The 72,089-nt window shown below is 32.4% G+C and overlaps 1 protein-coding gene and 1 pseudogene across 1 annotated transcript; both read left to right on the top strand.

The window, feature by feature from the left end:
* The first annotated feature begins 5,444 nt into the window (after window positions 1–5,444).
* Window positions 5,445–22,321, top strand: LOC134726204 (uncharacterized). Its single transcript, XM_063590604.1, has 8 exons — window positions 5,445–6,427; window positions 12,433–12,565; window positions 14,037–14,357; window positions 15,352–15,567; window positions 16,204–16,266; window positions 16,698–16,735; window positions 17,847–18,035; window positions 22,229–22,321. Exons 1-8 carry the CDS (start codon window positions 5,906–5,908, stop codon window positions 22,319–22,321), a joined length of 1,575 nt encoding a protein of 524 aa, XP_063446674.1. The 5' UTR covers window positions 5,445–5,905.
* A 13,998-nt stretch (window positions 22,322–36,319) lies between these two features.
* Window positions 36,320–59,500, top strand: LOC134724706 (peptidyl-prolyl cis-trans isomerase-like; annotated as a pseudogene).
* The last annotated feature ends 12,589 nt before the right edge of the window (window positions 59,501–72,089 follow it).

Here is a 72,089-nt window from a genome sequence, read left to right as displayed (position 1 = left end):
TAGAAGCATTTGTCTTCTATTTCGACCCTCTCCCATAGCTGTTAATCTTTCTTTAAAATGAAATGACATATACGTTGATATTTCATGTAAGCAAAATTTTGTAGATCCAAACTATGATTAACCTTTGACATAATCACGTGACCAGTGTGCGAAACATAAAAAATGTTAATGATTTTAGTGTAAATCCAAATTAACCATGTCAAACACATTTAATCCCGAATTGTCTGCAAATATTAACTGCAAAAAAATCTAAGTACACCTACAAGCAAGTTAAGGAAAATAGCTTCTGCAAAAGTTTCATAAACTAAAAGTCTGTTTATTTGGTCATAAAAAAAGAAAAGTTTTTAATAAAATGTCATGTCAAATAAACTGTTAACAAGACTTCTAATTTTTCGAAAAAAAAATATTCGAAGCATAAATGCTGCGAGCTCGACAAAAACATTTTCTACAAAATCACTTTAGAATCATTTCTTTGGTCCACCTCAAAGCTGTGGCAATTTCTCTGATACAACATCAGCTTGAAACATAATTGAGCAAAACAAAAATGGTAAAGGAAAGACAATACAGATTCAGTTTTTAGATGATTAAGCTTTTATATATATTCATTTAGTGTAATGTTCTTCCTGTTTCTAATGTTTACATTTATAGATAACATTTCAGAGGGTATCAAACTACTTGTCCATATCAATCCCTTTTGTGATATCGTTTTAAATAGGAACTATCATCATCGCAAGTACAAATTATATAAATATTGTTTATGTAATTCTGATAACGTAGCGAGGACCATCAATAGGGAGAACAGTCAGTTTTAAGAACTGCATGATTATACAGTTACAATGTACAAATTAGTCCTACAATGCGGCAATCGCTTAGTTTCTTCTCTTATGCCCGCGTCACACTGTCCCGATTTTTATAAACGATGGACACCCGAATGCGAAAATTGTAAGTTCGTACGAAGTTGGTCTCGATCTCGTTAAAATACCAAAAAGTGACCGTAGCAAGTACGATGAATAACGAAGTCTATACGATGGTGCCGAAATTATATACGATATCAAAAGATGGACATACGAAGGTTAACCGAAGACGGGTATTTAAGCTTCATATCCAACCAAAGCCTACAAGATGGATCACGAAGGCTACACGATGATGGCGCGATGGTAAAACAATGTATAAAAGACGTCGTGTACAGCTTACGGTTGCTCATTGTTTTGGTTGATTTCTAAAAAAAATAGTGCATATTCAATTTACCATGTTCTGCATGTGTCATATACAAATAAAGTGTCCATATTTGTCCCCAATATGTTACATACAAGGGGATGCCACGCTCGGCATTGCCTTGTTTGAACTGTAAATTGTGTGCACTAGTCTGAATAATCACCGATAATTATGCCCATGTTGACTGATCTATATCTTAAAGGTAAGGTAAGGTTGATCCCTTTTTTTCAAAAAGAGCTCTTTCCAGGAGAATATCATAATAATATAGACAAAAGGAAGGATGTGGGGAAAGCAACAAAAGCGGCAAAATATGACATATAGAATACAAAATGGTTATGGAGTAAACCTTCGTGTGACAAAAACTCAGGCGATACATAAAAAATCAGAATAATGAAGAAAAAGTCGGTTAACTTTCCCTATATACGTGTACCTGCAGTGTTGGTGTACGAGGCGCGTTAATAATTTCATTATGTTACTTGATATAAAAATAATAACTGTCGTATAAGACTGACCAGTGAATATCGCGCATGGCACTTTAAATGTATTTTAACGCGAAAATTAACTTACATTTAGCTGGATTTATTGCCATCGTAGTTCCATCTTGTTGCCTTCGTACTTTTATTCGATGGCAACACGACGGGATTACGAGGTCTTCAAGAAGTCGTGTTGCCATTGTAAGACTTTCGGGTAGTTTCGTGATTCATTCGTGTAGACATCGTAATTTCAAAACTGCCCGATGGAAACGATGGAAACACGAATGCAATACGATGTTCAAAGATGCATTCCCGGTGACATTACGATGGTGAGGATGGTGATACGAACTCAATACGAACCCTCAACATCGGACGCACCTTCGGGTATTTTTTAACATGTTTAAAAATTTATAACCCTTCCCGAATTTGTCCCCGAAGGCTAGTAAAAGTGGCCGATTGTTATACGATGGTGAAAGATGGCACTACGAATAGCCCGATCTGGATACGATCAGTCTAGATTTTGAAAATTTCCATAATCGTGTTGCCATCGGCGTAAAAATCGGGACAGTGTGACACGGGCATCACCTATTCTAAAACAGGACTAGCTGAGTTTTTTTGTACACATTTCTGTGTGTTTATTTATTCTACATTGGCTAGCGATATAGAGGGAGGATTGAGAACTCACAAAACATGCTTAAACCCGTCGCATTTTTTTCACAAGCTAGGATACGCTAGCCATTGTTAGTCTTGAAAGTTTTTTTTTTAATATTTGTTTCATTTATATGTTTTGGGTTATTACTAGCTAAATCTCTCACTTGTATGACCGTCGCATCAAATTTCATTATATTGACAATAATGTGTGAACAAAATAAACAGACATAATTGGTCAAAATGTCAACAATCGGGGTACTGCAGTCAACATTGTGTTGTAATCACTATAAAAACAAACAAATATGTAACAAAGAAGCACAAAAAGCAACAGAGCATTTAGCAAAAATGGAAGACAAGAATACCAAATTCAACAAAGCACAATAACATAATGACGGGATGTTTATGTACAGAGCCACGTCATATGTATCCTAGAAACACAAAAAGGCATAAAGACAATACACATTAGCGAAAATGAAAGACAAGACATACAGAATGTAAACAAACATAATGTTTTTCTTTATATCAGCAGAACAGAAGAGACAGAACTTCTTTTTCTCTATACAAAATCGTTCTGTACTACTTTTTCCAATGGCTCCCAAATTGTTTTGTGGTAGCTTGCACGCAAATTCTGCAAACGTCGTAGTGTTTAAACATAAAGGCAACAAAAGTATACCGGTTCTCAATAGTCAAAGAAAAGAGGGACGAAAGATACCAAAGGGACAGTCAAACTCGTAAATCCAAAACAAACTGACAACGCCATGGCTAAAAATGAAAAAGACAAACAGAAAAACAATAGTACACATGACACAACATAGAAAACTAAAGAATAAACAACACGAACCCCACAATCGATTAAGCGAAATCAAATCCAAGATACTAACTAAAACCGAGAGAAACAAGCAGTAACATACCTAGAAACGGACTGTTTGATAATAATTGTGATTATTTGGGTTTGCAAACATCATTTGAAAGCTTTCCAATCATGACATTGCGTAATTTTTTATTGATTGATATAATTTTAAAAATCATCTACAAAACTTATTCCTCCTTATTTTTGTAAGTGATTAGAACTAAAACGTGTTAATGTCATTTAATATTGTTCTTCTATTCATTCGTGAAATTATACACAAATAAACTCATCAAAGATTCAAGGATTGATATTGTGTGCGTCAGACGCGCGTTTCTTCTATAAAAGACTCACCAGTAACGCTAGAATAATAAAAAGGTTGAAAAGGCCAAACAATTAACGAAGACCCAAAATTTATAAAAGTTATGTCAAATACAACTAAGGTAATCTATAACTGTGTAGAACATAGCGGCGGGAACATAGACAAATCCGATATGATTTTAAAAAAATCGGGTCAAATCATACTAGACAGGCACGCCCAACTGAATTTTCACCTTTGTTCTCAAATGTAAAAACTGTTCACATTAGACATATCGCTGTATCTGGACGCATGTTTTATTCTTATTCAGAGAAACATTTCAACTTCGTACTTTGGCAATTCAATTTGTTTTATTCGAGCGGCACTGATAATTTTTTTTGTAGACGAAACACACATCTTGCGTACATAACTGTAAGCCTTGTTTCTATGATAAGTTTAATTTATCGATGGTTATCCTTGTCCTTACAAAGGTCGGTGTAAACAACTGATTTTGTATTTCGATGGGAGATCCTAGATTCCATTTCAATTTGCAGCTTTCGCGTATTATACCGTTATCCTTTAATATGAAGACACTTTGTTTCAGTATGACGCTGGTGGTCTTATTATCTAGTATGTTTTTTGAAAAGATAACGAACGTTTTCTTAAATATATTTTTAAATCAAAATAAAATTAAACATTGACGTTCTGGTTTCATTATAAATTGCAAACAAACCGGTCTAAATATTCACCCAATGGCAGTAATACTCCCATATATATCTGTTGTTTATTTTTTCTCTCTGTATATAGTTATTTGACTATTAGTATTATATTTGTCTAATGTTCTTTTGGTAGATCGTCTAGTAAAAAAGAAATAGCGTTCAATTAAATAAAACAGAATACAAAACCATTCTTTCAAGTTCCTCTTAAGTGATCACTCACTTAAATCAATATAAATAATATGTATAGGTTAACTTCCATTGATAAATGCTGTGTATTGTTCCTCTTTGTATGACCATGAAAGTTAATGAATATATATTTATATAAAGAAAAAGAAAAAGGCACTTGAAAAAGCCCGTTAGCAAAAACGGAAGACAATATTACAAAAATTTACCATAGCACAAAGATTGCTTTTTAGCTCTTTTACGTGACCAAAATTGTACGTGGTCAATGAAAAAAATGTTTGAGGGCAATAACCAACGCAAGATATGCTTTAAAGGGGAATTTATAGAAATAAATTTGTATGTACTGCATAACTTCGTTGCCATAGTGTATCCAATTTTTTATTAATAAAATCACTTTCACAAATCTATTTTTTCTGGGTTTTTTCCGCCTTATGAAAATGCATCCGATTTATTACAGATTTTCAAGCGAAATGATGTTGGATTGCATTGATGATTTGATTGCAATACTTGGCCATCGTTACACATTCTTTAATGCTCATGTTGCTTGATATTCCGAGTGAAGAACTTTTTTAATAACGTTAACTTTTTCCTTCATACAAATATAGTACACTTCCCTTTAATACATTTATGAGTAACATGCGTTTATGATATAAAAACGGTATTTAGAAATTACTAAACGCCAACTTTCGATTCCTACAAAACCGCAATTATTAATTAAGAATATAAATTAAGAAATTTCGGTTTTGCCAGACATATGTCCTTGAAATGAAATTTTACGCAGTAACAGATCAACTTTCTCTTGTGACTGAATGCTGAATAGTATAAATAAACCGAATGCAGTGGTGGCTAATAGTGTGGAACGAACAGCCCAGTTTAAAGTTTGACATGCGGTCGAGACTGTAGACAGTTTTTAGTACATCTATTAAAATATTATTTACTTATTCGCATTTGTTACGGTTCATCGTGTCCATGTTATAAATCAATTATTTTAACGTTTTTCAAATTTACAGTAATTTTAAACCATATTTTATATATGACTTCCTGTTGTAAAATTTAAGGAATGTTAGGTGACTTTAATACTGGTGATTTGATACGAAATAGTGTCAAAAGATTAGTTAATATTTCCTTATTTATAAGAGCGTACATGCTTCTACATCTAAATTTTACGTTGTAAGAAGATTTAATGTCCATTTAAATGTGTTTTATATATCAGATATATTCAAATGTTACCTTTTGACCAGGTATCATAGTAACATATATATCTGACATAAAACAAAGTGATATTTCCCTTTTACACGTAGTTGGAGAATGATGCTCCATTTCAACAGGGAAGACGGTATTACTTCCGTGTTTCGTGAATAGGTAAAGCCGACACGTGTAGGAACATTTATTTTCTCCGTTTTGCGAATAGATAGAAACAACACTTAAAAGTACATTTCTCTTCTTCTTAAATGTGCAACATATAGTGAAGTGTTTTCATTTTCATAACGTAAACTTGAAAAGGTATTTCAATTCAGCCATGGAGTTTTCAGACGTTGGAATATTTTGTATGTTCTCCGATGGAAAAGACTGGGCAAACTTCTTGCAAGTGAAACTGGCTGCGGTTGGAATTTCATCAAGTGTAGAAGGTTTGGAAACTGATCACACACAATCAAATTATGCTGTAAATGTTGTTCTGGCAACACCGGCCATTTTAGATATTTTAGAAACGGACAATATTACAGCAATAAAAGCGGATGGTTCCGTGATGGTATTACTAGGAGTTGACAAGGATGAGCTTAAACTTTCATTTGCAAAACATAACTACCATACAATAAACAAATGGGAATACTTTGAGACTAAACAGACTGAGGAATCCGTATCCGAACTTGTAGAATGTGTTCAGTTAAAGTTGGAAGCGGCCATTAAGTCATCAAGTACCCCTGCGTATGATTTTTTACCACCACCACGTCCGTCACAAGCAAAACTACGCCACGCAGAACCATCAGAATTTGTCTCTTCACCAAAGCTTCAAGTTGCCACAACAGATGAATTCGACAAGGTACTTTTTTAATATTCATTATAAACATTTCTTCTTGAAAAACAATAATTATCACATTGCTATGTATGGTACAATTTGAATAGTATTGTTAATATCAAAACAATGCTTTGTAAATGTAACAAATAGTAATTGGATAATAGTAATACAACTATCAACGTTGGATAATCATAAATCGTGGATGTTTTTTAAATGCGTAATAGTAAACCAATACTTTAGGTGTCCAACAATGTATACATTTACTATAGACATTTTTGCAGACTTTCCACGAAATCAATTTAAATATCAACAATTGATACAAAAAGTGCATAATATCTAGTATTGTAATTTATAAAGAGATATGAACAATTTCAAAGAGGCTCATACCTCATGCCAAATTAATTTTTTTTTAACATTGAAAACGTTATTCCGAATATAAAAAAATGAATTGCTAATTACCTGCATGATTTTGTTCTGCACACACTCAACATTCATTTAATGAAAATTTCGTTGACATTTCATTGCAACTAACTTAGCAAATTTTGACATTTTCTTGGTCTAATGAAAATGATCTGCTACCTTTTAAAGTTTTGTGTTACCTAATTATATGATAAAATTATATACACAGATAGACAATATTTTATTGCAACTCTTTTAGCAAAATTACAGTACCCTGATTAATTCAAACTGCTGAACCGCTGCTAAACCGGTATATTATAATAACAAAGGTTTCGATATCTCAAAATTAGTATATTTTGCCTATTTCGTGAGGGATTTGACAAGATTTGGTATGATTGCCAATGAGACAAATCTCCACAATTAACCAAATGAAACTGAAATTAACAAAGATATGTCACCGTACAAATAGTGTTTGTACTTTCTGGGGTGCGTTTTCATAAATTTAATTTATAACAATATAGCAGCGAGTGTTAACATTGTTATTAAATGCTCTTACAAAATTACAACAAACAGTACCTGTTATATTTGTAAACTGAATAACATTTGGGGACACACACAAAAAAAACCAATAAAAGATATATTCAAATATGTATTCAACATAACTAAAGCTCTTCACCAAAATGATAACAGGAATATGCCTTGATCATCGTATAAATGTGAATAAAGCAAAACATTACGTATAAATCTTATTCGAATGATAAATAAACTCATGATAGATACCAGGATTTAAATTTTATATTAACGCAAGACGCGCGTTTCGGCTACAAAAGACTCATTAGTAACGCTCGAATCAAAAAAGGCTTTAAAGGCCAAATAAATAAGATTTATATTACATCAATTCATTAACAAATATCAATCAATGATGTGTACAGAACGCATTTGCATTCCTGATTCTTCCTGACTCTGTATGAATTCATTCAATTGTAATAAGTAAACAAAATCTTACTTTTTTTTAATATTTGACCAGAGTGTAAATGAATAATTAGGATACCTTTAACGGTAATATTTAAGTGAAAAAAGTATAACTATATATTTAGCAAGACAATATGTTGATATATTCGATCAAACATTGGACCTCTGAACGAGGAAATTAAAATTATGTAATCTAAAGATATGACAGTATTCCTCGAAATAAATCATAATACTTCTGCATAACAAAGTTTTATTTTTTCCTAGTAAAGCTTTTCCAAGAATAAATAAACCTGCTGATTTACTGCTGCTTTCAGGCTTATTTAGGTTATGCTAAAAAAAAAAAGGTACAAACAGATAAACTGTTCTATAAATTAAAATGTTATGCGTGCTAAATAGAACCCCAGAACACGATCTGGACATAAATAAAATAATTCAAATCAAATCATATCATATCATGTGTGTGCATGTATATTCCGTACTAAATTATAATACTGGTACCTTTGATAACAATTTTTTTTTCTTTTTAGCCATGGCATTGTCAATTTATTTTCGACTAATACGCTTTAATTTTCCTTTAGTATCTTTCGCCTCTCTTGATAAATCACAAATTAAATAAAACAGACATATACAACTAGCAGATAATTGAAAGAAAAAAATGTTTACTGTCATTTTTCTTTTTATTTAAAAAAGGCTCATTTGTTTTGTGGTAAACATGTTCATATTCATGTTGATTCGATGTCATTTTGTTATACTATCATTCTTCTTTTTTATTGAGGAATACTTTGTTTTGTAGTAAACATGTGCACGTGCTCATTTTGATTCGATTTCATTTTGTTATATCCGGTTTAAACATTTGCGCCTATATTACATGTTTTGAGATATATGATAATACAATAAGCTTAAGTAATTAAGACATTAATATCTAACATTGAAATAGTTTATATAACAGGTGTCATAAAACATGCATATATTGATATCATTAAAAGTGGAAAACAAACTTCTTTCTCATCAGATATTTGTTTTCGAGCATGTCATTATTGATGAATCGATGGTAACGGATGTTCTAGTGCCTTCGACTTTGCCCTGAGATCTTTTGCCTCTTTGATACTATAAACGCAAAACTGAGTCCCTTGTTATTTGATAATCTGTCACTGATTCGTCACTAATGAGACATCGATCGATCAAATTGTAAAACAATTACATGAGCTGTATTATTGCATCATTTATGTAAAGTTGCACATTTAGAAAGAAAATTACAAGCTTTTATTGTCACTTTAAGTGTTAGTTCATTATCTATTATAACTATTTGCAGTTTTTTTCTGATAGATTTTATAATTTAGACTTCACGTAATCACTTGACTTTCGTTGGTCGTTAACTTTTCATTTTTCTTCTTATCTTCAACAGTTTGTCCAATTGTAATTATTAATCTTACATAATTATTGTATGGAATATCAGTTGTCCATGCTCTACGTGTGCTTCTTGTCGGAGGAAATACATGTCCACCAGTAGCAATCGTTGATCCTGATTTGCAACATTTCACATATACAGTACTATGAAACTACAATACAAAATGTTTTGGAAATGGGTGCTTGTTCCTCTATTTAATATGTATTTGGTGGCAATCATGGCGACATTAGTACATCTATACAAACGATTCTCATTTAATGAGGATCTGAAGGACATATGGCTGCATCAATAGGACATATTGAGATTTCATTTTTTTGTTCATACGAACTGCTTTACATTTGCTATTTAGGGGCCTATTGGAGCTGACTTCGCTGTATGGGTTTTGTTCTCTGTTGAAGGTCCTTACGGTGAACTATAGCTAGCTATTATTGTCAGCGTCTTTTTGGTTTCTGTTGAAGAGTTGTCTCGTTGGCAATCATACCACATCATCTTTTCATATAGCCAGTTGTACCTAGAAAGTATATTAGACATATTTACAAACATCTTCTTTGTACCTTCAAGTTGAAACGTTCTGTTATTTAAAGTTGTTGCTGATGAGTAGACCCTTACACGGTCGTTAAGTTAACAAACAACATTCAACTAAAACTGTATGGACAATAAAAAAAGCTTTCTTGCAAATAAATGGCCAATCTAACCGAAATAAAATCACAAACATCTTGTTCTGGTGGATTATTATCTCAATACCTACATACTTCACACCTTCTTTGCTTTATATAAACAGGAATGATATATGAATGGTTCACATATGATATATTGTACGATTCGGATTAATTTCAAAAATTTTGGTGAATTCTTTTAAATCTTGAGGGAAATGTGGGAAGCAAAGTTGTCCGAAACTAAACTTATCGGGCGCTATCTTCTCTTAAAGTTAAACAACTCAAAGATAGATTTGTCAGTTGAGCGACACGTGCTACTAGGAACCTCTTCTTAACGCTCTTGTGTATACATACTGACTTTTTTTGAAATTCTAAATGCTCTTCAACTTCGTATTTAATTTGGCTTTTATAATTTTCTTTTATTCGAGCGTCACTGATGAGTCTTTTGTAGACGAAACGCACGGCTGACGAAAATACAAATGTTCTTTCCTGGTATCTATGATGAGTTAATTTAGATTTAATTTTGTTTTTTTATTTCATTTCCTGTCGGTCTTATTGGCGTATACCTCCTTTCATTCCTTTTAACGTATTTCAACTCTTTTGTATCAAACTGTGTATTAAACCTTTTCAATATCTCTCGACACCGACTAATGACACCTACAGTTTACAGGTAAAATGGATGGGTCGTCTCAAAGACACAAAAACATCCCGATTCTCGTTGCGTAACATATTGGATTGGCGGTTATATACTGAGTTAACTATATATAGCTTCAGAATATATATTAACAAAATAAATAAATAAATATATATATATCTCTATCATATAATCTTCTTATTTTGTATGTATTTAGAAGAAATTTCATGTTGAATGATAAAAAAAATTATACTGCAATCAGTATGCATCCCTTCAATTTAATGATTATGTGAGTCTTCGCCAAATATTTGCCGCATGCTAGTAATGATCGTTGGTGTAATAGGTTTTATGAAATTTTTCAAAATTTGTAAAAAATAATTACTTTCAAGACCGTCCGTCCGTCCGTATCACACTTGTGAACACGACCAACTTGGTGTTTTTTCACCGAACTTCACCTTAGTTGATGTACATATTCAATTTCTGGAGCGAAAATCACATAATGATTGTTAAAGTGGAAGGAAAATATCACATCTATTTTTCATCGACGGACTTCTCCGCTTCAAGATATCTTGTGAGAGTTGATGTTTTTCCTTGATGAATTTTAAAAAATATATATAATTGACTTCTCATTTCAAGGTTACAACATTTAAGAAGTGCATTTTTTTTTGTTACATAGTTGCGTATGATATTAAATTTATATTTTAAGTTGTTGGTTTATACTATAGAGTTTGTTAAAAACATTTCAAACTCTTTTTGGACAAGAAAACAACATACCTTGTCCCTCCGTCGTAGTGTCCTTCCCCCGTTCCTGAAAATGACCTTTTGGTTTTACAAGAAGTTGATAAAATTGTTGATTTTTTTATACTCTGCCATTTCTATATTTTGTTTAGTTTTCATCGGGTCAATATTTTTTTTCTCTATGTTCAATTCCGGTATATAGTTTTGGTTATAGAATAAAAAAGAAAAATGTGCCAAAGAGACAACAACCCGACCATAGAGCAGACAACAGCAAAAGGTCAACAACTGGTCTTCAATTCAGCGAGAAATTCCCCAACCCGGGGGTGTCCTTCAGCTAGCCCCTTAACAAATATATATACTAGTTCAGTGATAATGAACGACATACTGAACTCCAATTTGTACACAAGAAACTAAAATTAAAAATCATTCAAGACCAGAGGCTCCTGACTGAGGACAGGCGCAAAAATGCAGAAAACTTAATCGAGTGATTGGTGAATACAGAACTGAAGTGGAACATCAAATTGGTGAATTGAAAAGTATTGAGGACATTATGGAGGCACCCAAGGCCAAAACTGACAGACATTGTGGAAACATGTGCTGCCCTTGTCAACAGACATAAAACATTGTTTGATTAAATATTTACTAACATAAAACGTGCTTTTTCCAAATTTCAACAGGACAGCTAAAAGCTTAACGTCTTAAAACATGAAATGTGACTTAGATAAATTAAAAAATCCATGTCATTTAGACTCTGTAGGAAAGTTGTATCATTGTCAATGAAAGCAATAAAATCAATAATGATCTCCCTGTTTTAATTTTTGAGACGACCCTTCACATTTTACCTGTCGTAGTCGTTCTCAACTGTAGGTATCGAGAGATATTGAAAAGGTCTATTATGAAGACTATTATCATTATTGAAAAAAATATATTTGTAATCGCAAATCTGAAAAAGATAAATAACTCATCAATTGGAAAGGGTTTTTTTAGAAAGTGTGGACAATTTTAGAGCACTTTTTATAGTACTTACATTGTTACGAAGCTTTGTAATATAAATCGGTCTTGACGTTTTGTCCCATATAATGCAAGTCAGGAAGACACAAATATAAAAACAGGTACTTAGTTTTAACCTTTTGGTAAAGTCTTTTGTTAATATTGCGTGTATTTTTCATGTTTAATAGGAAGTGTTAAGTACGAACCTCTAACGTTTCATTTTCTTTTCTAGGTCGTTGAGGTATTCATTCTTAGCAATAGAAAAGGTTCAAATGAGATAGAGATCACCTTAAACAATTCAGGCGATCTAGTTAATACAAAAGCAGTGCTTGATGACAAAGCATTATACCAGATACAAATTCCAGGTTAGAAGTTATTATCTCACAGATTTTCAAGAAATGGTTGTTTATCAGAAACTATAACTGCTGATTGTTGATCAACGTATTTAACCCCATGGCATAGTAGTAAGATATGGGGGTATATGTTGTTATAAATGTATAATTGGCATAATTTTGGATGCAAATCGTATTCACAAAACATTTTGAAAATGTGTGTATTATTTCAATTGCTAGTAGTTTTGCTATTTCTTCTTTTAAATATCCATCTTGAAAACCATTAAAAAATTGGATTAAACTTTATAAGCAAATAATTACAAATTCGTATGATATATAAGAACCCCCGCATCGGGATTTTATTGTGTGTACTTTTATGTGCGATTTGCTAATATCTATTTGCGATGGAAAAGAGGTAAAGTGAGTTGTCACTCAACTAAAGCTCCTTCATTTACCAGTCCTAAGTAAGGCACTCCATAAATATTAATAGTTTCTCTAACCATAGAGTTAGAGATAAGAAGATGTGGTATGAGTGCAATTCAGATGTATGTCTAATTTCAAATTAGTTTCCTCTGGATGGAGTAGTGTGATGTCACGTGTGGTGAAACAGTCGAGCATGCCTGACGACGTCACATATTATTTAAGACATAGCAAAGAGAAACAAATTTTACCACCAAATCGGTGCAATGAAATATAAGTCCTCTCGCGACAGCTAATTTTTAAAAATACTAATCCTATTTATGTTGGCGTTTGTTTTCGTTCCTGTTTTTTCGGTGATTTTCATCTTATAGTTGATGTTTACTAGCGTTTTTCATCATTGGGTCGATGCCACAGCTGGTGGACGTTTCATCCCCAAAAGTATCACCAGCACTTCGGTGTTGACATGAATATCAATTATATTGTCATTTTTGTAAATTTTATGTCACAAATTTGAATTTGTCGAAAAACAAAGGATATTCTTACCCTAGGAATAGATTACCTTAACCGTATTTGGCACCACTTTTTTGGAATTCAAATTCCTAAATGCTCTTCAACTTTGTACTTGTTTGGCTTCATAACTATTTTGATCTGAGCGTCACTGATAAGTCTTATGAGGACGAAACGCGCGTCTGACGTATTTGATTATAATCCTGGTACCTTGGATAACTATTTACCTCGGTTTTAGTTTGTAACCCAGATTTGTTGTCGCTTAATCTTTTTATTACTATTGCACATCGGTGTACTACTGTTGAATTTATTTGGCAGAATCGTTTATAAATTTGAAACAAATATAAGAGAAACTTACTTTAACTATAAAGGTTTATTATGTTCAATCAGCTGTTCTCTGAAATGAAAATAATACCACACAAATTACGATTAATGAGGATTGGGCTGAATTTTTCGTACTGCTAACTATGTAAACTCGTATCTTACTTTCTTTTGGTTATATCAAATCAGTCCTTTTTTATGACTTTCATCAACTCGTTATCGTTTTATTTAACTGGATGGCGTGTTATCTTTTCAGAAAACACAGAATTTAAAGAAGACTGCCAATTCGTTGCCATAGATAATGATATCCTAATGGGAACAGGCAGCATTCCAAAATTAGTGGAAGTAACTGACAATGTTTTTTATTCTAAATCTGTGCCGACCAAAATAGACATTATCAGAGAGACGTTAGGTTTTGGAAATGATCCAATTCCATTGGTTTGTCAGATGCTGGGTTTGTCTCATATGGAAGAAACAGATTCACATAGTGAACTCTTAGATAAACATGTTACCATTCAGTATAAACAGATAAAGGACCAGGAAGCTTCAGATGATTGGAAACCTCTGATCAATGATGGTAACCCACTAACTTTATTTAGCCAAATTACTGTATTAAAGGCATACTGTTCATTGTATAGTATACAATTTATCAAGTCTTTTCATTTTAAGATTTAATATAATACTACTGTCAAATAAATTATATAGGAACTCATGGGTTCATGAATTCATTTCAATTCAATTTATAAAGACATGCATGATGTGTGACGGATGGGAAACCTCGATACATGGACAAACAGTAAACGAATATCTCGTTTGATTATATAATTTCAATTCAATATTATAACATATTAAAATTTGACGTAAATTAAACTGTTAATCACCGAAATAAAGAGCCATTACTTAGTTTTTAAATAACTATATGTATTAAGAACAAAAATAAATAACGAAACATGTTCACAGTAATGAAACTGTTGAGAGAGAAAATGCTATTTTAAACAACCGTATTTTTATTGTTTTGTATGTGCTTGTGATCTATTGTAATTACACAATATCAAACGGCAATCAAATCCACTGACTCACCTTTCCCAACGTTTTAAAATGAAAATGAGCTCTAAAATCGATTGAATTGTAAAGATGAAAATTCACACTAACTAAGATATCCAAACCCTAGACAGTTTGTTAATAAATAAATGAAATAATTTGTAAAAATCAGTTAGATACTTTAAGAGATCCTTCATTCGATATAGTTAAAAATGTACAAAGCATCTATAGTTGAATAATTTACATAAATACAAAACTTTGAATTTTTCGAAAGACTTAGGATTCTCTTATCTCAGGCATACATTACCTTAGCCGTATTTGACACAACTTTTTGGAATTTTGAATCCTCAATGCTCTTCAACTTTGTACTTGTTTGGCTATATAAACATTTTGATATGAGCGTCACTGATGATTATGCAGACGAAACGCGCCTCTGGCGAACTAAATGATAATCCTGGTACCTTTCATAACTATAATCCATGACATTTACAACCAGTCAACTTTCTTAGCATGTATTTTTGGTTTTCTAGATTGTAATTTAAGCCATTGTCCAACACTTTTGCATTTTGCTGCGGAGTACAACTTGAAGACATTGGGCTCAGAACTTCTGAAGCTCCCGGAAAGTTTAGATGCCTGTTTTGCTATGAATATGGACAAAAAGACCCCTCAGGCAATAGCTCAGACCAATGAATTTCCTGAATTCGCTCATATGATTAGAAGTTTCATGAAAGTAGAAACACTAAAAGGTTAGTGAAAATAGGTATAATTATATACTGTTTAATTTTTGTATATTAATTTACTATCATTATCATCATAATAATACATTATATACGTATATGTACAATTAGTACATATGCATACGAGAAGTAGAAAACAAACTTACAACATCGTGTAAAAAAAGAACACACCAACAGACATAAAACAGTACACAAAAAGTAAAATAGAAAAAATACGAAATAACAAGGAAAATTCAAAACGAAAAGTCCTTTATCAAATGGCAAAATCAAAAACTTTTAAATACATCAAACGAATGGAAAACAACTGTCATATTCCTGACTTTGTATAGACATTTCCTTATGTAGCAAATAATTGAGTAAACCTGCAGTTACTTTTGTTTAAAATGTTTCGAGTCACAATTTATGCAATAGTATTATCAATTTGTGCTGTATCAGTCCTCAAAATATCTGATCAATTGCTTTCCCATTCGTTTGTCCATTTATCGACAAAATAAACTCATCAAAGATACCAGGATTGAAATTTTGTATTTGCGCCAGACTCATCAGTGACACTCGACTCGAATAAAGTACAAAGATAAATAGCAAAGGACCAAAAATTGATAACAGTTTGGCCAAATACATATTTAATTCAAAAATTTATTTTAGGAAATATACAGAGGAATAAAGATAGCGGTATTGTCGATGATAAGAAACTTCCAACAATACCAGGTCAGTAGAGTATACTATTGAATTATTCCAAGTATTGATGGTATAGTCGGTAGTGCATTATTTGTTCCACAGGAAATGTTTAATTCAAATGTATTTCACTTATAAAATACACAACTTTCACAATTATTTCCATTCATTAATTCCGAAAATCGTAACGGCATAAATCTCACCGCTTGATTTGCGTCAATTGTTACAACAATTTTAGAAGTGTATGCATTATCATATTACTCTGATAGATTGGTTGCTGTTTGTCTTGCGTTCATGCATGTTTAACACGAAAATGTTCTTTATTCATATTTTTTAGCCAAGTAGAAGACAGTTTATTTTCGACAAATGAGTTTGAATGTTCCATTTTTTGGGGGGGCCTTATATTTTGCACACCACTCCCATTCAGAGCCACGTTTATGCAAAGTATTTCTATATTCTTTCAGAATTTCAAGAAGAAATTGAAAACAACGGAAAAGAAAGGGTAAGTGCTTAAAAGAATTAGTTTTACTGATTCCCATAGGTGTTATTTATTTATGTACTTTCTTGGTGATTTCTTGATACCGTTTAATGCTCGTCCCGACGAAATGGTTGTTTGTGAAACCAAACATTTGAGAGCAGGTACTTACTCATCTCTGCTACAGTCATGGAATTCGGGAGTTAGATAACAGCCTGTTCATTAGAATCATGTGTGACTGTAGAGTGAGAGGTTTAGCTTGCTATAATAAAATTAACGGTACCAATTTTCCTGCACCAGATGCGCATTTCGTGTTTAATCCACCATTTTCTACATAAAGAAATGCCTGTACCAGCTCAACAATATGACACTTGGTTTTTTTTTTTCACTCGTTTGATTGTAAAGGGACTTTCTGTTTTGAATTTTCTTTATAAAGTTCAGTAATTTTGTTATTTTACAGTTTGTGGATTGCTTCTTTGTGAACTATCACGTTAAAGATGCGACTATAGTCGTTATAGTGTCGGTATGGTACAAAGAAGGGTTCATATTCATGTGTCGGTATGGAATAAAGAAGGGTTCATATTCATTTGTCGGTATGGTATAAAGAAGGGTTCATATTCATGTGACTATAGTCGTTCTAGTGTCGGTATGGTATAAAGAAGGGTGCATATTCATTTGTCGGTATGGTATTAAGAAGGGTGCATATTCATGTGTCAGTATGGTATAAAGAAGGGCTCATATTCATGTGTCGGTATGGTACAAAGAAGAATTCATATGCATGTGTCAGTATGGTATAAAGAAGGGTTCATATTCATGTGTCGGTATGGTTCAAAGAAGGGTGCATATTCATATGACGGTATGGTACAAAGAAGGGTTCATATTCATGTGTCGGTATGGTATATAGAAGGGTTCATATTCATATCGCATAAAAAAAAATCATTCTGATAAAACTACTGGATGTTTTGAACATATTAATTTGCAGCAACACAACATTCCATTAAGTTTTACGCTCTTTGTATAAGTTTGTCGATTGTGCGATCAGTATAAACTTTAAAACTCGACAACTTTATGATTTTTATTTGTTTGTTATCTTACTGATTTATGTATCCTTATATTGCTTAAATTTCAATTTATGTAGAAAACTTCTTCTGGAGAAAAACCTAGCCTTTGGTCACGATTAAAAATACCGACAATTATGAAACAGAAGAAAAAGTCTCCCAAAGCTGAGGGTAGAATGCATAGTACCTGCTCGACACAAGACTTGCATATGCAATCCAGTACAACCAATCCTATTGAGGGAAGTAATAATGAAGCTAAAAAAATAGAGGCAAGTTTGCATACAATTATGGCACAACGATAACACAAAATGTTCTAAAATATCGTATCCAAATAAGCTGTCAAGTTCATTTAGTAAGACGTACTGTTCCTATTTTTGTGTATTCAAAATGGTCGCATTGCAATAAGACGTGTCACGGTACTTGTCTATCCCAAATTCATGTATTTGGTTTTGATGTTATATTTGTTATTCTCGTGGGATTTTGTCTGATGCTTGGTCCGTTTCTGTGTATGTTACTTTTAGTGTTGTGTTGTTGTTCTCCTCTTATATTTAATGCGTTTCCCTCGGTTTTAGTTTGTTACCCCGATTTGTTTTTTGTCCATGGATTTATGAGTTTTGAACAGCGGTATACTACTGTTGCCTTTATTTAAGCATACCAATGGGACAATCGTAAGTGGACAAGAACCTGGTAAAACAAAAAACTACAAAAAGAGTGTATACTAAGTAGCACACATAAAACTAAAGAATGAGCAACATTACCTCTACTAACACAAGGATGAACTCCGGTGTCCCTAAAGGGTAAACAGTTCTTGCTTATGAGTGACATCCGTATTGTTTCTTCTGTTCTTCTTATCAAAACGTTTAAACGTGTTTTTTTTTGTTCTTCTTATTATAACGTTTAAACGTCTTATATAGGGATAAGGCATCATATATTTTTAGAGAGACGAACGTCGAGTGTGTTCGCCTACGTCCTTGACAAAAATTTACCAACACATAACAAATACAGACATTCATTATAATATTAAATCGATATAAAAAGCAATAAATGCAATTTCGTAATTTAATAAGTTATGGATTCTTCAGAACATCACTTGATGTATAGTAAATCTTGGTCTGGGCTGGTACGAAACAGATGTGATTATTAACAGATACTTGGTACTAGTATACATCAAAGAGACAGCGAAACAAATACCAAAAAGATGTATGGAGCTGGCATGTCAGTTAACTGCTAGAAGTCTGTTGTTATTTATGTATTATTGTCATTTTGTTTATTTCCTTTGGTTACATCTTCTGACATCAGACTCGGACTTTTTAATACGCGTATCGTTATGCGTTTACTTTTCTACATTGGCCAGAGGTATAGGGGGAGGGTTGAGATCTCACAAACATGTTTAACCCCGCCGCATTTTTGCGCCTGTACCAAGTCAGGAGCCTCTGGCCTTTGTTAGTCTTGTATTATTTTAATTTTAGTTTCTTGTGTACAATTTGGAAATTGGTATGGCATTCATTATCACTGAACTAGTATATATTTGTTTAGGGGCCAGCTGAAGAACGCCTCCGGGTGCGGGAATTTCTCGCTACATTGAAGACCTGTAGGTGACCTGGCTTCTGCTGTAGTTTTTTCTACGGTCGGGTTGTTGTCTCTTTGACATATTCCCCATTTCCATTCTCAATTTAAAATAAACCAACAATAGGCGGATGTCTACACAATATGTCAATCTTTTAAATCCGGTTCTAAAATAAAGTGAACAATTATTTATGCATACACAATAAAAATTCTGTTATTAACCACGATTTACCCAATGAAAAAACAATACAAAGAGGATAATGTATGTATATATATAGAGGTTAGGCCGTGTTCACATTGACCTAAATTCGGTGTTGTGTTAGTGTAACTCACATGTAAACTAAACACAATTGCGTTCCCATTGATAAACTCAATGTTCACATGTAGTTTAAATCATGTTTTACCTACACACAGTCGATAGTCAATGTAGGCCTTGTGTAGGTTAAGTGTACACAAAACTAGGCATTTAGGACATTCGTTTTATCGTGTATATATTTAAGGAGGAAACTATTTTTGAGTAAAATTGATATTTTTGTTAATTATTAGTTGCCTAAATTTTACAGATTTTTTTTTGTTAAAAAAAAAATTAACGTACTTTATTTACCCCTAATCAAGACTCAAAGCAGCATCATTGCCGAACCCATAAGGCAGCAACCAATTGATTTTCTGGGGGGGGGGGGGGGCTATTATAGTTGAGTATAAAACATAAAGGCAAGGGGTGGGGTGGTGAGATATGGATTTTGTTTTGGAAACAAAAAATGTTTCCAGTTTTTGGCCCTGAAAAAAAAATGTTTGTTTCACCCTCAGCTGCCACTATATATAATGCTAAAATTGATTCCGACTTGTCACCAAAATTTGTCCTGAAAAAAATCAATAGCTCACGCCCCCTCCCCCCTCTACAAAAAATGAAGTAAATAGTTGCTGCCTGATTCATTTGAAAAGGTCTTCCCGAATCGACTTGACGTACACAGAAATATTCATCACTGGTCTTTACTCAAAAAACGATTCACGCATAAATGCATGACTAAGAAAGTGTGAGGTAAATGATATGTTTGTCTAGTATCTCAGTTCCGTTAAATAACACGTAAAATAAATTTAAAAAAACGTTACCCTATTCCTTTAACGAATACTCCTTGGAGAAGAAATACCATTTGAATCGAACAGAAAAGATAAAAATGTAGTGATCCCTAATATCTCAATCCTTTTTTTTCGGCTGTAGGCACGCTGTTGCAGCTAACGTTTTCTAATGCGTTATCGAGACATCTCTAGTATATTCAAACTACTGCAAATTATAAAAATGTCTTTCATAAAGTAGCAACCATTTAACTTAAAAAAAGGGTTAATTTTTTTTTATCTGAGTCAGAGTTTTTTTCGCGCGTACGTTTTTATTTCTTTTTTTCGATGCAGGTGATCAAATACTTTTTTCAATATTTAACATTATAATGTATGGGGAAACTCTTGATTCAGAATAAAAAAAATTATCATCTGTATGACCATTTTTTTTTTTTTATCAAATTGGGGATCGGAATATTTCCATTCCCATCCCCCACGCCACCCCCTTTTGAAGTCAAATGGTTGTTCCCTTACCGCCAGAAAAAATTTCCAAAAATTTTGAATTCAGTTTTACGCAATGAACATTTAAATGACATATAGTTTACAAGTGGGAACAAATCTTATGTACAGGTAGCTAAACAAGGTGTTTAGATGTGAACAAATGTAATGTGAAACCAGTGTACACTACACTAAACTAATTGTAAACATGTTTACTCTACACGGCGTTTGGTGTGAACACGGCCTAAGAAACTATTAATTTAAGAATTTATGTCAGTGGTATCGAGGGGTGAGATAATAACTACAAAAATGAGATATAAAAATGAATTAAACTGTTTGTTCGGTCAGTCACTCTGTCTACTTCTTTTTGCAATTCATACGAATTAGATTAATATCGAATTACGAACGTTAATTGTCAAAAAGAAAGTAAAATCGCAAAAATACTGTCATATTCCTGACTTGGTACAGGCATTTTCAAATGTAGAAAATAGTGGATTAAACCTGCTCACCAGCCATGGATTGCCATAACTCGTTTTGTGCTGAAGTCTGGTGTACCAAAGCATCAGCCTAATATCGTTGATTAGTTTGACAACCACTCAAATGAAACTGCTGATCGACGTTTCGTATCTAAGGGAAGTTCCAGTCCAGACGTCAGAACTTTTGTTGGACATTTAATATCGCTATTATGGCAAATTTTACCGGGTTTGTAGTAACATGCGCAATACTAGGGTTCTCACATATAACGCATGATCTTCTTTCTCTTCCGGATCACCCGACATCATCCCCATTGTGTGATGGGGTTCGTGTTGCTCAGTCTTTATTTTTTAATGTGTACAATCAATTGTCTGTTTGTCCTTTTCTTTTCTTTTTTAGTAATGGCGTTGTCAAATTATGTTCGCCTTTCTTCTCCAATTGAGTGAAATATAATTTTCGGAGAGTTGTGTTACAAAAATTTGTTTATCACTTAAAATAAGTTTTCTGTGTTTCTAACACACATATTTGCTATTAATGCATTTCCCTTAATTTTGTATGAGAAAAATATTCATTTTAGGTGCACTTGTATGCAAATATTCCCGCAATTGTTTTACCTGATAATAGGAAAAGACGTTTTCCTTATGTCACATCAGCTGTATATATCTAGAAAACCTGTAAGGAATTTTTGGTCCTCGATGTTCTTCAACTTCATACTGTATTTCCCCTTTTTGCCATTTTTTTATTCGAGCGTCACTGGTGGAGACTTTTGTAGACGAAATGCGCGTCTAGTGCAAATACAAAAATCCTGGTATCTATGATGCAATTATTTTCATTGATTTTTATTTTAATGAATTAATTTCTTTTCTTCCAGGATAATGCTGCAAACGAACCAACCACAAATTCATCCGAACATCACTTGATACATAGTAAATCATGGTCTGGACCTGGTATGACAAAGATGTGATCATTTATTGTCTGGTTCGACGCCTCGTGACATTATTGTGCAGCTATATACGGACCGTGTGCATTATTGTTTATAAATTATGTACTCAAAAATAACGACAATACGGAAAGAGAAAACAAAAGTCATATAAGCAACATTTTTAAAGTGAAGGTATGAGTGTCACTCTCTGATACTCACCGGTACATCCGTTTTGTTAAAAGAAATTTAGTAGACTGTGAAATATTGTTACAAAATAGTGTTTTCACTGGGCATTATAACTATCAATTTTAAGTATACAAATATTTTCTGCAGAAAGTATTAAATCATGCAAATCAACAAAGTTATCTTTTGTTGATATTGCTCACTGTTTCATTTTCCTTTTTAAGGCAAAATATTTTAATTGAATGATTTCGTTATTGTAACAAGGAAATATTACACCGGTTTATATGGATTCAAAATTAATGTATTTTTTGTTTGTACAATAAACCACCAGATACAGATAAAAAGATAGTTATTTTGGTCGATAAAGTCAGAACATTTAATGTTGTGAGTTTTATGGACTTTTCCAATTTACTTTTCTAATTTACCCTGGAGTTCAGTATTTCTGTTTATGTATTTTACTAAATATGATTAATAACACAGTGTGCAATTGTCCTGATACGAGAATGTATCGGGTCAATAAAATTCATATCGGGTGACCCGATACATTCCGTATTTGGACACTTGTACACTGTGTAACGAATTTATCCCGATTTTGTTATATTACATATTATTATATTCAAATTCAACTATTAGGACACAATCAACCAAATATATTTAGAGATCTAAATGAATATTAAGCAACTAAAAACAATTATTCGAAATCGGGATAATTTCATTTATCATCCATTTTTACAATTTCACACATTATATCAAAAGATTATTTTTTTTAAACAAATATGAACAGTTGAAACGCATTCATTTTTCGTCCTACATAGCCGCATTGAAAAGCATACGGAGACTGCTCTTTATCTACCAGGTGTGTGTATGTGTGTGTGTGAACTGTGTGTACGTGTTGTCAACAAAAAATGTTCTTGCCCTTTCTTGCATATGTTGTTTCTTATTTATGAATGAATGTAAAATCGTTGAACATATGATTTCTTTTTGTTGTGCCTCGTGATTGAACAATACTCCAAAGCTTCAGTAAACAAGATATTAAAAACGATAAGAATGGTATTATTTTACGCTTTTAGGTAAACAGGATACCAAGATGTATTCAATTTGAACTGCGTACTTGTTATCAATTTATGTATCAGTTTAATTTAAAAAAAACATATACTTAGATGAATATGACAAAGTAGTTAAGATTTGCATTGAGTAAATACAGGTTTGGAGCGAAATTGTGACAGAAAGATATGAAGACGTGAATGACAATGAAAGTATATAAGTGCACAGTATGCTACGGAAAATATAAACATTAAAATCATTTTTCAAATGATGTCAAAGTTATATACCAATTTTAGCGATCTCATTTTTGTTCAAACTTTAATAATTTGACTGGTTCCGAGAAAAATATTGTAAAAAGTTTATAATCTAGAGAGAAAAGTTCTTATAATGTCTGTAATTTTGATACTTTTGCATACAATTTAGTCATTCTATTTAATGTATATTTTTTTATTGTGTTCAAATGTATTAAATGATTTGTATTTTGAAAGAAGTAAATTATGAAACTTTATTTTTATTTGTATGTGTGTCTTTTTGTTTTGGTGCTTTTGAGCTTCAGTCATCCGTTCTTTGTTTGTTTCTTACTTTAATTGGAAGAGAGTCCAACGATAACAAGGGATATCCCAACTAACTACTAGAAAAAAAGCTTACAGTGTCTTGACAAAAAACAGAAAACGATCAAAAGACAAACAACAGTATAGATCTACAGACCATATAAGACACGGGGTAATGTTATTAATGTGGTACCTAACACTACAGGGAGATAATTCTGTAAAATCAACAGAACGTTTAAATGTTGTTAAGTTTCTCAATGATCAAAATAAGTGTTTGTCAAACTGCTATATAACCAGTGTAATTTTTCTGGTTAAACCGTTGGTTCAAATATTTTGAAATTTTTATATTTTTGTCAAAGGGTCAAAGTAAAGACTTCGTCAAAATTTTAAGAAAATTAAACGAGCCAAATTAATTTTAGTTAAGGTGTTTGGTACCACCTTAAGCTGTGCTTGTGTACTGTTTTTTTAGTTCTCCGTTGTTGTTCTGTGGTTAACATTTCGAAATGTACTTTGATATTGTTTATTTATGTATTTCTCTGTCATAAGTGTTCTTGTATTTATTTGTACTGTATTCCCGTCATGTAATGTTTTTATGTTAACAGTATATTTAACATTGCCATAAAGCGCGATGTTTGGTAAACCCCAAAGCCAGGTTCAACCCACCATTTCTTTTAAATGTCCTTTACATAGTCAGGAATAAGGCAGTTGGTATCTAATAGTTATAATAGATATATGTATGTTGCATTGTCATTTTTTCTTTGCACTTCAGTGTTCTGTTGTTTCATAATTGATGTGTTTCCCACGGTTTACGTTTTGTTTTCTCCCAATCGACTTTTGAACAGCGGTATACTACTGTTGTCTGTATTGAGCAACAAAAGACAAACAACCGTATATAGAACATATAACACACTGCGCAACTCGAATCTCACTAAAAAAAGGGTGATTTCTGATGCTCCTGAATGGTAAGAAAATCCTGATCCACTTATGACACCCGTCTAGATATTTCTATTTAATTGGTAAGCTTTATCAAATGAGTAGGTCATCACGCAATATACTGGTTGGGTGTTCGACTCTTACATCAGATGATCCAGAAGGTTAACTTGATTCTGCTCTAACTGTGGTACCAATCGAGTTGCTCCGGTTAATTCTGTAGTTTACATACGGGGAAGGAGACTTTTTTTCTTATAGAACATGTAGAACCTAATAGAACCTTGGATTTGTTTTAGCTTGGTTTGATATGTCAAGGCTATTGTGGCTTCAAACATCATTCTAGATTCTTAGCATTTCTTAGATACTTAAAAATTCCGTTTCTCTTTGTGTTACATTTTAGTGTTATGTCGTTGTTCTCCTCTTATATTTAATGCGTTTCCCTCGGATTTAGTTTGTTACCCCGATTTTGCTTTTTTGTCCATGGATTTATGAGTTTTGAACAGCCATATACTACTGTTGCCTTTATTCATCTTGTAACAGTATTAAAACATTTGACTTTTCTACTCTTTACACAAGTATTCCACATTCCAAACTAAAAGACAAATTGAAAGAGTTGGTATTGCTTTACTTCATAAAAAAAGAATGGCCAACGTAGATACAAGTATCTTATCTTGGGAAGGAATAAATCCTACTATGTAAAGGATCACTCTGATTCAAACAAAAAATTCTCTGAGACTGATATTATCAAGATGCTCGATTTTTTTATTGACAACATATTTGTTACGTTCGGAGGACGTGTTTTTCAACAGACTGTCGGTATTCCAAAGTTAGCAATATCCTTACTTTACTTTCCGCTATAAAGATGTTCTTTCACTAAATAATTCAAAATTTGGTGACTATGTGGAACGCATCTATCCCATTGAACTAGAGATAACTTGAAGGATACTATAGATACTGTTAAGTCGGCATCGTATCTTGACTTTCATCTAGAAATTGTCAATGAGGGTCGGTAGAAAACAAAACTTTACGACAAAAGAGATGATTTCAGCTTTCCAATTGGAAACTTTCCATTTCTAAGTAGCATCATTCCAGCAGCATCTGCCTACGGGGTTATATATCTCCCAATTGATACGATATTCCCGTGCTTACATTTCCTATCATGATTTTCATGATAAAGGGTTGCTGCTCACAAGGAGGCTATTAAACCAAGAGTTTCAAATGGTGAAGTTGAAATCATCCCTTCGTAAATTTTACGGACACGAGTTGGTTGGCCGTTATGGAATAACCGTTTCACAAATGATATCGGATATGTTCCTTACGTCGTAACTACAATCCCCTTCCCGTTCATGAATGTGACCTACCGAATTGGACTATTTACCGGATTTGATATCACATAAGAAACACGACGGGTGCCACATGTGGAGCAGGATCTGTTTACCCTTCCGGAGCACCTGAGATCACCCCTAGTTTTTGGTGGGGTTCGTGTTGTTTATTCTTAGGTTTTCTATGTTGTGTCATGTGTACTATTGTTTGTCTGTTTGTCTTTTTCATTTTTAGCCATGGCGTTGTCAGTTTGTTTTAGATTTATGAGTTTGACTGTCCCTTTGGTATCTTTCGTCCCTCTTCAATGCAGACGTTTTTAGCCTCACATGCTTAACATTCAGGAAATTTTATGATAACTTAAATGGAATATTGTGTATTACTGCATTTTTTTATTTTTTTTTTATTTTAGTAATTTTTTTTACTCGTATTTAGAGAATGTCAAATGTCACGCGATTCTGATATTGTAATACCGTTGAAGTACTTAAATATGTTCCTTGTTGATAGAAAGAATTGCTATAGTATTTGATGAGCAATGGGTTCCGCACTACTATGGTGACATGGCATATCATAGATATGGTCAAAATTATTAATTTTGCTGTATACAAAATTTTTAATTGTTCGAAAAACAATTTTTTTCTACCCAAGGAATATATTACATTAGCTGTATTTGGCTAAACCTATCGGAATGTTCGGATCCTCAATGCTTCACTTTGTACTTGATATTGCCTATAAAATTGAGTATGGAAATGGGGAATGTGTCAAAGAGACAACAACCCGACCATAGAAAAAACAACAGCAGAAGGTCACCAACAGGTCTTCAATGTAGCGAGAAATTCCCGCACCCGAAGGCGTCCTTCAGCTGGCCACTAAACAAATATATACATTTTTATGCGAGCGTCATTGATGAGTTTTCTGTAGACGAAATGTGCGCCTGTCGTTCACATGTATACTGTAAGAGCGTGTTATCTTTTTTGATTCAATTCTAATTTATATCATAAAAATTGGTCCAAAAAAAAATGAAATGTCAAAATACCGAACTCTGACGAAATTTTAAACAAAAAGTCCCTAAGCAAATGGCAAAATCATAATTCTAAAACACATCAAACGAATGGATAATCTGATTTTTAGTTATCCGTTTGTTATCCGCTTCAATATTTCTTTGGTATGGGGTCACATATTGTTACTCTTTCAATAGGAAGTATTAAATGGGCGTTGATTTTATTGTATACCTAAAACAAAACGAACTGAAAATGTAAAACCTAACATTATTCTTGATAAGCTTGGTGAAGGTCATGCGGTGATTCAATGGTTGATAGATGTCTCGAGATCATTCTCAGTCATACCATATCATTACATTTTTATATCTACTTTATTGTTATTTGTACAAACTTGGGTATATACGCTATACGGTATTCTGACGACCTGGTGCCTTTTTATGGTTAAAATACAGAATGGCTTCAATAGAATAAGTTCCCTATCTTATACAGAACAATTCATGATACTTTTACTAGGGTCAAAATCAATGTGCATAATGAAAAAATTAAAGCTTAGCAAATGTCAATTTTCCCATTTTTTGCACCTTTTCTGAGGGACAAAATCATGTCCCAATTATAATCAAATGAAGAGTATTCAACACTACAATAATCTTTAAGCAAAGATTTGAACATTTTCATACTTTCACCATGCAGATAACAATGTAACTAACTTCTGTCGCCAATGACGTGACTTACTGTGATGTCTTGCAGCTCGAAAAATGGACTAGATTAAAGGGGCACTAGCTACGAGACATTTAAAAAAAATCTTAAATAGTATTTGTTTTGTTTAATCATTAATGTGCCTACAAGTAGAAAACAATCGTAGGATACTCGACTTTCATGAAAAAAATCAAAAACACCTATGGTAAACATTGTGGCTAACTTATAAATTTAACACTTTTAAAAATAAAATGACTTGTAAGAGTGTTTGAATGCAGATATACCTTTTTATTTTTATTTTTTTTCATTGGACAGTGAATTCCACACTTTTGGACCACTAAAAGAAAAACTTGATTTGTATAATTCTGTATTTGATTTAGGGACAATGAAATTATCCGTTGATGAAAGTCGAGTATTGAACGATTGTTTACTACGTGTAGGCACAATAAGATTGCATAAATATGTTGGTGCCAGTTGGTGTTTTAATTTATAGATTAATAATGATTTGTGGTAAAGTATTCTCTTAGTAACAGAAATAGTTCCAGATTCCTTAAACAGTCCAATAGATTGTTTACGAATATCGTCTTCGTTTAGAATAATCCTAGCTGCCCTGTTTTGAACCTATAAACACTTTCTACCCAAGGAGTATATTACATTAGCTGTATTTGGCTAAACCTTTCGGAATGTTCGGATCCTCAATGCTCTTCAATTTGTACTTGATATTGCCTATGAACTTTTTTATGCGAGCGTCATTGAGGAGTTTTCTGTAGACGAAATGTGCGCCTGCCGTACACATGTATACTATAAGAGCTTGTTATCTTTATAGAGTCTTTTCTAATTTCTATCTTACAAACTGGTCCAAAAAAATGAAATGTCAAAATACTGAACTCCGACGAAATTTTAAACGAAAAGTCCCTACGCAAATGACAAAATCAAAATTCTTAAACACATCAAACGAATGGATAATCTGATTTTGAGTCATCCGTTTGTTATTATCCGCTTCATTATTTCTTTGGCATGGGATCACATATTGTTACTCTTTCAATAGGAAGTATTAAATGGGCGTTGATTTTATTGTGTACCTAAAACAAAACGAACTGAAAATGTAAAACCTAACATTATTCTTGATAAGCTTGGTGAAGGTCATGCGGTGATTCAATGGTTGATGTATGTCTCGGGATCATTCTCAGTCATACCATATCATTACATTTTTATATCTACTTTATTGTTATTTGTACAAACTTGGGTATATACGCTATACGGTATTCTGACGACCTGGTGCCTTTTTATGGTTAAAGAACAGAATGGCTTCAATAGAATAAGTTCCCTTTCTTATACAGAACAATTCATGATAATTTTACTAGGGTCAAAATCAATGTTTATAATGATAAAAATAAAAGCTTAGTTACTGTCAATTTTCCCATTTTTTGCACCTTTTCTGAGGGACAAAATCATGTCCCAATTATAATCAAATGAAGAGTATTCAACACTACAATAATCTTTAAGCAAAGATTTGAACATTTTCATACTTTCACCATGCAGATAACAATGTAACTAACTTCTGTCGCCAATGACGTGACTTACTGTGATGTCTTGCAGCTCGAAAAATGGACTAGATTAAAGGGGCACTAGCTACGAGACATTTAAAAAAAATCTTAAATAGTATTTGTTTTGTTTAATCATTAATGTGCCTACAAGTAGAAAACAATCGTAGGATACTCGACTTTCATGAAAAAATCAAAAACACCTATGGTATACATTGTGGCTAACTTATAAATGTAACACTTTTAAAAATAAAATGACTTGTGAGAGTTTTTGAATGCTGATATACCTTTTGATTTTTTTAATTTCACCGGACAGTGAATTCCACACTAAAAGAAAAACTTGATTTGTATAATTCTGTTTTTGATTTATAAGGGACAATGAAATTATCCGATGATGAAAGTCGAGTATTGTACGATTGTTTACTACTTGTATGCACAATAAGATTGGATAAATATTTTGGTGCCAGTTGGTGTTTCAATTTATACATTAATAATGATTTGTGGTAAAGCATTCTCTTAGTAACAGGAACAATTCCAGATTCCTTCAACAGTCTGATAGATGGTTTACGAATATTGTGTTTGTTTAAAATAATCATAGCTGCACTTTATTGCAATTTTAGAAAACTAAAAACTTGTTACAGATTCCCTATACTGAACAACAGTAATCCAAATGGGGAAGAATATACGCATTGTAAAATAGAATTTGTGCATTCTGATTCAAGTATTTCTTGATTCCTTTTAAATAAAGCTAATGAAGAATTAACTTTTTTGATTATATGATTATTTTGATCATACCAAGAAAGAGTTTTGTCAACAAAAATATTCAGGACTTTTTCACAGTGACTTTCATTCATCTTTTGGTCATTAATGGATATATCTAATGTGTCATTACACATCACAGACAGTTTTTGTTTTGAACCAAAACACATTGCCTTAGTTTTTGACACATTAACTAACATTTTGTTTTCATCAACCCAATGATAAATATTTTCTAATACAACATTGAGTGCTGGACTTATATACCTTTTGTCTTTTCCAATTACAGAAATAGTGCTATCATCAGCAAAAAGATCAAGATTATAATTAGGATTACATAAAGACAAATCACTAATGAATATATTAAGAATAATATAGGACCTAAAACGAACCCTTGAGGTACACCTGCTTTTAATGTAGATACATCTGAAAAAGAATTTGAAATTGATACGACTTGATATATATTAGCTAAATACGAAGTAAACCAATGAATTGAATTATAAGAACATTTATATTTTTGTATTTTTTGAAGGAGCAGTTTATGATTTAGAAGATCAAAAGTTTTACACAGATCTAAAAATACTGTCCCTACTAAATTTCCTTCATCAACGGTTTTTAACCATTTATCTAACAAAGAAGTCATAGCAGTTTGACAGGAATGGTTTGCGCGAAAGCTTGATTGCATGACAAACAAAAGATTATATTTGTTCAGAAAGATCATCAAATGAGTGTTTACGTTTCGCTCAAGGATTTTAGATAGTAATGGTAAAATTGCAATAGTTCTGTAGTAAAAAAACATTATTTTTTTAACCTTTATTTTTAAATACTGGTAGAACTTTAGCCAGTTTGAATAACGATGGCTACCATTTACATTATGCAAATAAACTCATCATAGATACCAGGACTAAATTGTATTCATACGCCGGACGCGCTTTTCGTCTACAAAAGACTCATCAATGACTCTCGAATAAAAAAGTCTAAAAATAACAAATTAAGTTCAAAGTTGAAGAGCATTGAGAATCAAAATTCCCAAAAGTGATGCCAAAAACAGCTAAGGTAATCCATGCTTGAGGTAGAAAAGCCTTAGTATTAAAAAAAATCCAAATTTTGTAAACAGTTAATTTATAAATATAACAATATCAATGATAATCCATGTCAGCACAAAAAGTGCTGACTACTGGGCTTGTGGTAGCCTCGGGGAAATAAATCTCCACCAGCAGTGGCATAGACCCAGTGGTTGTAAATGAACTCATTATAGATACCAGGACTAAATTTTATGTATACGCCTGACGCGCGTTTCGTCTACAAAAGACTCATCAGTCAAAAAAGTCTAAAAAAAAAAAGCCAAATCAAGTACAAAGTTGAAGAGCATTGAGAATCAAAATTCCTAAAAGTGTTGCCAAATACAGCTAAGGTAATCCATGCCTGAGGAAGAGTGCTATCCCGTTTGAAATAAGTTTTCTACAGATACAACCAAACTTCAAAACCAAATCTTTATATCTATGGAAAAATTAAGTAAAGGTTTTAAGTAATTTATGGTAACGATATCCCTGGTTTGATAATTTACCAGTAATAAAATTGAGAATGGAAATGGGGAATGTGTCAAAGAGACGACAACCCGACCAAAGAAAGAAAAAAACAGCAGAAGGTCACCAACAGGTCTTCAATGTAGCGAGAAATTCCCGCACCCGGAGTCGTCCTTCAGCTGGCCCCTAAACAAATATATACTAGTTCAGTGATAATGAACGCCATACTAATTTCTAAATTGGACACAAAAAAAAAACAAAATTAAAATAATACTAGACTAACAAAGGCCAGAGGCACCGACTTGGGACAGGCGCAAAAATGCGGCGGGGTTAAACATGTTTGTGAGATCTCAACCCTCCCCTATACCTCTAGCCAATGTAGAAAAGTAAACGCATAACAATACGCACATTGAAATTCAGTTCAAGAGAAGTCTGAGTCTGATGTCAGAAGATGTAATACATAGATTGCGTTCATTAAAATCAAAAACGTCACAACAGACACGGGCATAGCGAACGAGCTGTGAAATATAAACACCGGAAGATGGTGCCATGGAACATCACTATCTAAAAATGGAAAATTAACCATGGGAACGAAAAATCGTCCCTTTTGTCGTAAATTTTAGTGTGGAGTTTCTCGTTTAAAACCGAAATATCTATATCCAGTAAAGGACAGTTATTACCGAATAAATTTGATTTATTTAAAGTAAGTTCCTTGGGTTAAATTTCAGCAGTATATTGAAAAAATTCTTGATTATTACACGAAAAAATATCATCAAGATAACGGTAAATATTGTTGAATTTATCAATTAAATGCAATTTCGATGGGTCTTTACTGAGTTTAGTCATAAACTGTGATTCGTAATAGTACAAAAACAAGTCTGCTATTATTATGTTGGTTATTCTAACCTCTACGCTTGTGCAGGAAAGTTTATTATGAAGTCCCACTCATCTTTAAATGAATGTAAAACTGTTGTCAAATATATAAGTAAATATGTAAATTTGATCTTTGTAGAGTGTTGTAGACTGTAGAATTGACACGGCTTATGAGCAAAATATTGACATAAAGATTAGTTTATTAAAGTAAAACTTGCTGCGTCTCGTTAATAGCGAGCTGATTTTATATACAATTGCAAGCGTTTGTTTTCTTTATTAAACACTCCATGAAAATATGTTTTGGGTTTTAGCTTAATAATAGCTTTGTTAAGTGCTTGTTGACAGTGTGGTAACTGCCTATGTTTGTTATTTAACATCAGGATAGAATTTATATAATAATGTAAACGGGGAATATGTCAAAGAGACAATTTACAGACGGACCAAAGGGCAGAAAACACCCCAAGGCCATCATTGTGTCTTCAACGCAGAGAGAAATCCAGCAATCGGAGGAAGGCCTCAACTGCTCTATGAGAAATAATGTCTAATCGTTCAACGAAATGGAAGCCTCATTCAACTCCGAAGCATATAAAAGATCCAAATTTAAAAAAAAAAAAAACATCACAAGGAGAAAGCAGACTAGAGCCGTGGAGGTTCCATACTTTGGACAGACTCATAATTCGGTGGAACATGTTTTGTGATATTCATAACCTCCCCCTATACACATATCCAATGTGAAATAAACAAGCATTTCCATTCCTCTTTCAAGATGCTGGGTTTATGTACCATGATCAGTTTAGGGCAAAGGCGCTTTGTGTGTCTTGAAAGGCAAGTCATTGGTATTAAGCAGCACCATTTACCAGCAAAGTGAAACTTTTATGAATCGTACTCAAAGCATTAATCCGGTCATTCTTATTAAAGAGGGGGAGGACAGGGGGTACCCTTCTCCCTTCTCCCACCTCTCTTCTCCTTTCTCCTACCCCTCTTCTCCTTATTTTTTTTTAATTTACCGGAAAAAAGAGAGATTTTATTTTTTCATATTTTATTTTTTTCTCCAACTTTTTCTCCTTTTTCCCAGCCTTCCTCTCCTTTCTCCTACCCTCTTTCTCCTTTCTCCCACCCCTTTCTCCTTTCTCCTACCCCCTTTCTCCCTGTCTCCCTTACCCCTGTCCTCCCCTCTCATTAAAATAAGTTCTCATCACTTGCTCCTCGATTTTTTTATATGTCACACGGCGAAATATAAAAAATCGAGGAGCAAGTGATGAGAACTTACGTTAATCAGATTGTAATCCGTGTTTACATTTCCAAGAATTTGTTCCCTGTTTGGGCGAGAAAAGAATATATGTATTTGCAACAAAACGCGCGTCAAAAGTCACTAGCATACACCTGCATTCACTTTGTAATTGTTTTATATTAAACCTAATGACGTAAAAAAAAATAGCAGCTGTATGTCAATGTGTGACCTTTAACAATGAGTAACATTATACCGCATAGCTAATCATAAAAAACTACCTAACAGTTTTTCTGTTTGTACATAACAATAAAATAAATTAAACAAAAAACAGATGATGTATAGCAACACAAAAAACACTGAATAGCAGGTTCCTCACTTGGGACAGGCACATACAGAATGTGAGGGGTTGAACATGTTAACAGTTTAATTGTTTCCGTATCAAATATATTATTCATTTGAATTAATCTACTAATGCTAAATTGTTTATACTATTAAAATTCAATTTAATTAATAAGATATGTTTGTACTAAACAAAAAAATATTTGAAGAGAGCTTAATGAACTCGCCAGATCAAAAACAGCACCGCCACTGAAGAGTGCATCTATTTCATTCTCAATTTTATCTAGTCAGTCAAAGCCAATAACAAGTAAAACATATCATTTGTATCCAAAACTAACATATAAACCATTATGGATTTAGTGGGAGCGTATATATAGATATAATCCATAACCCATAATTTCTACAGTCCAGTTGCCCGACGGTACGATAGTCTGACAGTCTGTTAGTCCGACGATCCGACAGACCGTTAATCCGACATATGAATTGATGTCACTCTTCGTGAGGATGTGCTGTGGTAGATGATAGATATCGTCCTTATAAAAGCTTACTTATATAGTGGCGAAACACGGGCAGTATTTAAATTTTCAATAAGTGGAATATGTTGGCATGGGATATGGCATGAGCAAATTATGTTTGAACAATCCATCTAAGATTCTATTCCTGTTCACCATGTCAAAGCAGATCATCGATAATGTTTAATTGCATTACATGTGCGTACATGCAATGCACATTTTGTGGTTAGAAATTAAATCACAAAACATAATTTTTTGTCATAAAATCCTCACGCCATAACATTATTTATGTTGAAAAGAATAAAAATTTAGGACATTGATGATGACAGCATACAATACACATTCACAAACAGAAAACAGCAAACAAAAGAGAAGCTCACTGTGCAATGAGGAGTAGAGAGTAATCTAATCAAATGGTTTGACTTAAAAAAATGATTCAAATCAGTCCTATCTGTGTGGTAGAGGTGAAATGGGGGAAAACAGATTTTAAAGCGCATGCATGGCCGTAACTACATAGAGACAAATTTTATGTCTCATGTTGGAAATTTAAAAGTTGAAACAATTTACTTTTAGTTTTCAGTGTTGATGGTATATTGTTAGTACAGTTATGTGTCTTATTATATATGTACCCGGGTTTGTCTTTTGTGCACTTATTGTCCTACTTTATGACTACATATAGTATAAGTGTTGATTTTCATTTGTAAATCTAGTAATTTTGTTTCAAACTTGAATTTTCTTATACTGAAGGACCTTTGCCTAATTAAAAAAAAAAACTGCATTTAATTTTGAGAATATTTGAAATAAGCGCTGTTTCGTTCTGGTGCGAGTTTTGTTGGCAAGGTTGCATGTCCACCGATGTCCAGACATTGTGCGAGAAAATATTTAAGAAGAAACGATGCTTCTGAACCGTAAGAAAAGTTGGTCGATAACGCCGGATTTCGTGTAAAGTCTTCATTAACAGTCAGAAAAAAATTATGGTCTTGTACAAAGGCAGTTTTACAACATTTTCAAAATTTCAAAATTTTAGACACTTGTATTCGCTTTGAAATATACCTCTTTATCAATTTTCATGGTGATCCAACACAGGCACTTGTCTCAAAAAAAAATTTGAGACAAGTGCCTGTGCGATCCAAGCAAAAAAAAAAAATTGCTCCAAAAAATTTAAGCCGTTTTATAACGAAAATGTTACGACCAAAATAAATCATCACACTATAATAGCTAGATTATTTGAAATCAATTTAATTACATTTCATAACATTTGTATCAATATTGGTTGAAAATTCGGTATAAAATGTTGTTACTCAAAATTTGAGATTTCTGCGGGAAAAAACAAATTCAGATCTAGTTTTTACCCTTATTTCAGTTTATATTTTTAAAAAAACACCAGAAGAAATCTTCAATGTATGAAAATTGTGGTTGTACAATGTAGTGGTGATACTATTTCGAAGCGAGGGTTTATAAACTATAATGAAAACAGTTCATATGACCCCCAAATGACCCCTTTTATAACCCAAATATGAAACAGACTATAAAAATCAATCTCGTTTCAATCATCAAACTCGTTTTCATTTCTAGAGAAACCACGTGCTTCCTTCTTCTACCGGCTTCGAGAATCCCGCCATCACAATTCCGCTCACTCATTCATTTCACCTGATTTTCAGGAGATTATCAAGTATGGCAAACCCAAAATGTTTTTTCGATATGTCAATTGGAGGCAGTCCAGCTGGTAGAATTGTTATGGAGGTATGTTGTTACGTTATTTTCTATAACCAGCGGTATTTGTTGTGTTACCATGCAAGTGAAGGTAGCCGGCTTTCTTGAAAAGTGAAAGAATCGCGTTGATAACTTGTATAAGGCGGACGCAATATTTTTGTTAAATGTTCGGCACTTGAATTAGACCGTGTATGAAGTTGTATAAAAAAAAAGCTGCCGAATTACAATTAATTAGAATTAACAAAAAATAAGTGCCGACTATGTACAAGGTGAAGGCTGCGCGGATGGGATATTCATTTTCACCCGTTGCTTGTACCGCGTGTTTATTTCTTCTTCCGGTTTAGTACATCAGACCTTCTAAGGGATTATCATGCACTGCAGAGATACTTTAAAATCTACTTCATACATTCACACAAGTATTGACTAAATGTAATGTCTCGCATAATGTTTGCATGACTAGCGATTTCATATTTGAATCCTATTTTTCAAAGTTTTTTCCACATTAAGTAAAGAAATCTACCTCATATTTTTAATGTTAATCACTGAAATGCCCTTCTAAATTATTTTACTAAGCCAAAATTTTAATTTTGATATCCCCCTTTTTTCTGCCTATCGAGAAATGAGAAAAAGATCTGTCTATCAATTTCTTTGGCGGCATAAACTTAAAAACATGCCATTTCAACTTAAATTTGCTTTTAAAGATGAATTATTTTCTGGATTCCTTATCAGGAGCATTTTTGAGATTCTGCCATCCTCACCATGAGTTGGCATACAGTGGCATGGAGTCCCCAGTGGCTGATGAAGCTGTGCATTACCCGATTGGTTTTGATTTGACCACCTATAAATCTCTTTATCAGTTCTAATTAGTCTATTTAGAAGATACCCAACTTTTCCCAACTTCCTCCCCTGGAACTACTGTCTTTCACCAGTGTCGGGCTTGCATCACCATTCTTTCTGTATACCCAAAGCAGGAAAGAGATGTCAACCTTTGGAATCGATGGAAATTTGAAAATACCATATATATTAAACCATAGATACCTGATTCTTCTTTATATATCATAGATATAGGAAGATGTGTTATGAGTGCCATTGAGACAACCCTCCATCCAAATAACAATTTATAAAAGTAAACCATTATAGGCAGTCTTCCTCTACCTTTACCTAAAAGAAACATGACAAAATATAATAGACATCAGCTGTTCTGGTCACTGCTGTAAACCTGTCTTCCTCTTCCTTTAACTAAAAGGACGGCCTTCAACACGGAACATGGCTCACACCGAAACAAGCTATAAAGGACAACAAAATTACCTGCCAACTTTTAAAAATGCCCATGGGAGTTTTATGTGCAAGAGAGCTCTTTTAAAGTCCTTAAAATCGGCAAAGGAGTGTTCAAATGTATTTAAATGATGTTTAGCTACTTCATACATTGTACTTTTAAAACCCTATAGCCATTGGCATTGTAAAATTTACTGTTTTGTTTAAGATTGTGGTCAAAACTGCTCTTACAAAATTTCCATCTGGGAGTTCAGCTTTCATGGTGGAAATCTACCGCTTATAGTGACAGTTGGCAGGGAGGGATGAAACATTCCCTTAATTTTTGAGGCGGCCAAATCTTAAAATTGCTCTCAATACTTGGAATTTTTTCAAAAAATTTAAAGCATCATCCAAATTTGTTCTCCTGAAATAAAATAAAACAACAGCCTAACATATATTTCTCTTTTCAGTTGAGAGCTGATGTTGTGCCAAAAACAGCAGGTATGTATATTTCAATTTTCTATTTAATTGAGTGAGGTCAAAACAGAAGGTGACCGCAAGACTTTGATCTTGAAATTCTCAACATAACTATTAACAACATCCTATCAGAAGAAAAGCAACTTAAATTTTCTCACAATTTTTTGTCGATAGGAATGGAAAATCTTATTTTGAACAACCCTTGTATATTTCAAATTTAATACAATGACGAAAAAAATGAAATCCAACACTAGACCAATAAGCGTTCAGAAGAGAGTCAATCAATTTATATTGTATGCAGTGCTCCAGCTAGAATTCAAAAGGGACAGGGTGCCAGTGGAAGGCAGGGCACTTTTTTATGATAGGAGAAACCACTGCTCATTTCTTTTGTCTACGTCCCTGCGTGTATCGCGAGTTCACATATTTTTTTACAGTATATATTGTTAGTAAAGATGCATATGTTGTTGTTTTGATTATTTATTCTATAAAATTTGCAGAAGAAAAGTCATTCATACTACTTGTTCATAAAACATGGCAATACACATTCATACTTTTAACCAAAAGAGGCAAAATAAACTTACTATTATCCCCCACCCCCTCTCCTTCCAAAAAGAAAAAAGAACATAAACTAAACATCTCCTAGTTTACCATACATGTACATGACAGAGTAGTTGTATTTTCAAAATTTTTATCTAGAGCTTGGCCCTCAAAACCTTTTTTCAGGAATGTATTATTTAGTGTAGCTTCATTTGTTATGAGAGTTTAACTGCACACTTCCAATTTTGTAAGTTGATAGCTTGACACATCCAATCAATGACTTTATTTATATTTCTTTCTTGAGAATGTATAAAACATGGATTGCCAAAAGTATGATTATTAAAAATAAATTGCAATATAATTTTTTTTGTATGTTTAAAGACAGTTAATATCCTAAAGGTAACATTCTTATATAATTTTGTATTCAATTGATTATTTTTTCCTATTTTTAGTTCTAGATAATATTTTAGTAGCACAATTTTGTAATAAGCTTTTTCAGGGGAAGTAACTCCAAAATTAATTTCCAACTTGTTTACGTCTACTTGTCGCTCACAAGTTGAGATGGACGATGTTTCTGTGAAGGCATAGTTTTATTTTGATTACTTCAATTCAATTCTAAATTCATGAGTCTTCATTCATACTCTCTTCCATTGTGACTTGGAGATCAAAAAGCAAATGCCCATACATCATATTTATGACAAAAAGGTACATTGTCTTAATTAGGGAGCACCATGTTTGCGCGCATTTGGGGATTAAAATATTTTACGTTTGTGCACAGCTTTTGATTGCATTTGCACGCATTTATTTTACAGGTAATCTCGGGTAAAATTATAAATAAAAATTATATTAAGTTATAAATAACTATTTTTTTTGAATTTTCATATTAATCAATTATTAATTTTAAAAATAGTTTATCAGTCAAATTATATACTGTTCATATTGAATTCTAAAAGCAAGTAAAAACTCTGTTAAAGCTTTTAATACGGTCAAGTTACAATACATGTAAATGAATGGGCTTATGAGACTTACACTAAAGGAAGGGGTACTAATACTTGTAAATAATTGAACAAATTAATAGATAAATAAGCATTTATTACCTGTATTTTCCCTAAAAAAATACTGATTGAATACTTTCAAAATATGTGCCTTATGATAACATTAAGAATGGAAATGGGGAAGGTGTCAAAGAGACAACAGGCCTCTACATTATCATTTTTTCTCACTTGTCCCTTCGGACAAGTTGCAAGAAAATCAACTTGTCCGAACTCTTAACTCACTTGTCAGAATTTATAATTGAAAATCCTCCATATTGATTATACATTTATATTATAGGCAATAATAACACTTGCCCTTTGATTGTACCTAATAAAGATCAATATAGGGAGCATTTTGTTATGTTATATGAATGCCACATCAAAATTTATTTTATTATTTCAGACTGAAGGCTTATTTGCAAGACTGAGCTCTCTGACTCATTGTCACTATCATGTGTCGATCATTAATCATATCTCTTCCTATACCACTAGGTTCTCCTATTCATGGACCTATATTCATTCTGAATTAGTGGTAGCACCTTGTTTACAAATAAACCTTTTTAATTTATTGATGGTGCCAAACAAGATTTCACATTTTATTTTGATTTTTACATACATTGATATATAATCATGAAGTACATTAAACATTTTAGTAAAAACATCTGCCTTTTTAGATTTTATTTAATTTTTACATCTTAACTTATTATTTTAACATATAGATCTTATTAAATAAAACCTTATTTAATTTAATGTTATGCCTAAAAGCAAATTCAAATGATACAAACTTTTTAATAAAAAATTTAAAAGTTAAGGTAAAACTCCATATCATGAATATGGAGGTGCTCCTAATTCAAGAGGCTTATACTAAGAAGACATTTACATTGGTTTCCTTCCCCTTACTTATTTTTCCCTGGTTAATGGCTGCCAGCATGTTCAAATTCGTTCAATCAGAGACATATTTTACAAGTTTATATGTCTCTGGTTCAATCAATGAATATTTAATTCATTTTGTATGATCAATAAAACAATCATTCATATTTTTAGGAATGTATAAGTCTTGAATTTGATCTATTAACATCTGACATCGATTTTTTCACTTGTCCCATCGGACAAGTAGTATGATGAATCTACTTGCCCGACACCTATTTCCACTTGTATCGGACAAACAGTAATGTCGAGCCCTGGACAACAAACTAAGACTAACGGAAGGGGTACTGATACTTATTTAAAAATAATTGAACATATTAATAGATAAATAAGCATTATTACCTGTAGTTTACCCGAGTTTACCTGCCAAAAAAATGCGCACAAATGTAATAGAAAGCTGAGCACAAATATAATGCACTGCTTAATTAAATTTCCTAGTAATTAGCACCTTTGAAGTCTTATCCACAATAATTGATTGTAATGACATGATTAACCTCGTTACCTGGGGGCAATCACCAGGTGTCATATTTTTTATTTAACTTCTGATAAGAAATCAATAAAACAAAGGGCAATTCTACCAAAAACAGCACAAGGGTTTTTCAGAAAACAGCGTCATGGCAGAAGGGTGTGGCGCCCTTTTATTTTGGGCCAACGAGATATGGGTTATGTCCCTTTTGCCAGTATCTTATAAACTAGCAAGATATTATGATGTGTGCGCAACGTATATTTAAAGCTTTACACATATTAACCCTTTCCTGCATAGTGACGACATTTTTCAGACCCTATACTCCACATGACGTCCGTGTAGTACTTAAAGGGATAATTCGCGATTTTTCACTTTTCATCTTATTATGTTCATAATACTATATAAAACATATTCACCAAGTTTTATTTTGATATGAAATCTAATAAAGAAGAAAATTGGGAATTATTAATTTTATTTTTTGAAACTTCCTGACTTATGTGACGTAGTTTAAGTCTTTGATGCATGCCGGGAGTGAAAATATAACATTTAAGTCTTGTTCGTTAACCATATAATAACGCGATTTAAAGCGCATCAACGACTTTTGGTGTAGCTATTAACCAGCGAAAAATAAGTGATAGCCATGCAACTTTTAAAATAAGATCGTGTGAATTTTAACAAGGATTTGTATAGATCTAACTATACAAATCCTTGATTTTAATAATAAAAGTAAATCATACAATAGAACATTTTTATGATTTTTTTTCTAAAAATACTTTAAACAAACATACCAAACTGACATGATCGATAGTGTATTAAAAATACATGTTTGTATTCTGACCTTTTTGCTTCATTCTAGCAATCATTTTCACTTGCTTGTACGGTGGAAACAATAAAATGTGTATTGTTTTGTGACACCTTAGGAATGTGGAATGCGTAGTTTAACTCAAGGTAATTAAAAGATTAGCATTATGTAATTCTAATCTTTTGATCCTCATTCAGTGAAATCTAGGCGTCACGGTTTACTGACATTTCAGGTGTGAACAACATTCAGTATCAACTGTAAACGGGAGTCAGACAAAGTTTCAGAAACATGAATGTAAAAAAAAAATTTAAAAAAAAATTAACGGGAATAATAAGATCGCACAATAACTGGATAGCTGTTGTATATTTTCATATTTTGCATAAGACCACTTTTAATGAATTATGACTTTTGATTACTTAAGTAACGATAAAATACTGAATTATTTTAATTGAAGAATTTATAAATAAAAATAGCCTGTAAAACACGAGTTTATGAACTAAAAATTGTACTATTTCAAATTAGGAACGGCAGACTAAAATATTTCAAACAGATCATTAACAATTGCAATTAAATAATTTAGTCCATCACACCGTAACTATATATAAATCTTTAGCTATTTGACCAACGATGTATTAAAAAAAAATTTAACGAATTAAATGTCATCTTTCCCTATTTTTTTATGTAATTATAAGTCTGTTTCAACTAGCAAGAATACCACTAAAATTCGGACAAGCAGTTTATTCTTTAAATTGCTGTCATTGAATATCAAAAGAGAAAATAAATCCCGAAAATATTTGAAACTTTGATACTCTATAGTTTTTCTGTAAAATACTCACATCCCTCGGTATTAGTGTACTTCCAGTTGCGTATATATTACATGCATGTCGGAACAATTGTGATGATGGCGAATTTCTTCCTTTTTTCGAGAACAATCTAATTGATATATAAATGTCCATAACTTCGATGAGCCAAATAAAGTTATATATCGACCTGTATTTAAATCTCTTCTTCTTCTTCTTTTGGTATACTATAGTCTATCGACATTTCATAATTACATACTGTTGGCATACGTGGACTTGTCATTTTACAAAACTTTTACCCCAATTTACGCAAAATGTATGTTTCTTTCTTATGTTTTATGTATACATGTATATATTTTGATTTGCGCTATAGTTCCGTAACTTATAATCCAGGCGTATATACGAATGGTCGACAAGTGCGTACATTTTTTTAAATCAATATTTCTGGCCTTCACCATTGACAATGAGTATATATTACATTTTTACCAAATTTATCCTTGGAAAAAATACGTATATAGATTTTTATTTCATCAAATCTGTTTTGTTTTTTTTTGGTATTATTTATATTTTTATAAATAATTTTCTTTTCATCAGAAATGATATTCATAAACAAACGTATGAGTTAGTAATATCACTTTCGGACACGCAAGATAGAGATGTATATTAAACATCTAATAGTTCAAAATGGAAAGTTATAAGTTATCGGCCGTGTACACTTATCAATACACTAAGAAGTGAAACTATGCATGAATTTGCAAACTCGACAGGATATCGCTTGAATACCTGGACGTGTCACCTCACACCCCCTACAATACCTTTGGGAGTAATACCTTTAGCCATGCGGGTGATCAGTGGAACGAATATCCTAATTTATTTGAATAAAGTTTATTACATAAAAGAATTATGAACTAATTAGATTTCCGAAAACAATTCAAGTTTCAGGGAAGACTTATTTATGATTTGAAATTTTGACTTTTTCACTAATTCCTATATTATCAGTCTAAAATAACAGATCATGGTTATTTAAAAAAAAAGAAGAAGAAAATGTTCCGTATCAAGTTAGTTAACTAGTTAACTAGTATGATAAAACAATCGTACGATTGACGAGATTTCGACACGCAATTACGACTACGTCGGGTTACTGTAGTTTTGGTCCTTAGACATATCGGGAATGCAAATCGGAGAAGGTAACAAAATGCCTGACCGCAGAGAATTGATACTCTAAATTTAAAATCGATGGTGATCTCTTATCTAGCAGAATAAAACTTTAATATCTATGAATTTGAGCATTTCTATACAGAATAAACATAATATCAATTTTTGATTTTTTTGCGAAGTTTCCCTTTAAATTAAAACTTCAAAGTGTCTGCAGTAGACTTAATAAAATTTGTATCCAAAAACTTAAAGGAATATCATAGGAATATCTGTCTTAAATTTGATGTAATAAAGGGTTAACAAGAGAATTTTACATTTACTGCTCAACCTTGTGTTCCAGGATTTTTTTCAATTGCAGAAAAGTCAATATTGAGAAAATCTAGTCTGGGAAAAAAAACCAGGCACTACCAGTATTATGTCCTTGGAAAAATAATTTATTTACAAGAATCTGTTCTTAATTTTTAGAAAACTTCAGAGCTCTCTGCACTGGTGAAAAAGGTTTTGGATTTGCAGAAAGCAAATTCCACAGAGTAATTCCAGGATTCATGTGTCAAGGTGGAGATTTCACCAGAGGAGACGGAACTGGCGGCAAAAGCATCTATGGCAATAAATTTGAGGACGAGAACTTCAAGCTGAACCATACTGGTCCAGGTAAAAATTTGTTTGAATTTCTGTTCAAACTTTTGAAATGGAGGATCGAACTTCTCCACAGGTTCACACTGATGTAGAAATATGGTCATCAGTACAAGTCATTCTAAAGAGGGGTAACTGTTCGGGAACGAGATGTATACATATTCAGCAACTAAATTTTATTGAAAGGGAATTCAAATTTTAACGCTTTGCGTGAGGAGAGTTGCATGCATACACATTGAACTAAAAGATTATTTGTTCAATTTAAGAAACATTTTTGTTCTCAATGACATCTTACTTGAATATCATACTTAAAAAAGAAATGAAGTGTCATCAAATTCTGTAAAATGCTATATTCTCCAAATCAGGGTTAATATTTACTATTTCCTGGTTTTGCTTTTTATCTATGTCAAGTTATAGTTTTAAGAGACAATTACCATAACCTGTGTAAGTCGAAATTGCAAAATAAAATAACATTCAAATCAATTGCATTTCAGGAATTTTATCCATGGCAAATGCTGGTAAAAACACCAATGGATCACAATTTTTCCTCTGCACAGCAGAAACTACATGGTAAGTGTACATGTATATATATATATATATATCAGTCTAAAGATTTGCACAACGGTACTGATATAAGGTGTTATAAAACGAAAATGTTGTTATAAAATCGTGTTGACAAATATTTCGGCTCAACAAATGGCCTTCTTCTTGTGTCACAAGTTTTAACAATACTGATACATAATGTACAAGGTGTGAAAATAGATCAGTGATAATACAGGTAAGTTTTGGTCGATTGATTTTAATCCTGAATATCATAATTTAAACTCTAAGTGCCTGACTGTATGGAATGCTCTTGGTAAGATGAGCAGGATGGCAACTTTTAGGGGACAAATATTGATGAGTGTCAGTAGGCTTAGAATATAAATCTGTAGATATGATGCCCTCTGTGAGCGAACTTGAAGTATCGAGGAAGGCGATTTTGGATTTAGACTTCTCATGAGTAAATTTTATACTATGATGTATGTTGTATGCCAACAACATACATCATAGTATCAAATTTACTCATGAGAAGTCTAAATCCAAAATCGCCTTCCTCGATACTTCAAGTTCGCTCACAGAGGGCATCATATCTACAGACCATACAACATACATCATAGTATCAAATTTACTCATGAGAAGTCTAAATCCAAAATCGCCTTCCTCGATACTTCAAGTTCGCTCACAGAGGGCATCATATCTACAGACCGCATGAAAATTCTAGTGATTGAACAGAACATTCACTGGAGTGATACACAGCGACAGGTTCGGGAAAGCTTTTGGATAAAGGAACTTAATGTACATCACCCAAACGGCATCAATAAGAAATACTAACAGTCTTGTTTTTCACTTATTTTTATTGTTAATATACACAGTCACATATATTGATTTATAGTGTTTAGTTTAAATTATGATATTCAGGATTAAAATCAATCGACCAAAACTTACCTGTATTATCACTGATCTATTTTCACACCTTGTACATTATGTATCAGTATTGTTAAAACTTGTGACACAAGAAGAAGGCCATTTGTTGAGCCGAAATATTTGTCAACACGATTTTATAACAACATTTTCGTTTTATAACACCTCAGTGTTCCCGCCTGCCCTAAATAGAAGGGCGCCCCGCCCTTGGTGCCCTTACCCCCGCCCTTCTGCCCTCCAAAGCCAAAGAATACCCCCCTCTGCCTTTTAAAAAGATATATTTTACAAATTTCATGCCTTCTGGCATTTCCGGTAAAATTGTTACCTGATTGTGTAACACTAATTAACTGACAATAGGATTAAGTTAAATACCTAATGCCTTTGGCAGTTTTATCACCTCTGCTAATGATTGTTCACTGCTAATTAGTGGATTTAAAATAATTGAACAAATACTAGATATTTAATACAGAATGAAAATGCCTACATCATGACATGGTTAGCCATTTGTAATGTTTACGTATCATAGCATATGTACACATAAAAAAAATATATTTTTAAATATAAAAGTTTAAAACAATTTAAAAGGCATACTAAGTTTTGACTAAATTGGTAGATTGGTAAAAACGTTTTGTTTTATAACCATGAGTATGAAATTAAAAGAAGAACCAAAGAAATTTGTATTTGAACATAACAAGATTGCACCACTTCCTGTTTTATTTCTTGTATTATAATCCTCCTTACATAGGAGCACTTAACAAATGCTTTTATTTTTTAACCATAATGGAGTTTATATCTACTGTAATATATGCAATGGATTATTGCATCATTATAATATAATCATCTCTTGTATCACCTGTTATATTTATAAAACTCCCTACTTAGGAGCACTTTGGTGTGCACTTCTTTATACTTTTTTGTAACAATTTAAATGATTACAAGTTAGGTAACTTTCAATAACACAAATACTATATGTCTAAAAAAGTAATTTTAATGTAGATAATTTAATTACATAACAAATTCAATTTTGTTTAGCTCCATCTTTCAGAACTACTTGTTTATTTTTATAGACTTGTATAATTAAGTTATATAAATTATAAAATAAAAAAAAAAAAAATTTCTAAGGACTTTTTTCATGATCAAAATGCACAGTTTGCATAAATTAACATCAATTAAAATGATATGCTTTGTGTCATGGTATGATAATTTGATAATAAAAAAATCTAACTGGAACCAACACTTGGAACACATTAAATTTTGAATAAGGTTAAGATACAAGTAATCCTCTGCAGCGGAGCCTAGCAATATATACATGTATTTAAGGTTATTAATACACTGCCAAACAGTGCCCTTACAATTTGAAATATAGCGCTAAAGTGCCCTTTCAGACAAGTAGCACCCTTCTGCCCTGAGATTCAAGCTGGAACACTGCACCTTATATCAGTACCGTTGTGCAAATCTTTAGACTGATATAATTTTTTCCTTATCTGCATAGTATCGCCTATTCTAGACGATCCGGTACATAGTAAATTTGCTGGTTGGTCCTTTTTATAGACTTTTATATATATATATATATATTCATGTACTACAATCCTGTGAATTCTGTCTGTACTTGCACTGATAGGTCTTCATTTCCCCCAGAATTTGTTTATCCAAGTTCAAAGCCTTTCTTTCCCCCCCCCCCCCCCCCCCCCCCCCCCTTCTGCCCTCCAAAGCCAAAGAATACCCCCCTCTGCCTTTTAAAAAGATATATTTTACAAATTTCATGCCTTCTGGCATTTCCGGTAAAATTGTTACCTGATTGTGTAACACTAATTAACTGACAATAGGATTAAGTTAAATACCTAATGCCTTTGGCAGTTTTATCACCTCTGCTAATGATTGTTCACTGCTAATTAGTGGATTTAAAATAATTGAACAAATACTAGATATTTAATACAGAATGAAAATGCCTACATCATGACATGGTTAGCCATTTGTAATGTTTACGTATCATAGCATATGTACACATAAAAAAAATATATTTTTAAATATAAAAGTTTAAAACAATTTAAAAGGCATACTAAGTTTTGACTAAATTGGTAGATTGGTAAAAACGTTTTGTTTTATAACCATGAGTATGAAATTAAAAGAAGAACCAAAGAAATTTGTATTTGAACATAACAAGATTGCACCACTTCCTGTTTTATTTCTTGTATTATAATCCTCCTTACATAGGAGCACTTAACAAATGCTTTTATTTTTTAACCATAATGGAGTTTATATCTACTGTAATATATGCAATGGATTATTGCATCATTATAATATAATCATCTCTTGTATCACCTGTTATATTTATAAAACTCCCTACTTAGGAGCACTTTGGTGTGCACTTCTTTATACTTTTTTGTAACAATTTAAATGATTACAAGTTAGGTAACTTTCAATAACACAAATACTATATGTCTAAAAAAGTAATTTTAATGTAGATAATTTAATTACATAACAAATTCAATTTTGTTTAGCTCCATCTTTCAGAACTACTTGTTTATTTTTATAGACTTGTATAATTAAGTTATATAAATTATAAAATAAAAAAAAAAAAAAATTCTAAGGACTTTTTTCATGATCAAAATGCACAGTTTGCATAAATTAACATCAATTAAAATGATATGCTTTGTGTCATGGTATGATAATTTGATAATAAAAAAATCTAACTGGAACCAACACTTGGAACACATTAAATTTTGAATAAGGTTAAGATACAAGTAATCCTCTGCAGCGGAGCCTAGCAATATATACATGTATTTAAGGTTATTAATACACTGCCAAACAGTGCCCTTACAATTTGAAATATAGCGCTAAAGTGCCCTTTCAGACAAGTAGCACCCTTCTGCCCTGAGATTCAAGCTGGAACACTGCACCTTATATCAGTACCGTTGTGCAAATCTTTAGACTGATATAATTTTTTCCTTATCTGCATAGTATCGCCTATTCTAGACGATCCGGTACATAGTAAATTTGCTGGTTGGTCCTTTTTATAGACTTTTATATATATATATATATATTCATGTACTACAATCCTGTGAATTCTGTCTGTACTTGCACTGATAGGTCTTCATTTCCCCCAGAATTTGTTTATCCAAGTTCAAAGCCTTTCTTTCCCCCCCCCCCCCCCCTTCTGCCCTCCAAAGCCAAAGAATACCCCCCTCTGCCTTTTAAAAAGATATATTTTACAAATTTCATGCCTTCTGGCATTTCCGGTAAAATTGTTACCTGATTGTGTAACACTAATTAACTGACAATAGGATTAAGTTAAATACCTAATGCCTTTGGCAGTTTTATCACCTCTGCTAATGATTGTTCACTGCTAATTAGTGGATTTAAAATAATTGAACAAATACTAGATATTTAATACAGAATGAAAATGCCTACATCATGACATGGTTAGCCATTTGTAATGTTTACGTATCATAGCATATGTACACATAAAAAAAATATATTTTTAAATATAAAAGTTTAAAACAATTTAAAAGGCATACTAAGTTTTGACTAAATTGGTAGATTGGTAAAAACGTTTTGTTTTATAACCATGAGTATGAAATTAAAAGAAGAACCAAAGAAATTTGTATTTGAACATAACAAGATTGCACCACTTCCTGTTTTATTTCTTGTATTATAATCCTCCTTACATAGGAGCACTTAACAAATGCTTTTATTTTTTAACCATAATGGAGTTTATATCTACTGTAATATATGCAATGGATTATTGCATCATTATAATATAATCATCTCTTGTATCACCTGTTATATTTATAAAACTCCCTACTTAGGAGCACTTTGGTGTGCACTTCTTTATACTTTTTTGTAACAATTTAAATGATTACAAGTTAGGTAACTTTCAATAACACAAATACTATATGTCTAAAAAAGTAATTTTAATGTAGATAATTTAATTACATAACAAATTCAATTTTGTTTAGCTCCATCTTTCAGAACTACTTGTTTATTTTTATAGACTTGTATAATTAAGTTATATAAATTATAAAATAAAAAAAAAAAAAAATTCTAAGGACTTTTTTCATGATCAAAATGCACAGTTTGCATAAATTAACATCAATTAAAATGATATGCTTTGTGTCATGGTATGATAATTTGATAATAAAAAAATCTAACTGGAACCAACACTTGGAACACATTAAATTTTGAATAAGGTTAAGATACAAGTAATCCTCTGCAGCGGAGCCTAGCAATATATACATGTATTTAAGGTTATTAATACACTGCCAAACAGTGCCCTTACAATTTGAAATATAGCGCTAAAGTGCCCTTTCAGACAAGTAGCACCCTTCTGCCCTGAGATTCAAGCTGGAACACTGCACCTTATATCAGTACCGTTGTGCAAATCTTTAGACTGATATAATTTTTTCCTTATCTGCATAGTATCGCCTATTCTAGACGATCGGGTACATAGTAAATTTGCTGGTTGGTCCTTTTTATAGACTTTTATATATATATATATATATTCATGTACTACAATCCTGTGAATTCTGTCTGTACTTGCACTGATAGGTCTTCATTTCCCCCAGAATTTGTTTATCCAAGTTCAAAGCCTTTCTTTCCCCCCCCCCCCCCCCTTCTGCCCTCCAAAGCCAAAGAATACCCCCCTCTGCCTTTTAAAAAGATATATTTTACAAATTTCATGCCTTCTGGCATTTCCGGTAAAATTGTTACCTGATTGTGTAACACTAATTAACTGACAATAGGATTAAGTTAAATACCTAATGCCTTTGGCAGTTTTATCACCTCTGCTAATGATTGTTCACTGCTAATTAGTGGATTTAAAATAATTGAACAAATACTAGATATTTAATACAGAATGAAAATGCCTACATCATGACATGGTTAGCCATTTGTAATGTTTACGTATCATAGCATATGTACACATAAAAAAAATATATTTTTAAATATAAAAGTTTAAAACAATTTAAAAGGCATACTAAGTTTTGACTAAATTGGTAGATTGGTAAAAACGTTTTGTTTTATAACCATGAGTATGAAATTAAAAGAAGAACCAAAGAAATTTGTATTTGAACATAACAAGATTGCACCACTTCCTGTTTTATTTCTTGTATTATAATCCTCCTTACATAGGAGCACTTAACAAATGCTTTTATTTTTTAACCATAATGGAGTTTATATCTACTGTAATATATGCAATGGATTATTGCATCATTATAATATAATCATCTCTTGTATCACCTGTTATATTTATAAAACTCCCTACTTAGGAGCACTTTGGTGTGCACTTCTTTATACTTTTTTGTAACAATTTAAATGATTACAAGTTAGGTAACTTTCAATAACACAAATACTATATGTCTAAAAAAGTAATTTTAATGTAGATAATTTAATTACATAACAAATTCAATTTTGTTTAGCTCCATCTTTCAGAACTACTTGTTTATTTTTATAGACTTGTATAATTAAGTTATATAAATTATAAAATAAAAAAAAAAAAAATTTCTAAGGACTTTTTTCATGATCAAAATGCACAGTTTGCATAAATTAACATCAATTAAAATGATATGCTTTGTGTCATGGTATGATAATTTGATAATAAAAAAATCTAACTGGAACCAACACTTGGAACACATTAAATTTTGAATAAGGTTAAGATACAAGTAATCCTCTGCAGCGGAGCCTAGCAATATATACATGTATTTAAGGTTATTAATACACTGCCAAACAGTGCCCTTACAATTTGAAATATAGCGCTAAAGTGCCCTTTCAGACAAGTAGCACCCTTCTGCCCTGTTTAGCTCCATCTTTCAGAACTACTTGTTTATTTTTATAGACTTGTATAATTAAGTTATATAAATTATAAAATAAAAAAAAAAAAAATTTCTAAGGACTTTTTTCATGATCAAAATGCACAGTTTGCATAAATTAACATCAATTAAAATGATATGCTTTGTGTCATGGTATGATAATTTGATAATAAAAAAATCTAACTGGAACCAACACTTGGAACACATTAAATTTTGAATAAGGTTAAGATACAAGTAATCCTCTGCAGCGGAGCCTAGCAATATATACATGTATTTAAGGTTATTAATACACTGCCAAACAGTGCCCTTACAATTTGAAATATAGCGCTAAAGTGCCCTTTCAGACAAGTAGCACCCTTCTGCCCTGAGATTCAAGCTGGAACACTGCACCTTATATCAGTACCGTTGTGCAAATCTTTAGACTGATATAATTTTTTCCTTATCTGCATAGTATCGCCTATTCTAGACGATCCGGTACATAGTAAATTTGCTGGTTGGTCCTTTTTATAGACTTTTATATATATATATATATATTCATGTACTACAATCCTGTGAATTCTGTCTGTACTTGCACTGATAGGTCTTCATTTCCCCCAGAATTTGTTTATCCAAGTTCAAAGCCTTTCTTTCCCCCCCCCCCTTCTGCCCTCCAAAGCCAAAGAATACCCCCCTCTGCCTTTTAAAAAGATATATTTTACAAATTTCATGCCTTCTGGCATTTCCGGTAAAATTGTTACCTGATTGTGTAACACTAATTAACTGACAATAGGATTAAGTTAAATACCTAATGCCTTTGGCAGTTTTATCACCTCTGCTAATGATTGTTCACTGCTAATTAGTGGATTTAAAATAATTGAACAAATACTAGATATTTAATACAGAATGAAAATGCCTACATCATGACATGGTTAGCCATTTGTAATGTTTACGTATCATAGCATATGTACACATAAAAAAAATATATTTTTAAATATAAAAGTTTAAAACAATTTAAAAGGCATACTAAGTTTTGACTAAATTGGTAGATTGGTAAAAACGTTTTGTTTTATAACCATGAGTATGAAATTAAAAGAAGAACCAAAGAAATTTGTATTTGAACATAACAAGATTGCACCACTTCCTGTTTTATTTCTTGTATTATAATCCTCCTTACATAGGAGCACTTAACAAATGCTTTTATTTTTTAACCATAATGGAGTTTATATCTACTGTAATATATGCAATGGATTATTGCATCATTATAATATAATCATCTCTTGTATCACCTGTTATATTTATAAAACTCCCTACTTAGGAGCACTTTGGTGTGCACTTCTTTATACTTTTTTGTAACAATTTAAATGATTACAAGTTAGGTAACTTTCAATAACACAAATACTATATGTCTAAAAAAGTAATTTTAATGTAGATAATTTAATTACATAACAAATTCAATTTTGTTTAGCTCCATCTTTCAGAACTACTTGTTTATTTTTATAGACTTGTATAATTAAGTTATATAAATTATAAAATAAAAAAAAAAAAAATTTCTAAGGACTTTTTTCATGATCAAAATGCACAGTTTGCATAAATTAACATCAATTAAAATGATATGCTTTGTGTCATGGTATGATAATTTGATAATAAAAAAATCTAACTGGAACCAACACTTGGAACACATTAAATTTTGAATAAGGTTAAGATACAAGTAATCATCTGCAGCGGAGCCTAGCAATATATACATGTATTTAAGGTTATTAATACACTGCCAAACAGTGCCCTTACAATTTGAAATATAGCGCTAAAGTGCCCTTTCAGACAAGTAGCACCCTTCTGCCCTGAGATTCAAGCTGGAACACTGCACCTTATATCAGTACCGTTGTGCAAATCTTTAGACTGATATAATTTTTTCCTTATCTGCATAGTATCGCCTATTCTAGACGATCCGGTACATAGTAAATTTGCTGGTTGGTCCTTTTTATAGACTTTTATATATATATATATATATTCATGTACTACAATCCTGTGAATTCTGTCTGTACTTGCACTGATAGGTCTTCATTTCCCCCAGAATTTGTTTATCCAAGTTCAAAGCCTTTCTTTTCCCCCCCCCCCCCCCTTCTGCCCTCCAAAGCCAAAGAATACCCCCCTCTGCCTTTTAAAAAGATATATTTTACAAATTTCATGCCTTCTGGCATTTCCGGTAAAATTGTTACCTGATTGTGTAACACTAATTAACTGACAATAGGATTAAGTTAAATACCTAATGCCTTTGGCAGTTTTATCACCTCTGCTAATGATTGTTCACTGCTAATTAGTGGATTTAAAATAATTGAACAAATACTAGATATTTAATACAGAATGAAAATGCCTACATCATGACATGGTTAGCCATTTGTAATGTTTACGTATCATAGCATATGTACACATAAAAAAAATATATTTTTAAATATAAAAGTTTAAAACAATTTAAAAGGCATACTAAGTTTTGACTAAATTGGTAGATTGGTAAAAACGTTTTGTTTTATAACCATGAGTATGAAATTAAAAGAAGAACCAAAGAAATTTGTATTTGAACATAACAAGATTGCACCACTTCCTGTTTTATTTCTTGTATTATAATCCTCCTTACATAGGAGCACTTAACAAATGCTTTTATTTTTTAACCATAATGGAGTTTATATCTACTGTAATATATGCAATGGATTATTGCATCATTATAATATAATCATCTCTTGTATCACCTGTTATATTTATAAAACTCCCTACTTAGGAGCACTTTGGTGTGCACTTCTTTATACTTTTTTGTAACAATTTAAATGATTACAAGTTAGGTAACTTTCAATAACACAAATACTATATGTCTAAAAAAGTAATTTTAATGTAGATAATTTAATTACATAACAAATTCAATTTTGTTTAGCTCCATCTTTCAGAACTACTTGTTTATTTTTATAGACTTGTATAATTAAGTTATATAAATTATAAAATAAAAAAAAAAAAAATTTCTAAGGACTTTTTTCATGATCAAAATGCACAGTTTGCATAAATTAACATCAATTAAAATGATATGCTTTGTGTCATGGTATGATAATTTGATAATAAAAAAATCTAACTGGAACCAACACTTGGAACACATTAAATTTTGAATAAGGTTAAGATACAAGTAATCATCTGCAGCGGAGCCTAGCAATATATACATGTATTTAAGGTTATTAATACACTGCCAAACAGTGCCCTTACAATTTGAAATATAGCGCTAAAGTGCCCTTTCAGACAAGTAGCACCCTTCTGCCCTGAGATTCAAGCTGGAACACTGCACCTTATATCAGTACCGTTGTGCAAATCTTTAGACTGATATAATTTTTTCCTTATCTGCATAGTATCGCCTATTCTAGACGATCCGGTACATAGTAAATTTGCTGGTTGGTCCTTTTTATAGACTTTTATATATATATATATATATTCATGTACTACAATCCTGTGAATTCTGTCTGTACTTGCACTGATAGGTCTTCATTTCCCCAGAATTTGTTTATCCAAGTTCAAAGCCTTTCTTTTCCCCCCCCCCCCCCTTCTGCCCTCCAAAGCCAAAGAATACCCCCCTCTGCCTTTTAAAAAGATATATTTTACAAATTTCATGCCTTCTGGCATTTCCGGTAAAATTGTTACCTGATTGTGTAACACTAATTAACTGACAATAGGATTAAGTTAAATACCTAATGCCTTTGGCAGTTTTATCACCTCTGCTAATGATTGTTCACTGCTAATTAGTGGATTTAAAATAATTGAACAAATACTAGATATTTAATACAGAATGAAAATGCCTACATCATGACATGGTTAGCCATTTGTAATGTTTACGTATCATAGCATATGTACACATAAAAAAAATATATTTTTAAATATAAAAGTTTAAAACAATTTAAAAGGCATACTAAGTTTTGACTAAATTGGTAGATTGGTAAAAACGTTTTGTTTTATAACCATGAGTATGAAATTAAAAGAAGAACCAAAGAAATTTGTATTTGAACATAACAAGATTGCACCACTTCCTGTTTTATTTCTTGTATTATAATCCTCCTTACATAGGAGCACTTAACAAATGCTTTTATTTTTTAACCATAATGGAGTTTATATCTACTGTAATATATGCAATGGATTATTGCATCATTATAATATAATCATCTCTTGTATCACCTGTTATATTTATAAAACTCCCTACTTAGGAGCACTTTGGTGTGCACTTCTTTATACTTTTTTGTAACAATTTAAATGATTACAAGTTAGGTAACTTTCAATAACACAAATACTATATGTCTAAAAAAGTAATTTTAATGTAGATAATTTAATTACATAACAAATTCAATTTTGTTTAGCTCCATCTTTCAGAACTACTTGTTTATTTTTATAGACTTGTATAATTAAGTTATATAAATTATAAAATAAAAAAAAATAAAATTTCTAAGGACTTTTTTCATGATCAAAATGCACAGTTTGCATAAATTAACATCAATTAAAATGATATGCTTTGTGTCATGGTATGATAATTTGATAATAAAAAAATCTAACTGGAACCAACACTTGGAACACATTAAATTTTGAATAAGGTTAAGATACAAGTAATCATCTGCAGCGGAGCCTAGCAATATATACATGTATTTAAGGTTATTAATACACTGCCAAACAGTGCCCTTACAATTTGAAATATAGCGCTAAAGTGCCCTTTCAGACAAGTAGCACCCTTCTGCCCTGAGATTCAAGCTGGAACACTGCACCTTATATCAGTACCGTTGTGCAAATCTTTAGACTGATATAATTTTTTCCTTATCTGCATAGTATCGCCTATTCTAGACGATCCGGTACATAGTAAATTTGCTGGTTGGTCCTTTTTATAGACTTTTATATATATATATATATATTCATGTACTACAATCCTGTGAATTCTGTCTGTACTTGCACTGATAGGTCTTCATTTCCCCCAGAATTTGTTTATCCAAGTTCAAAGCCTTTCTTTTCCCCCCCCCCTTCTGCCCTCCAAAGCCAAAGAATACCCCCCTCTGCCTTTTAAAAAGATATATTTTACAAATTTCATGCCTTCTGGCATTTCCGGTAAAATTGTTACCTGATTGTGTAACACTAATTAACTGACAATAGGATTAAGTTAAATACCTAATGCCTTTGGCAGTTTTATCACCTCTGCTAATGATTGTTCACTGCTAATTAGTGGATTTAAAATAATTGAACAAATACTAGATATTTAATACAGAATGAAAATGCCTACATCATGACATGGTTAGCCATTTGTAATGTTTACGTATCATAGCATATGTACACATAAAAAAAATATATTTTTAAATATAAAAGTTTAAAACAATTTAAAAGGCATACTAAGTTTTGACTAAATTGGTAGATTGGTAAAAACGTTTTGTTTTATAACCATGAGTATGAAATTAAAAGAAGAACCAAAGAAATTTGTATTTGAACATAACAAGATTGCACCACTTCCTGTTTTATTTCTTGTATTATAATCCTCCTTACATAGGAGCACTTAACAAATGCTTTTATTTTTTAACCATAATGGAGTTTATATCTACTGTAATATATGCAATGGATTATTGCATCATTATAATATAATCATCTCTTGTATCACCTGTTATATTTATAAAACTCCCTACTTAGGAGCACTTTGGTGTGCACTTCTTTATACTTTTTTGTAACAATTTAAATGATTACAAGTTAGGTAACTTTCAATAACACAAATACTATATGTCTAAAAAAGTAATTTTAATGTAGATAATTTAATTACATAACAAATTCAATTTTGTTTAGCTCCATCTTTCAGAACTACTTGTTTATTTTTATAGACTTGTATAATTAAGTTATATAAATTATAAAATTAAAAAAAAAAAAAATTTCTAAGGACTTTTTTCATGATCAAAATGCACAGTTTGCATAAATTAACATCAATTAAAATGATATGCTTTGTGTCATGGTATGATAATTTGATAATAAAAAAATCTAACTGGAACCAACACTTGGAACACATTAAATTTTGAATAAGGTTAAGATACAAGTAATCATCTGCAGCGGAGCCTAGCAATATATACATGTATTTAAGGTTATTAATACACTGCCAAACAGTGCCCTTACAATTTGAAATATAGCGCTAAAGTGCCCTTTCAGACAAGTAGCACCCTTCTGCCCTGAGATTCAAGCTGGAACACTGCACCTTATATCAGTACCGTTGTGCAAATCTTTAGACTGATATAATTTTTTCCTTATCTGCATAGTATCGCCTATTCTAGACGATCCGGTACATAGTAAATTTGCTGGTTGGTCCTTTTTATAGACTTTTATATATATATATATATATTCATGTACTACAATCCTGTGAATTCTGTCTGTACTTGCACTGATAGGTCTTCATTTCCCCCAGAATTTGTTTATCCAAGTTCAAAGCCTTTCTTCCCCCCCCCCTTCCCCCCCCCCCCTCCCCCCCCCCCCCCCCCCCCCCCCCCAAAAATGCCTATTGGAAATGATCAGATGGTTAATAATAGAATTAGTATTCGATCATATATTACTGAATGGTAAATTGGTTTACCATTAATTTCATATGTCCATCAATCCCACTTCACATTTTCATGCACCTTTAATTCAGCTAACTGAAATTTGGCATTGAGCTTCATGTAAGCCATCATTTTTAGATTCATTAATCAATAAGGTATGCTTACACATAATGGCCATGTAGGATATAGTCATGGTTCCATGCATTTACAAATCTTAGCTTTCCTGAAAAATGGAATCCAGCTATTCTAGGTTTGTATCTGTACTGTGATTTTTCACATGCATGGATAATCAACTTCCTGTTGAAAGAATGATCATAGTGCTTAAGTATTAGATTAAATAACAGGAAGTTGATAAGGGACGACATCAAAGATTGATGTAGAATAAAAAACTTAAATCAAATAGTTTGGGGGGGGGGGGGTCAACATTGCTGCAAGTTTGTTAATCAAAAATCGATTTACATATATCCATATAGGCAAATCGATTTTTCCTAAATTAAGTTAAGAGAGGGGGTGGGGGATCAGTGAACTATGTAAATTAAGTTTTTATCCTTCATTGAACTTTTGATGTAGTCCCTAAGTGAACACTACAGAGTTTGTTGTTTTTTACTACATTTTAATTAATACATTGGTCATACATTTGAGTGCATGCTGGTAAATCTTAAGCTCAGAATCCATGTACAACAATGTATATTCTGAGAATAGTAGAGGCCAATCAAACAGGAAACTACAAATTGGAAATGATCAGATGGTTAATAATAAAATTAGTATTCGTCATATATTACTTCATATTTTTACTACGGAAAAATGTTCTCAAATTTATAGTTTTCTTACTCTTTTCAACAGGTTGAATGGCAAACATGTTGTATTTGGCAGTGTTGTTGAAGGAATGGACATTGTAAAGAAAATCGAGGGTGTTGGATCTCAAAGTGGCAAGACGCCAAAGAAGTCAAGATCACAGCCAGTGGACAACTATAGAAAGACTCATATCTTGTGCAATTTTTTTTTTTTTAATGGATATTTTATAGAAAAATAGCGGAAATACTGGTGTAGATCTTTTCTACGAATGAAAATCTTGGACAATAAAGTGCTAGCTTAACAGACTGTATTTTATGTTAAATATTTGGTTTATATTGCCTTTCTCTCTGTTCTTATTATGCTTCCAGCACCGTGTATCAATTAATATTCAATGTACATTTCTCAACATATGAAATTTCTGCTCCTGAATAATTTTTTTCCTATTCACAAAACAACTTTGGTATTCTAATAAGAACAATTAACTTGTATATGCGCAAATAGTTGTGAATGTCAACACCAACTTTCAATTTTGATACAGTTATTGAGAAATTTGCATGTTTTATCTGAAAGAAACCTAATTCAGGGCCAAAATAATAGTTACCAATCTTAAACCTACATGTGATTACTCATTCCTTGAAACTTTTTGGGTAATAAACGAGTATGAAAATAACGATTTTGTGTACGGTGTACAACAACTTGACTATGCACCGTACATAAGGATGCTAAAAACAGTACACAACACTTCTTTCGGGATAAAATATCGAAAAATAACATGTATGAAAGATTTCAATGCCAATTATTGAAACAGCTGTACTTATTTCACACACAGAGTTGCCTTCTACCAGAAAAAGAGTGCAATGAAAAAAGAATTATATCGGATGAGACGAGTGCCAACTTGTTTCACAAATATTTGTACTTTGCACATGTTTTTAGGAATCGTTCTTGTTTTGGGAAAATAATGAGACATCTCTAATTATCAACCTACAACCAAATTCTTTCTTAAAACAGCAACTATGTTTAGATAGAAGTACATACACATTGATATTATGTGAACAAAACAGATTTTTGTTACTGTGTAAGATGAAAATCGCCCACGCCTGGTTGGTTAGTACCTATATCCGCTGTACGATGATACACCGTGCAGAAGAAAGAAAAAAAAGTTGGAATTGTGTTTAGTGAAACCATGCACGGTTAGCCACTAGTTCAATGCCCCAGTCAGGCAGACTTGTCAAAATGTTATAGTCGTATAGGGACAAGTTTGGATGTTTAGTTTTCTGACCAGCAGATGAATAAAATTTTGGCACAGACTGGTGCTAACTTTGTCTTGAAGCAAACTGCTTCCAGGTGACAACTTGGTTTAACTTTGAATTATCATAGGGCCTTATTACTTTTCTGTTAACTGAACTACCCATTATAAAGTGCAAGCCAAATCTTATTTGCTGGTCTGAAATACTATTTTGGTTAAAATAATCAAAGTAACTTGGTTCAATTTTGAGAAATAGTAATTGTGCTCCATTCTAAAGGAGGAGTTGTCCAACAAAATTTTCCATCTTTTCAAAGTTTTGCTTTAATTTGCAACCACACTTTTCGTCCGTCATAGTTAACTTTTACAAAAATCTTCTCTGAAACTACTTGGCCAAAATCATCATTGGGGTATCTAGTTTTAAAAATGTGTCCAGTGACCCAGTCAACCAACCAAAATGGCTGCCATGGCTAAAAATAGAACAAGGGGGTAAAATGCAGTTTTTGGCCTTATAACTCTAAAACCAAAGCATTTCGAGCAAATCTGACATGGGATAAAATTGTTCAACAGGTCAAGATCTATCTGTCATTAAATTTTCAGATGAATCCGACAACCTGTTTGTTGAATTGCTGCCCCTAAATTGAATTTTATGGTCGTATATTGGTATCTTATTCCTTATTCCTCTGTATCTTTAACCTATATAGGAGAACCACACCAGTGTCTTCATAGGCACCAGTATGTCTAACATGTGCAGCAATATCCTCCACCTGTGTGCTTTATATATACGTGTAGTGCAGTCCAATACCATCTAAAAAAAAATTTATATATACAGTTTATTTACACATTGTTCACAACACTGATTCTTGGTTATTACACCTTTACGTTTTTCTTGTCCTTTTTCCATCCTTTTGACAGGAAACGGCATCTGATGGTGTGTAACAAAAAGAGAAGTCGGTGGCGTCGTCTGAAGACAATTGGTTTTTGCACTCTAACTTAAGTATAAGTAAATAGAAATCTGAAATTTTAACGCAAGGTTTATGACCACACAAGGAAGGTTGGGATTGATTTTGGGAGTTTTGGTCCCAACAGTAGGAATTGGGGGACCAAAAATAGCCCAAATGAGCATTTTCTTGGTTTTCGCAACTATAACTTTAGTAGATAGATAAATAGAAACCTATAAGAAAACTTTATTTTGATTCGGCATGAGTACAAATAAGCAACACAAGCTCTCAGGAGCTTTTGATCGAATATTAAAACATATAAATAACATAAAAACAGTGCATTTTGACATATAAAACAACCTGTAATTCAAAGTTGAAATCTCGCATACATAGCATGCAATAAAAATAATCAACAAATTTTCGAATGAACTAAAAACATGCTTGACCAGAGCAACCAAAAGCATAATAAATAATAAAACAGTTTAAGAATTATCTGTAAGCAGAACGGTGACATTCCAAACCGTTCCAGGACTGAACAAGACTTAAAATGTGAAAAACTTTTTTCAGTCCTGAAATGGTTTGGAAGACTGTTCCATAAGTAGCAGCAGCAAATTTGAACGATTTTTTACCATAACGGGTTGACTTTACCTGTGGAATTTCGAGAATATTTACATACCTGAAAGAATATTTAGATTTTTTGACATTCACCAAATTTTGTAAGCACACAGGAGCGATGTTGTTTATAATTTTAAAAGTTTCTAGAGCCATTGTTCTTATCCGTCTGATCTGCAAGGAAGGCACCTTAGCTTTAAGTAAGAGGTCCTCGTAGGAGCTGGTAAAATCCTCATAAACAAAACGGAGTGCTCTTTCCTGCACCTTTTCTAGTTTTTTGGAATTTTTCTCCGTGCAAAAATGCCATGCCAAAGGGCAAAAATTAAAATTACTCAGAATAAAAGTATGAAATATAGTAAGTTTACTAAGTCTATCCAAAAATGAGCCTAAACGTTTTAAAACATTTAATTGCTGTGATGCCTTCCTACAGATTGAGCTGATATGAACATCAAAATTTAGCTGGTAGTCTATTTCAATGCCTAATAATTTTACTGTTTTTTTAGCTCACCTGGCCCGAAAGGCCAAGTGAGCTTTTCTCATCACTTGGCGTCCGGCGTCGTTAACTTTTACAAAAATCTTCTCCTCTGAAACTGCTGGGTCAAATTTAACCAAACATTGCCAAAATCATTATTAGGGTATCTAGTTGAAAAATTGTGTCCGGTGACCTGCCCAACCAAGATGGCCGCCATGGCTAAAAATAGAACATAGGGGTAAAATACAGTTTTTGGCTTATAACTCAAAAACCAAAGCATTTAGAGCAAATCTGTCGGGGGTTAAATTGTTCATCAGGTGGAGACCTATCTGCCGTGAAATTTTCAGATGAATCAGACAACCCGTTGTTGGGTTGCTGCCCCTGAATTTGTAATTTTAATGAAATTTTGCTGTTTTTGCTTATTTATTTATCTTGAATATTATTATAGATAGAGATAAACTGTAAACAGCAATAATGTTCAGCAAAGTAAGATTTACAAATAAGTCAACATGACCGAAATTGTCAGTTGACCCCTTTAGGAGTTATTGCCCTTTATAGTCAATTTTTAACCATTTTTCGTAAATCTTAGTAATCTTTTACAAAAATCTTCTCCTCTAAAACTACTTGGCCAAATTAAACCAAACTTGGCCACAACTATCATTGGGGTATTTAGTTTAAAAATTGTGTGGCGTGACCTGGCCAACCAACCAAGATGGCCGCCGCAGCTTAAAATAGAACGTAGGGGTAAAATGCAGTTTTGGGCTTATAACTTTAAAACCAAAGCATATAAAAGCAAATCTGACGGAAGTAAAATTGTTTATCAGGTCAAAATCTATCTGCCCTGAAATTTTCAGATGAATCGGACAACCCGTTGTTGGGTTGCTGCCCCTGAACTGGTAATTTTAAGGAAATTTTGCTGTTTTAGCCTGTTATCTTGAATATTATTATAGATGTATGAAGAGATAAACTTTAGAATACAATAAATGTTGGCAAAGTAAGATCTATAAATAAGTCAACATGACCGAAATTGTCAGTTGACCCCTTTAGGAGTTATTGCCCTTTATAGTCAAGTTTTAACAATTTTTTCGTACATCTTAGTAATCTTTTACAAAAATCTTCTCCTCTGAAACTACTGGGCCAGGTTAATTATAGATAGAGATAATTGTAAGCAGCTAGAATGTTCAGTAAATTAAGATGTACAAAAACATCACGCTCACCAAAACACAATTTTGTCATGAATCCATCTGCGTCCTTTGTTTAATATTCACATAGACCAAGGTGAGCGACACAGGCTCTTTAGAGCCTCTAGTTTATATGAACCTATGAACTTTTGACACGAGGTTTATGACCACAAAAGGAAGGTTGGGATTAATTTTGGGAATTGAGGTCCCAACAGTTCAGGAATTGGGGGCCCAAACAAGCATTTTTCTTGGTTTTCGCACCAAAACTTTAGTATAAGTAAATAGAAATCTATGAACTTTAAACACAAGGCTTATGACCATAAAAGGAAGGTTGGGAGTTTTGGTCCCAACAGTTTAGGAATAAGGGGCCAAAAGGGTCCAAAATTAAACAAAAAAACAAAAATTGAATTGTTGGTGTTCATTGATATGCTGATTCGAAACATTAATTTAAGATTTTTACACGACCACAAAAAAAAATTTGGGATGGTATAATGGTATGATGTCATCCGAAGACGCCTTGGACAATAACTTTAAATTAAGTGAATATATCTTTATGAATTTTTTTTCAGAATGTTCAATACCACAAAAGGAGGGTTGAGGATGATGGTCCCAACCTTTTAGGAATAAGGGGCCCAAAATAAGTATTTCAAATTCTACCACAATGATTCATATAACAAAGTGGAGGCTGGGATTGAGTTTTTTATAAGTTTCAGAATGAAATCATCAATTGCACAGTATTTTGCAATAGATTTGTAAGATCTTTGACCATTTATTTTGTGTCAAAAATTTGATCCCAATCCAAATTCAGACCGTATCAAGTTTGAAAATTGTGCCCAAATTTGCCCCCACTGTTCAGGATTCGACCATTGCGGTCGTATCAGGCTGCGCTCAGCGAAGCAGTTTATTGATTATGGGCCAGTTTTCAAGTTTGTCCAAATTGGTCCTCATTGATTGTCCATACTTGCCCCAACTGTTCAATGTTCGACCTCTGCGGTCGTATAAAGCTGCGTCATGAGGAGCATCTCATTATCGTTGTAAAGGGATTAAGTGTTCAATCGCCAGGAACGGTGAAAGCTGACCAATGTCTCCCCCATATGAAGATTTCTGGATGCGCCACTGGATTAGGTTTTAAAAATAATTTAACTTCAGGTTAATAACAGAAAATATTGCAAATTAAAAACAATAGTGCACACAGTGAAATGTCTCGCCTACTAAAAGAGGGATGAAAGATACCAAAGGGACAATCAAACTCGTAACTCGTAAATCGAAAATAAACTGACAACGCCTTGGCTTAAAATAAATAATACAAACAATAGTACACATGACACAACATAGAAAACTAAAGAATAGGTAACACGAACCCCACCAAAAACTAGGGATGATTTCAGGTGCTCCGGAAGGGTAAGCCGAAGATCCTGCTCAACATGCGGCACTCGTCGTGTTGCTTATGTGATAACACGACCGGTAAATATAGTTCGGTAGGTCACATTTATGAAAGCGAAGGGGGTTGTAGTTACGACGTAAGGAACATATCCGAAATCATTTGGAAACGGTCAAACAACTCTTGATGGTGTCCGTAAAATTTACGAAGGATTTCAACTTCGCCATTTGGAACTTGGTTTAATAGCTTCCTTGCGAGCAGCAACCCTCTATATGTAGTTTACTGCAAGTATCTCATTAACATTTATAATCTCCTTTAGTCCGATAAACCAATTCAACAATACATGTACACCTTTATGCAATCGTTTTGTTCATAAAATATAGATGACCTAATGCTCACTGTGTATTATCGCCACCGGAAATTGGGTACTAACGAGGCGGAGAGAAATAGAAAAAAAAAGTAAACAAGTTCAGAATTCATTCAATTTAAAGCATTTACACTCATTTGATGAGGGTGCCGCTTAAGAAATGATTTTCTGGTATATAATTCTTTAAATTATTAGGCCGATAAGTACAAAGTTAATACAAGATTTTGCGTAATACTCCAAAACTTGCCACTTTATACCGGAAAATTTCGAGGTCTATCGTTCTCTGTCGCCCCATTCTCAAGATATTGAACTGTTTTTCATTATTTTTACAAACACGTTTTTAGATTATTATAGTGTGGCATCATATTTACAGAAGTTTGTTGTCAAAAAGATGTATTTTAAAGAATATAGACCATAAAAAATAAAGTCTAGGGTACGGCAACTTGCTGGTGTTGACAAATTTACTGTACGGCAACTTATTTTTAATTGTATGGCAACTTGCTAATTTTAGAGTAGTTATTTACCGTCCTTTTACAGAAAATAAAGTATTAAGTTCAAATATCTAAGGTGGGAAGGGTACCTTTTTATGTTAAACCGTTTTTGTCCTTTTAGAGGTTTAAATTTGTTTAAAAATGTTATTTGACTGATAAATTTTAAAAACTGTTAATTTTTTTCGACTGTCTACAATCTGTTTTGTTAAAATTTGCAATGTTGTTAACTGTTTATCTGAAATTGAGATTCCTGTTATCCGTTACTTAATACTTAAAGCGTTCACTGTTTTTGACATCATTTTCTCTGTTAACTAATATTCACAAGAATCACATTGAAATTTGCTGTCCATCTTGTTCTTTACGTTGCTTCCGCAAAGGAGTGTATGTAACTGTAAATGTTTTTAAAAAATCTTTGAGTATTGTAAATCGATTCTTGACAAAATTGAGAATGGAAATGAGGAAAATGTCAAAGAAACAGAAGCCCAACCAAATAGAAGGAACAACACAATGCAGCGAGAAAATTATGCACTAGGGTGGGGTGTCAATTCACAGATAGGAAAAAACCTTAGAATTGAAACTCGTAATTTTTAAAAACCCTCTTTCCCTTCCTTCCTAATAAATGAGGCTTAATAATTGAGTAATGAATGTGAATATTTATGGAAAGAGAATCTTCCATAGATTTGATTTCCAATAGTAATAATGGTGAAATATAATCTCTTTTTTATTGTGTAACCATTGCAACAATCAGCATTTAATTGATACCAAATATTGCAAAATAGGGGTTGAACATGTCACAAAGATCTCAAAAATTTGGTCCAAAGGAAAATTTCAATCAATAAGAGTGATACCTTTCCTGAAACCATAGACATATTTCTATCAAGAGGTAAACAAATCATATGCATTTCCGCAGTTTTTTTTATCCATAAAATCGAATTGAAAAGATCGAGCGTCAAATCTTTGTTGAAAAACAATACAAAATTTCTAAATCTATGCCGGTACGAATAGGAACGTATGGACGGTCAAACGGAAAAATGGCTTATGAACATACTAAAAACAATATAAATGTTGATATAAACCCACTAGGAAGGCAATATCGTTAGGCAGCAACCATTTGATTTGCTGGGGGGGGGGGGGGGGGGGGGGGGGGGGAGGGGCTATGGATTTTTTTTTCTGGACAAACTTTTTGGTGATAGACAATCTATTTTTTCGGCGACAAGTCGAAAACAATTTTGTTCTTTCAATTTTAGCATTACATATAGTATTATCTGTATTTAAATTTAAATTGGCAATTGACACGTGATATTAGAACATTTATATTGAACTAAAAGTAAAAGGTGACTTATTGGTCCATCGGGCCGGGTGTATTATATATGTAACTATATTTTGTACAAATTTATATATTTATGCTGACTTACACATGTCACTATAATAAACAATTTACTTACTTACTTACTTACTTTATAGTTGCAGCTGAGGGTGAAACAAACAATTTTTTTTCTCAAGGTCAAAATCAAATTATTTTTTACTCCAAAAACTGGAAACAAACTTTTTTTTTCCAAAAAAAACCATAGCCCCCGCCCCCAGAAAATCAAATGGTTGCTGCCTTATTCAACTATATATATCTTAAAATCAGTTCAATTGTACAAAAACTTTCATATTTAGAAAATTCATCATGGCTATAATGCGAAACTAACTGTGTATTGGTATACCTGAAGCTGTTTCCTAAGATAGCAATCATCTAACTACAAAAAGGGGTAGAAGTTCAATGTTTGTTTCTTGAAACATATAAATGAACCAAAATTTAAAAAAATGAAATAAATACAAGACTATATAGCAAATGTTACGGACTCAAGTTGGGTCATGCAGGTGCAACAAATGCGGCAGTGTTAAACATGTTTAGGGATATGATATCTCATGCCCCTCTTTATACGTTTAACCAATGTATTTATTTCTGGCTTCTATTTGTAATGTATTTTTAAAAAAACGTTAAAAAGAAAGGCCACTTATTATCCAGCTTAAACCCTGGTCAGTCCTATGATGAAAATAATTCAGATATATATGGAATGTTTGATAAGTTATATTGACCCAGAGTACCTGGACGAAATTGTGAAAAATATAGAACCTTTTTCACTTTGCAGTTCGCAAAATAACTGAACAGTGTGGCCTGGTAGAAGAGGCCGAAAAATGAGGACTTGGTTCACAAATTGATGTCAAATTTGCTAGTCTAAGACTTCAGAAATGTAAAGATGGACCAAGGCGTTTTTTTTTATATCAGATCAGAGTTCTTTATTGGGACTTGGAGATGAAAGAGTGCTTTAACTTGTGACACCTTATATGTTACTTTCTGATTTATACACTGCTTTTGGTGATTTAAAATAAAAATCAGTCTACCATCGTAAGTCCTTTTAATAAAATCATGTAAGCAATGAGTCGTATGAATATCCTGAGATGTAACCAGGATTTATAAGAGCCCCCGCCATAAAAAAAATAATGTTCGCGCCCTGTAGTATTCACTCATTCTCATGTCTATCTGTTTGTTACACTTTCCTACGTCATGACAATAACCCAAGTTTGCTACGACTGCATGATTGACATAAAACATTTACTCAATAATATACATAACCAGAAGAAGCCTCCCCGCTGTTTTTGCTGTTTGAAGCATTATCGATAATTCATGACATTGCCCTTTTTCTTGGAGTCAATCTGCTTTTTCATCCGTTCAATTGTCTGTCAATAAAAAGATATGGTACTTGCGTGTTTTTTTCCCTGAAAATTAGTCAGCTTTTTAAAAGATTCCTTATGGAGCTTGGCAATTATGCGACTTTGTACAGTGGTTTTCATACTTTTGAATACAATGAAGATATGAACTTCCTCTCTTCATTACTTTTGGGTAGTTTGGAAAAAAGGGTAATTAAACTAAAGTTGCTGTTAACTCTTATCAGCATTTAAACTTTGTTGTTAACTGTTTTTGCCAAAATCGAGGTGTTGTTAACATGTTAACGGACCCCTACCCCCTCCCCCGTCTAATTATGCAGTAGATACAATGCATTAGATAGAAAAACCATTTGCTTGACAGCATTTATGTGTATACAAATTATATATTATTATTTTTTTTAAAACTGACAAGAAAGCTGACGGTTAATTCGAAATGCAATTTACAATTTGTTTCTCCTTACTTACGATGAAAACAAATTATTTTCTTAATTTTTCTTTTTACAAATGAATCATTTCAGAAATTAAATAATTAAACAATTTTTATGTGTCTGTCCGAATTCTCGATCCTGTGGATCGGTGGTTGTCGTGGCTTCATCTCTATCTTATTTGTTGTTTTCAGAAATTGTTTTATTATGAGTTAGGCCGTCAGTTTTCTTGTTGAGTTCTTCCACATTTTTCGGTCGGTGCTTTTTATAGCCGACTCATGATAAGATACGAGTTTTCGTTGTTGAAGGCTGTAAATTGCTTACATACACTTAATTTGATACTGATGAATAGTTATCTTATTTGCTATCATACCACAACTCCACTGTTTTATCTAAAAAAAAAAAAAAAGCTAGCACCAACAAAAGATAAATGAACGGTTTATTTAATTGAACTTACAAAATTTCACCCTAACAACAAATAAGACAGCAGTCGTTAGTAGTATAACGATATATGAATGTATTTAGGATAATATGGTTGAAAAAAAACACTTTTAGTACAAAATCAAAATGCGGTACGCAAGGAAGCCTTCTGAACTGAATTAACGGAATATAATAATATTTAATAAGTAAGACAATTTGTATATTTCTAAGCCTGTAAAGCTTTGATATCAACAAAATATCGCCACTTGATATTATCTAAACAGAGATTAATTTCCTCTTAAAATCATAATTATTGCAAGACGCCGTACAGACAAAAGTTGTTATTTTGCAATTCGCCGTACAACGTTCTGCAATTCGCCGTACAACAAACAAACAATATTTTTGTCCATATTCTTTTAAAAACATGTTTTTTACATCAAATTTCAGTAAATATGATGCTATACTATAATAATCTAAAAACGTGTCTGGAAAAATGATGAAAAACAGTTCAATATCTTGAGAATGGGGCGACAGAGGACGATATACCTCGAAATTTTCCGGTACTAAGTGGCAAGTTTTGGAGTATAACACAAAATCTTGTATTAATTTTGTACTTATCGGCCTAATAATTTAAAGAATTATATATCAGAAAATCTTTTCTTAAGCGGCACCCTCATCAAATGAGTGTAAATGCTTTAAATTGAATGAATTCTTAACTTGTTTACTTTTTTTTTCTATTTCTCTCCGCTTCGTGTGTACCCAATTTCCGGTGGCGATGATACACAGTGTTGCTTGTAGTATAAAAGAAATAAACAAACCAAACCATAGACATTCAATATTGACTAATGATTATGATACTGCCAGACACACGTGTACACCTTTAAATCATTTTGTGTTGCTTGCAGAATCTCAAGAAACAAACTAGACAAATGAACAATGAAAATGATGCCAAGGTCAAATGATGCCAACTAGAAAGACTCGCCTTGTAATCATTCCCTAATTAATTAAACAAGGTTTATAACCACAAAAGGAAGATTGGGATTGATTTTGGGGGTTTTGGTCCCAACAGTTTAGGAATTAGGGGCCCAATGGGTTTAAAATTAAACTTTGTTTGATTTAATCAAATATTGAATATTTGGGGTTCTTTGGTATGCCGTATCTAACTGTGTATGTAGATTATTAAATCATGGTCCCGAATTCAAATTGGTCTACATTAAGGTCCAAAGGGTCCAAAATTAAACTAGTTTGATTTTAACAAAAATTGAATTATTTGGGTTCTTTTATATGCTGAATCTAAACGTGTACTTAGATTTTTTATTATGAGCCCAGTTTTCAAGTTGGTCCAAATCGGGGTCCAAAATTAAACTTTGTTTGTTTTCGACAAAAATTGAATTCTTGGGGTTCTTTGATATGCTGAATCTAAACATGTACTTAGATTTTTGAGTATGGTCCCAGGGTTCAAGTTGGTCTAAAATTAAACTGTGTTTGATTTCAACAAAAATTGAATACATGGGGTTGTATGATATATTATGCTGAATCTAACCATGTATTTGATTTTTTTATATTTGGGCCCGGTTATCAAATTGGTCCACATTGAGGTCTAAAGGGTCTAAAATTGAACTTTATTTGATTTGATCAAAAATTGAATTCTTGGGGTTCTTTGGTATTCTGAATCTAACCATGTATTTAGATTTTGGCCATGATATTGGACCATAATAGGTAAATATCCAATTTATTTAAGTTTTTAAATTTAATCTCTTTGACCACATTCATTCTGTGTCAGAAACCTATGTTGTGTCAACTATATAATCACAATCCAAATTCAGAGCTGTATCAAGCTTGAATGTTGTGTAAATACTTGCCCCAACTGTTCATGGTTCGAACTCTGCAGTCGTATAAAGCTGCGCCCTGCGAAGCATCTGGTTATATAAATAATTAAGGCCGTTAGTTTTCTCGTTTGAATTGTTTTACATTGTCATATCGGGGCTTTTATAGCTGACTATGCGGTATGGGCTTTGCTCATTGTTGAAGGCCGTACGGTGGCCTATCGTTGTTTATGTATGTCATTTTGATCTCTTGTGGACAGTTGTCTCATTGGCAATCATACCACATCTTCTTTTTTTATATGAAGACAAAAACATCTATCTCGTAAGTTTTCACATTTCACCTTCCTCACAGCTCAATTTAATTAAATATCGATTTCTCGTAACTTGAATTGCGTTGAATAAAAATTCTTTGATTAGATTGGTCTTAGCTTTCAGTAGTTTTAAAGTTCATCTTTATTTTTAAGTTTTGCACGAGTTGCAATACAATCATTAAGAACAAATGTGATATTGATTTAATTTTCAGAATAATCTGTCAATTAAGCTTTATGATCACAGGCACTTGTTTCTGTCAATATTGGGTTTACTATCCATACCAGTACAAATTTTTTAAATGGCTGGATCCACCCCTGAAACCTTACGCAGTAATATGAGGCTCGAGATTGCATTTCTAGAGACCGAGGGGTGGTATAGTGATCCGCTTGCACTTAAATTTACATCATAATAATACAATTAAAATATTGACTTGTGACAAACAAATGCTAACAGTGTGGTTTTTTTCCGACGTAGTCGGTATAGTTTCGGTATAGTTTCGGTTTGTGCCC

This window comes from Mytilus trossulus, chromosome 7 (assembly GCF_036588685.1).
Source record: "Mytilus trossulus isolate FHL-02 chromosome 7, PNRI_Mtr1.1.1.hap1, whole genome shotgun sequence".
Classification (NCBI taxonomy): domain Eukaryota; kingdom Metazoa; phylum Mollusca; class Bivalvia; order Mytilida; family Mytilidae; genus Mytilus; species Mytilus trossulus.
This window is presented reverse-complemented; position numbering and strand designations above follow the sequence as displayed.

What these genes read in the sequence shown, in the direction of transcription:
- LOC134726204 (XM_063590604.1), top strand. Translation starts at nt 5,906, where the DNA reads ATGGAGTTTTCAGACGTTGGAATATTTTGTATGTTCTCCGATGGAAAA. An exon ending in GAAACCTCTGATCAATGATG is followed by an intron (nt 14,358 to 15,351) that starts GTAACCCACTAA and finishes TTGGTTTTCTAG; the next exon opens with ATTGTAATTTAAGCCATTGT. An exon ending in GAAACTTCCAACAATACCAG is followed by an intron (nt 16,267 to 16,697) that starts GTCAGTAGAGTA and finishes ATATTCTTTCAG; the next exon opens with AATTTCAAGAAGAAATTGAA.